Source organism: Balaenoptera musculus, chromosome 3, assembly GCF_009873245.2.
Source record: "Balaenoptera musculus isolate JJ_BM4_2016_0621 chromosome 3, mBalMus1.pri.v3, whole genome shotgun sequence".
NCBI classification, from domain to species: Eukaryota; Metazoa; Chordata; class Mammalia; order Artiodactyla; family Balaenopteridae; genus Balaenoptera; species Balaenoptera musculus.
This window is the reverse complement of record NC_045787.1, coordinates 110,684,453-110,754,002: the sequence shown is the minus strand read 5'-3', so window position 1 is coordinate 110,754,002 and position 69,550 is coordinate 110,684,453. Positions and strand designations below refer to the sequence as shown.

The window sequence follows — 69,550 nt, the reverse complement described above, 5'->3', positions numbered from 1 at the left end:
CCATTTTCTCTCAGCATTGTTTATTCCCCCAACATTATAATATTAAAAAAAATTTAATCATACAGAAAAGTTAAATTATACAGCAAACACCCATTTTCCTACCACCTAGATTCTGTAACTTAACACTTTCAGTGTAGATTGTGGTCTATAAGATGGTGCACAGTCTAGCTAATCAGCTTCTGGAAACTTTAATGTGTTCATTCCACTACTAAGGGAACTTTGGGCTTTTCCTGCATTATTCTTATACTGGATAGTGTTGTGCACGTGTCTAGGGTGTTTAGAATTGCTTGGTGATAGTGTATGCACATATTCAGCTTCCCTAGGTACTCCTAGGTTACTTTTCAAAGGGATTATACCAATTTACACTCTACAGTAGAAAAGTTCATGTTATCCTCACACTGTTGCCAATGACTAGTATCGACATCTTGATTTTTATTTATCTTTTGGGGGTACAGTCTAAAGTAGTATCTGTAGTGTTAATTTTGCATTTAATGAGGCTGAGCATTTCCTCCTTTTTGACTATTCATATTCAGATTTATTTTGTAAATTGCCTGTTCATATCTTTAGCCCATTTCTGTGTAGAGATTTTTAAGATTTTATATTTTATAAGGTAATGCATTGCTGGCATGTACATGTTGCAGGTATTTCCCAGTCATTGTCCTGTCTAACTTAATGTGTTTTTTTGCACAGGAGCTCTTTAGTATGGTCAAGTATAGTAATCTGTCTTCATGGTTCTCTGTTATCTAAGATCTTCCATGAACTCTAGGGTTGTGCTTTTCAAGCTGGGCTACTAACTTTATTATTCAAGTTGACTTACAGTTAGTTCTCAGCCCCATGTAGGAATAACATTGCCCCAGCAGTGGAACGAAGTACCTTGTTATAAAATGCCATATAGGAATGAACTTTTGCTGTTGTAGGTCATTCAGTGGTGCACCCACCACAAGGATGATCCTCCTCCTCCTGAGGATGATGAGAACAAAGAAAAGCGGACAGATGACATCCCTGTGTGGGATCAAGAGTTCCTGAAAGTTGACCAAGGAACACTTTTTGAGCTTATACTGGTATGTTTTTAATGCATAGTATAAGATATTTCTAGTCCATACCTTTAGCACTTTTCATGGAGTTAAATTTGTTAAATTCATTGATACTGAATTTTAACTCTAAACTCTGCAATGCTATATTTAAATCCATGTATCAATAACCACATTAAATGTAAACAGTCTAAACACCACAATTAAAGGTTAGAGGTCATCACATTGGATAGAAAAGAAAGAGTTAGCTATTCTGTCTACGAAAAACTCACTTTAAATATAAAGACACAATTAGGTTTAAAGGGTGGAATAAGATAATATTATGCTAACAATAATAACCAAAAGAAAACTGGGGTGACTATATTAAAGTACATTTCAGAGCGAAGAATATTACCAGGATTAAGGAGGGTCATTGCATAATGATAAAGTGGTCTATTCATTATTAAGAGGACATAAGAATCCTAAATGTTTTTCTACCTAAAAGCAGAGCTTCCAGAAAGTGAAACAAAAACCAATAGAACTCTAAAGGATAAGTAGGCAAATCCACAATCATAGTTAGAGATTTCAAAACCTGTCTCTAAATAATTGATAAAACAAGTAGACAGAGAATCATAAGGATGTAGAAGACTAATGACAGCAGAATTCATATTCTTTTCAAGTGTATACTTCCAAGATAGACATGTTGTGGGCCTTAAAACAAGTCACGGGAACTTCCCTGGTGGTCCAGTGGTTAAGACTCCCGTGCTTCCATTGCAGGGGGTGCAGGTTCAATATCTGGTTGGGGAACTAAGATCCCACATGCTGCGTGGCACAGCCAAAGCAAAACAAAACAAACAAAAAAGTCTCATTTGAAAGGATTCAAGTCACACAAAATATGTTTTCTAATCACAGTGGAATGAAATGAGAAATCAGTAACAGAAATCTATCTGGAAAATCTGCAAATATTTGAAAACTAAGTAACACATTTCTTAGTAACCCGTGAGTCAACAAAGAAATCAAAAGAAAAGTTAGTATTTTAAACTGAATGGAAATGAAACACAACATACGAAAGGAAAATCTGTGAGATGAAGCTAAAGTAGCATTTAGAGGGAAATTGATAGCCCTAAACACCTATATTAGTAAAGAAGGGGGCTTCCCTGGTGGCACAGTAGTTAAGAATCCACCTGCCAATGCAGGGAACACGGGTTTGATCCCTGGTCTGGGAAGATCCCACATGCCGCGGAGCAACTAAGCCCATGCACCACAACTACTGAGCCTGTGCTCTGGAGCCCGTGAGCCACAACTACTGAGCGCTCGTGCCACAGCTACTGAAGCCCACGCGCCTAGAGCCTGTGTTCCACAACAAGAGAAGCCACCACAATGAGAAGCCCACGCAGTGCAACGAAGAGTAGCCCCCACTCGCTGCAACTAGAGAAAGCCCACGTGTAGCAGCAAAGACCCAATGCAGCCAAAAATAAAATAAATAAATATATTTAAAAAAAAAAGAAAAAAGAAAAGTTTCAAATCAGCAGTCTAAGCTTTTACCTTAAGAAACTAATGAAAGATGCATTTCATCCCAAAGAAAGGGAGTAGTAAAGGTAAGAGCAGAAACCAGTAAAATAGAAAACAGGAAAACAATAGAGAAAATCAAAGAAACCAAAAGTTGAATCAGAAGGTCAGTAAAATGTAATGCTATAACTACTTATGGGATCTTAGTTCCCCGACCAGGGATTGAACCTGGGCCCTTGGCAGTGAGATCGTAGAGTCCTAACCACTGGACCACCAGGAAAATCACTGAATTCTTTAAATATTTTTGTCAAACACAAACTTGTGTTTGTGTGTGTGCACGCGTACACAACTGCCAGTAGTGGCCATTCTTTAACATTTGAGGTAGTGTAGTTTGCTGAATGTAGCACAAGGACTCAGTATTACAGAGGTATAACAAAGAATGGGACATACAACAATCTTTCACAGAAGAATTTGTCTGATTTATTTATTCATTTAATTTCTTAAAATTAACTAGTATTTTAAGCTAAGTTAGATATGGATTGTTAGTCACTGACTTTGGATTTAATTTAAAGCATCAAGTATACTTTAATGAAAACAACAATTACTTTACAGGCAGCAAACTACTTAGACATCAAAGGTTTGCTTGATGTTACTTGCAAGACTGTTGCCAATATGATCAAGGGGAAAACTCCTGAGGAGATTCGAAAGACATTCAATATCAAAAATGATTTTACTGAAGAAGAGGAAGCCCAGGTAGGTGGCTAACAGCTTGTTCTTGATCAAATGCTTTTCAAGAGAGACTAAAACCCATAGCATGCTAGGAAAAGAGGTATTTATATCAAGGAGTCTTGACTTTACTTGAGGGAAAATAGGTACCTTCTATATGCTAAAAATATTCTGGTCTGTCTCTTAGTCTAAGCACTTAGATGATACTGTTCTTTTATAAGCATAAGAACAATTAGTTTTCATCCAAAGGTGCTGTTTGATATTTGTTCCTTAGCAGTTACTAGTTTTGGCACCGGGGACCTTACATGTAAGCCATCAGTATTTGACTTCAGAAGAGCAGGCCCTATGGATTATGTGCCAGGCTACTTCAGAGCAACTTAGTGAATGGGGAAGAAATGAACAGATCAGAATGATTTTGTTGACGCAGGTCACCTCTGGTGACTTAAGCTGTAATTGCCCATTGTCTTTGCTTTTCTTGGTAATTTCAGCAGGGCACAATAAAAAACTGGGGAGAGAAAGAATGGTAACCTGGAAGCCTACTGTTAACTGGGTTTTTCTGGTTTTCTATCTATTTCCTTCTGACCCACCTCACAGGCTATTGATGAATCATTAGATAGTAGTCTTAGAAAAGACTACTTAAGGTACTTCCTTATATTTGTCTCTTCTTCTAGGTACGCAAAGAGAACCAGTGGTGTGAGGAGAAGTGAAATTTTGTGTCTGATGCTGTAACACTGTAAGGATTGTTCCAAATACTAGTTGCACTGCTTTGTTTATAATTGTTAATATTAGAAAAACAGTCCACAAATGCAGCAGCAAATCAGTTGTATTAGCAGAATGTTGTCGTCATTGCATGTGTAGTTTCAGTACAGATTCCAAACTTATGGCTCAGTTTCTTCTAGTATGATCAAAAGTTCTTTTTTCTTTGCTCTGAATAAAACTCAACTGTGGGTTCTCTATAGAAAGAGGCATTTTGGGCTTTCCCTCTTTTTGTAAAGCAATTTATGCCTAGTTTATTGTCCAGTTAACTTTAGTTTAGTGACTTTTAAAAGTTGGCATTGTAAATAAAACAACTTGCAAAAAAATTTTCTGAAATAGAATTAAGAACGTATTATCTTTATTCATGATTTAGAAACTGGAAAAAGGCTAATTGAGGTAAATGTTATCAGAGTGGGGTTATCAGAATGTCTTCCAGCTTCCTGGAGTCCACTGGTATTGATTAGCCTGTATGTAGCAGGGCTCCCTTAATTGGATCTGAGGACTTGTTTTTTCATTTTTAATCCTCTCAGCTTTGAATATGTTGGCTAGAGGCTCATTTACTACTCAGTTTGTGGTTTGGGAGGAAACAGAATTAGACAGTTTGCTGGCTTTTCTATTAAAAGAGACACTTAACCCATGTGGTGTGTCATCTTTTTATAATCAGTAATCCTATGTGGGGAAAACCATAAACACTACTTGCATGTAAAAAATAATTTAACCTTTAATGTTAAAATGTATGGCGTTACCCAGAAAGCATCAGTCACGAATGCAAGATACTTTCAATAAAAAGTAAGTTACATAGTAGGTAGTAAGTGGTTTGCTTTTTGTGTATTTAAATGTTTCACTTCACTTGATATTAAAAGTTAAATTTACGTATGGTTGTTTAGTTAGAAAAGAGTTGCAGGCAGTTCATGTCCTAGCTCACTGGAGGCTGCGACATAACAGTAAGGTTCTGGTAGACTCTGTCTGTTCTAATTGTCTTCTAATTTTTTTTCTTTCCTCCTTGTGTTCCTTTTTTACTTACTTTCCCAGTTAGAATTAACTATATTCACATGTAGCCTTAATGTGTTCTCTTCATGTTTACTGTGAGCTCTTCTTGCTCAGCTTATTACTTGAAAGTAGTTTGCTTTTACTTCAACTCTTATTTGTCCCAAATCTACCTTTATAATAAAGTTCCATGTGCTGTCTCACATAAATCCCCATTTGTTGTCTGTACCAGAGATAGCAAACTACAGCCTGTGTGTGGGTGAAATCCAGCCTACAACCTGTTTTTGCAGTCTGTGACTTAAAAATGGTTTTTACATTTTTAAAGGATTGTTAAAAAATAGACACACAAAGACTGTATTTGACCAAAAAGCCTAAAATATTTACTCTGGCTCTTCACAGAAAAAGATTGCAAACCTTCGACTACTTCTGGATCCCTGATTCCCTTTACTCAGGAAGTAAGCTTGTTTTTCCATTTGTTCTGGTTTTAGTGGGGAAGGTAGCAGCATTCACTCCTAGCTGGAGTGTCTCAGTTCTGCTATTTCCCAATGGTCAACTCTTGCCAAAAGTTTAACTACCTCAAGTATATCCCTAGCAATATCATAACAAACAAATCTTTCCTGAAAGTTCAGGATTGTTAGCATATGCTCTATTTAGTTTGGAAAGGAAGTATCAGCTTATAGGAAGCGGGAGCCTATTACTATTAGCTGTTGATCTGTAACCCCCAAGAATTGTTACAATTACAGGACTAAATATCATCACTACCCATATTTAAAGGATACTGGGATCTTTCTGAATATGTAAGATTGAGTGGACAGACAATATAGTAGTTTAAAATTTTGTTCTCTTCTTGACTTTGTAGACATTGGTCCTTGTCTTTAAACAAACAAAAATTCCTGATAATCTTAAACTCTCATGTTTAACAGAAATCTGACAGCTCATCCAAGAGAAAATAGGCAATTTGTGGACATTATGTACCCAAATAAATCATAGGCATATTAAGAGGCCCTTCAAACTGGCTGCAACACTTTCCTACCCTTTTCCCTCTTCCCTCTTCCCTGTTATATTCTGTTTCTTTAATATGTCTACCAAGAGTTTTCCAGGCTCTCACCTTGTCCAAGGAAAGTGAGTGGCCCTTTCCCATTATCCATAATAGCAAACCTGTGTTCAAAGACACACTCTCTCCTGTCTGCCCTCTCATTTCCCACTATTCTGAGCTAATGCTGTAGCATGAAGTCAAACTGAGGCTGGAGTCCTGCCTCTGCCTCTTAGTGCCTACCTTGTCTTGGGTAAGTTGGAAATAGTAGCTACCTGCAGTGTGGTGCTCTTGGTGATGAAGACTCCTCTGTGACTGTCCTTTGGCTTCTCAGCTTTTCATTGATTCTCTGGGTCACTTGTGATCGAAAGTAAACCAGCCGCCTTCTGAATGTTAGCTTATTACTTTCTCCCTAACATTGTCACGGATTAAGGATGTGCGCTCTCAAACAGTTTCTAATAATTCTTAACCTCTTTTGAGGTGCTGTTATATTTTATTAGCTCGCCTTCATAAATCTGCTTTTAATATACAAAGTAGGTATTGCTTTACAGTTTGTATATTTTTCCAAAGATTCACAGAGGCATCCCTTTAGGTTACAGATCCCTGAAGTGGCATTATAGCTGTGATTTGTTTATTCTACAACTGTTTGAACACATCAGCTGCTGGAATTGATTATGCAAGATCTATATTGTAACTTGGTAGACTGCTAGGACTGCAGCTCTGTAACATGGTGTCATGGTAATTCTGAACTTAGTCTGGAACTAGCTGGAGTGAGTCAGTGAGTCACTATAGGCACATGACTCAGGGCAGGCCGATACTCTAAACCACGTGATTTTTTTTTTTTTTGGCTGCGTTGGGTCTTCGTTGCATCGTGCGGGCTTTCTCTGGTTGCGGCTTGCGGGGGCTACTCTTTGTTGTGGTGCGTGGGCTTCTCATTGTGGTGGCTTCTCTTGTTGTGGAGCACGGGCTCTAGGCACGCGGGCTTCAGTAGTTGTGGCGTGCGGGCTCTAGAGCGCAGGCTCAGTAGTTGTGGCGCGCGGGCTTAGTTGCTCCACGGCATGTGGGATCTTCCTGGACCAGGGATCGAACCTGTGTCCCCTGCATTGGCAGGCGGATTCTTATCCACTGTGCCACCGGGGAAGTCCTGCCTAGGCTCTTAATACGGCAGTTTGAACAGGGAGACGAAGTGGTTTCCACAGGGAAAGAGAGCAGCAGACCCTTTGATCTGAGCACAGCCTTTACCTTATCCACATCCGTCAGAATCTCATCTTTCAAAGCTTAACTTTTGGTTGCCACCAGTTCCATTTGAAGATGTTTCTGATTATTTTTATAAAGCTCAGTATACATTGAAATGGGAAGGTACCAAATAAATGTTCTCCTTATGAGTTGCTTGTGCTTTAAAAAGGTGATAATCTTCAATTGTCTGGATTTGTATGAAAACCAGAAGGGAATAAGGGAGAAGATTGCAAGTAAAGGGTAAGCACATGAAATGGTTAAATCCCTGAAGTGTAGCTCCTGGCTTCTTTGTAGGAAGTATAAGACATAGTTGCCTTCGTAGGAGATTTTGGTGTAGCTTAGGAGGCAAAGATAAATACTGCTGGGAGGAAATGAATAATAAAAATGTTCTGAGACAGAACATTAGTGAGCAAATGGGGGCTGCAGAGCTGGAAGGGTCTAGGAAAGGTTCCATGAAGAACTTGGTTTCAAAGGTCAAGTTGGATTTGGTTGGGGTGGAGGGATGCCAAGGTGAGGGAGAAAGCAGTGTGCTCAGTCTGGAACTAGTAGCAGAAGTTGGGTGTCACTAGGCCTGCTAGAGAATATAGTCTGGAAAAAGATATTAAAGCTGGATTGGTGAAAGAATTTTGGTGACATTGTAGGAAGAGTATTCATCAGACTCATGTTAGGCAGTGCAGTTCTTGAGTGAACCAGAATGTTTTTATTATTATTAAAGTATTCTGAATATTGAGGACTTTACAACTAGAGTCTTGATGCCTTTTTCTTGGTTACTATTGTTAAAAGTCACTACCTTCAAAAAACAGGATGAGTAAGAACTGTATGTGTACACAAGATGAAGAATGATGTAAGTTTAGAACATGTCCCTTAGCCCAAGATTTAGCCATTTGAACACCTAAGCAGGTAGGCTGAATGCTATCCTTCCTGTTGAGTTGTCAGTGGATTATCAGCCTTGTTGGTGGCATAAAGGTGTTAGTGAAGGGGCTCTTGTTTGAGCGATTTCCAGTGTGGGACTTCTTTTGAGTGACAGTTAACTTATGGATAACATACTTGCTTCCTTGCAGTATTTTGCACTGTTGGCAATATCTGGTCTGTGTGCCAATACTGAGAGGCATTTTGCAGGAGGAATATAGTTGCTCACAACAATACCTGCTTCCATGTCTCTAGTTCTCATGATCTTCTGACACTGCTGAACTTGACATGTTCAGGAGTCATTTGCTGAACTTATTAACCTGCTATATGCCGGCCTTTCACTCTGAGGATCAGCCTATTCCATAAAAGTACTCTCACCTTCAGAACCTTCCACCTGTATATGTTGCAAATTGGTATTTTTCCTTTGTGTGCTGAATGTGCCATTTCACAACCTCTTTTACCTGCTTCAGATGCTTTGCAGATATTTCTGTAGTAGGAGGCTTATAGGAAGGGTGGGGATACAGAAGAAACTTAGATATATATATTCAAGAGGAGTTTTCACAGTGGCTGTGTGTGTGTGTGTGGCTAGAACCTAATTTCTACTCCTCCATTCCCCCCCCCACCCTGTCACTGACTGCACATGCCTGAAAGAACAAGACTTCAGATAAAGGAATGTGAGAACACCTGAATAAAAAAGGAATATCTGGTCCAGAGACCCAGGTGAAAGTGTCAGCCTGAACTAGTAACTATCTCCCTTATAATTCATAGCTGCGGAAATATCCCTTACTTTAGGTTGCTAGTGACCTAACTCATGGGGACTGCTAGGGATAGGATAGTTCCTACCCCTACCCTAGGACAGAATTATGCCCTTTCCAGTTAACTCTTTGTCCAGTCCCATACTGTTCTTAACAACTTCAAAATGTCTCTTGATCTAAGGTGGGCTTTTATTCGAGGGAATTGACTATGGGAATATCCCCATCTATGTTCTCTGTTGTAAAACTCCCTGCTGTACTCCCCGAGTACATTCAGTTATAGCTCCTCTCAGACCCCCACTGCCCATTGTGGACAAGCAGACCAGTACAGACTTTGGGAGCCAGAGTTAAAAAGAAGCCCATGGTGATTTGAGATCTGAAACAGAAGGTGATCGGAGTAGTTGGGATTGGGGGAGTTGACACAACCTAGGAACCAGGTTCTGCTTTGGTGGCCAGCTCTGTTTCAAGGACCCTTGGTGAACTCTTAAGCTCTCAAGAGACCTGAGAAACAGGCATGCTAAAGCAGCTTTTCTAACCTCACAGAAAAGCCAACTCAGCTTTTTTAATATAATGAATTAGTTTTTGGTCTCATCTTATAGGCCTGGCAAGTCTGTGTTACCCTTGCTCCTTCTGTGCTGCCGTAGAAATGCATGCAGGAACTGATTCCCTTTCTTATTCTTTGGAACAATGTGAAGAACCATTCTGCTTCACTGCACATGTGGCCTTCCTAGCCAGGCTTACGGTACACTGCATAGAGCTGGGCAGCATTGCTTCTGGGCCATCCAGAATGTTACAGTTGAGAAGAGAGTCTAGCCACAGAGCTTCCTGTAAAGGGGGAAACACGCTCAAGTTGGGAGACTTGGGAAGGCCCTGCTAGCTTGTTGGGCTGAGCCCTCACCATGTCTTCTGAGCCTAGGAGGGCAGGGGGAGCAGCTGTAGCAGGGGAGGGATCAAGATCTGTATTTTAAGCAAATCTGCCAGTTGTCTAGGAATGTGTAAAGGAGGTTGGGATGTCTTGTCTTATGTCTCAGAAAACGGCGTGTTTTTGGCTGGAAATGAGGTGGGACTGCTGTGGTATTTGAAATCGAATTTGGGGCTACACTCTCAAACTCACCCTGTGCCCTCACAGGAATGTGCTGGTATGATCTAGGAAGATTTGAGTTTCCTCTTTGAAGTCAGTTTCTTTTAAAAGGCTGGTTTGATTTTAACAAAGTTGCCAAAGCCCCCCTCTTTACCCTCACATACACAAAGAGTGCATTGTTCATGTACCCCCGCCCTGTGCTGTAAATAAGACACCAGATCAGATGCAGCAACCCAGTCTTGCATAAGCCTTGGTTAAAATGTTTTTTGAAACAACTAGGCCAGTAGCCAGAGCGGAATTCTTTAAATGGGGCAGATGTCAAGAGAATGGCTGGTCTCCTCTAGCACCCTTGCAGAAAAAAGCAAGTCTAGGATTACAACTTTCAGTGGCCTACTTTAAATAGACACTACTCTGGAAGATGACTTTCTTTATATTTTTAAACATAAAATCCAAAAACCTAACTCTGTTAAGTGAAAATTAACAATAAATTATGGTGACCCAGCAGCTGGCTGTTGTAATACTTCTTGCCCACCATTTGTACCTAATGGTTGACTGACCTCTTGAGGTGGCTTTGTGACACCTTTTACATTCATGATGGGTCTCAAGAAGTTTATACTTTAACATGATGGAAACTGCTGTGGAAAAAGTAGATTGTAGATTTATCAGTCTTCAGAAGTTTTGTATAAGAATATGACTACTTCAAGAAATACTTCATGTACCTTACAGTCTTTGGGAGGAAAGGGTGCTATTAAAATACCCATCTTTTGGATTTTATGATGATACCAGGTTATAAGATTCCTGTGTGTTCATGTTTTCCTCAAAATAGGCTATGTACTTGTGTCTTTTATCTCTGCCTTCAGAGGAAAATGGAGCCCAGTGATGATACGTACCTATTTCTGGTTGGGTTTTCTTAGGGGCTGTGGCGGCAGTTTCCAGTCCATTGTCATATGAGCAGTGGGGTAGGTTGGCCTGCGCGTGCATCAGGGGTGAGCTCAGAGGACTGGGGGGTTAAGATCAAGGCTTGCAATGGGTACTTATACCTAGCATGAGCCCCACTCTCTGGGTTGGAGCAGGGCCCAAGCCCCTTAAGGAGAGATGACAAGAGTCAATCCCTGGCTTGTGTAGGTTCAAGGTCTTGAGAACATGTGTACCATAATAGAGAATAAACTTTGTGGCTGTGGAGAAGAAAAGGAAAGAGTGTTATACTCTGTCACTGAAACAGCTTATTCCTCAGTCAAGCTTTGAAAAAGAAACCCAGTAAAAAGTATCTTTATTCTCATATCAGAAAACTTTTTCTGTGATATGCATTAACAATACAAAAATATTTTGAATACTACAATGGTCCTTTTTTCTCTCAAGACTTCTTGCAACACTACACCAGAACATATGATCTTTGGATTCTGAGAAGCCAGTGGCTGAAGTAGGAACTAAAGGCTTTTGTTGAGGGGGTGTGTGGGTACGGGGATAGCCCTTTCTCTTTGGACTCAGGCTATGTACAGTGAAGAGGAGGCAAAAAACCCAAGTTAAATTAAAAAAAGATTTGTTTTTTAAGGCTCAGGGTTGAAGCTTGGCTCAGAAATGGGTTAAAGTAGGCTGTGGTGCAAACCCGATGTCCACCACTAGAGGTTTTCTGGGCTCCTTGCTTTGGTTGTAATAGTCTTTCTTCCTGCAGCCTGATAGGGAAACTGAAGCTGGCCTACTTTCATGCTGGAAGATAGGCACTGGCTGTCCTGAGGTTTGGTTTGCCCTCTTACAACTGTCTGAGAGCTGGCTAGAATGATGTGGATAGGCTGGAACTGGATCTGTGAAAAAGGCTCTCAAGAGCGGGTAAGGATGCACACAGGATTTTGAGCCATGACTAACTTGAACCGTTGACTGCAGCCACTAGTGACTGAGGCATTTGGTATCAGGGCTTCTTAGGTGGTTGAGTTCCTTAGGAAACATTTCCGAGTAATTTGAACTAGAGCCACATACCCTCACCACCCACACTTGCCTTTAAGGTAGTGTCAGGTTATTCCTGTTGGCTAGGGTGATAGGCCTAAATTTAACCTATTCCATTCACTCCTCTTCTTGTAAGCTCCAAAGAACGTGGCAAGAAGCTTCCTTTGGTCCAGCTTACAGATAGCAGCTGGTTTTCTGTAAACAGGGCTTCTCCAGGCCCTTAAGAGAGAAGCACTGTTGTCTTGAGCTTTGTGGTTGTGACCATGCTTACATATTGTTTGGTAAACCAGCTTGTTCTTGGTCCATGAAGTATCAGATGGTATGGGGAGGGTGTGGCAGTGGTGGGGTTGGGTGGGGGAAGTAGGGAAAGCAGTTGGGCTCAGTCCAGTCCATCTATGACCTATAGCAGAAAAGCAAGGGAGGCAGGGAGGGGCATCTGGCTAGCAAGACAGATGGTAAAAAGAATAGATCCAGTCTGCCATAGGCATGAGGGGATGCCCTTAATCAAATGACACAACGCAGATCTAATTCCCACTACTTGGAGCAGTTTGAATTGATGGCCCCATGTTCAGGCAGAAGATGTGCAGCCTCTGAAATCTCCAGGGCCTGGACTCTGAGAGGGAGCCAACAGGGCCCCTGGCCGGTTTCCACGTGCTTTGGGGCTCTGTCGTCTCCTCTCAGAGGGTGGGCCCCTGGAGGAAGCCATGTGTCCTGTGCATGCTAGGCTGCCTGTCTCTGAGATTCCTGTTGCTGTACCTGTGTACTCTGCAGGTTGCTGTGAGGAGCCTGGGGGGGCCCAGGGGGCTGGGAGGCTGAGAGTGGCCGAGAGACCTGGTGATGTAGGCGCCGGTTCCGCAGGGCTAGCAAGCAGTTCTGTGGGGAAGTGGGGCAGCAGGAGGTATGAGGGCGAGTCCTGGGGAGCTGGGGACCCGGGGCAGCCTAGAGCACTGTCATCGGAAGGAACGGGGCTGGGGCAGCGGCCTTCTCCGGGTAAGTACCGAATGCATTTCTTTTTCCTCCTAGGAATAGTGAAGAGAGTTAAACAGAGGGTGAGTTCATAGTCATACTCCACAACCAAAAAATGCTGTCCTTGCATAGGCCTAGCTCCCCATGACTTAGGTGATATGCCTGTGCCTTCAGGCTTAGCGCTACAACTGCTGAGCCTGGCCCAGACCTGGGACAGGTGCAGCTCCCAGCAGAGCCACAAGGTGGCACTGGGACCTTTTCTAGCTTGGCCTGTGGGCTGCCTGCTATCTTCCAGGGCAGCTGTCTCCTAGTCTAGGCTGTAGAGGCTCTGCTTCACATGTTTGTGGAGCTCAGATCTGATTAAGGAAGGGGGGCTGCAATGGGCTTGTGGCTTCTAGGGCTGAGCAATCCAAATGCTCAGAGCTAGGCTAGGGGCAGAGAAGGGAAAGAAATGGACAGTGACTTGTCCTATCCATTCCAACCATCTTATTCTCTGGACCACACTTTGTTTCTGAGTAGCGTGGAATGGATGGAATAGGGCCTCCTCTGAGAACAGGGTTGCCTCCCATCATGTGTACATACACACACATACTTATTTCCCCCCAATTCCTCTTTGCCCTTGGACAGGGAGCACGGTGGGCACGCATAGGGGCTGGACAAGTATTTCCTAGAGTCAGTGAACTTACTGCCTGGAGCAGCCTCAGCCTTGGCCCTAGCAGGCCTGGCCTGAACCTCAACTAGGCAACTTTAGCCATTTGGTAGGTATACTTTCTTTTCCTATACACAAATATTTCTCTGTTGTATGGTGAAACATACAGGTTTAATGCCACAGGGCCTGAGTATGGGTACCAGGGGTACCTCTGTTGATCTCCCTACCTCTCTGAGCCCTCTGGTCTCAGTAGGTACATGATATAAGTCACATGGCCACTGGGCATTTAGGTTATTCAGGTTTTTCTCTACTACAGTCACTTTGTTATTCTTACAATTAAGGGCTCGGTATGGTACAGCAGGGATCCCAACTGGAAGAAGTGAGGGAGCTGGTGGACCATGATGACTTTGAGGCCTGGGAACAGGGGCTCAGGCCATTTAAATGCTGTGTGTGTGATTTGTCTGCTGAGGACCTGCTAGGCCTGATGAGCACCAGACCAACATTACCAGGGAACCCTGGGCACCAGGTACCAGAAATACCTTCTAAGTCTGCCTTTCCTTTCCTCCTAGAGCATTGTCTCTCCTTCTCCTTCCTCTTAGACCCAAGTGGTCTTCCCCACGAGCTGTTCTGTGTTCACTCCCATTCTTAGGAGGCATGGGCTCCCCAGTCTGCGGGTATGTTGGGGGCTAGGGGCCAAAGGAGGGCAGCAGGCCCAGCAGAACATGTGCAGAGAGTAAGGGAAGCAGCTTGAAGCAAAGGGAGGACAGTGGTGGGGACAAACCCACCTGCACGGACCACACCAATCCGTCTGCTGGTTGAGGCCAAAGCGAGCACGGCATTTCTTAGGCGAGCCAGGGTCTGCTCACAGCCATGCCAGAGGGGCAGAGCAGGGCAGAGGGCGAGCAGGCAGGCAGCAGGGCAGAGCAGGGCCCAGAAAGAAGAGGTAACATCAGTGTTAGCCAGTCACAGATACCCCACAGTCCCTACAGGCAAGGGCTTCTCCACGGCACAGCCAGCCCTAGTGGGAGCCCCAGGGCCCAAAGCCAAGGTATCAGGAAAGGGTGGCACCCAGCTGGCAGTGTAGAGGCAGTGGGAAGAACGGCAGGGGTGGGGAGGGAGGGGACCCTATCAATCAGACTGGCTCCTCTCTGTGGCTTGCGGGGCCCTTTGCAGCAAGGGAGCTCAGAGAAGAACCTGGGGGGCCCGTAGGGATCAAGCCTTTTCTGCCTTAGGGCACCCCCACCCCCGCCAACTCCCTGCCCATTTTATCCAGTTTTTCTTCATCTTTGCCAGTGTGCAATCTGCCTGACCCATATCCCCTGGGGCTGCAGCTTAAGCCTATGCTACATACTTTTCCAGAAGGAAAGTAAAGCCTATTGTTCAACCTTAGAAAAAGGACTGAGGACTCTCCCGTGCCACAGTCCTAGCCTCCAGCTTCCCTGTGTGGGGCAGCACAGCTGAGAAAGTCACTCGTGGATGGTGGATGCGGAGTGTGAAGTGGGGGCAGGGTGCGGCCTCCCGGGTCCTCTATACAGAGCACTTTGCACCTCCGTGAGAACTGGGGGTGGGGTGATAAGAGAAATTGCTACGCACCAGCCAACAGGCTGTGTGACTACTGGGCTCAGGCGTGGGGCCTGGCTCAACCTCCACCCAGACAGCCTGCTGCTCACCTCCGCAGAACTAACCAGGATGCAGTATTTGGGTTTAGTCTTGAATCAAACAGTTCCTCACTAGCTTCTCTGGCAGAGGCTGGCCGCTAGCAGGGCTTGCAAGGGGGTGTGTGTGGCGGGTCACAAAGCACTGCTCTAAGAATTGGCTTCTGCAGGTCTTCCCTGGGACTTAGTGTAGCTGTTCCTCCTGTGGGGGGTTGACTTGTGAGATGCAGGCCTCGTTTCCAGAGGGCCCAGGCCCTGAAGGTTCATGGCTCAGTACTCTGCCCCTCTCCTGGGCCAGAGCAGGGCCGCTCGTGAGCTGGGGACCTGGAGGGGAGCCTCCACTACTGCCGAGGGAAGGCCTCACCTGTGTTGGATTCTTGGTGCTTTTCCCGTGACCGCCTCTTCTTCTTCCCCTGCGGGGAGCAAAGCGGAGGATGCTCAGAGGATGCTGGGAGGTGGACACTGTAACCCCAGTGAGCGAGTGGCTGGGACACCTGCAGCCTGCTGCCTAGTCTGGCTGCCGCTGGGATTCCAGGTCCACAGTGCCCTCTGACTTGGGGGCCCTTGCTGTTTCTTGATTGCACTTTTTGCTAGGTTACCACGGGGCAGTTGGGGTCTCCTCCTCCCTTTCCCACACTGGTCTCCTTTTTGAATGCAGGAGGTGACTTCCGGGCCCCTTCCTCCGCTTGTGCTGATGTAGCCCAATCAAGTACTGGACAACAGCCCTGTGTGGAAGTACATCCTGGGGAAAATGAGCCTGCCTCTAGGGGCAGCTCCCCTCATCTGATCCTCTTCTGAGCTAGCCATGGGAGGCCTTGGACCCTCTATTCCACCACCTCCCCTCCTCCTCTGTGCCTTCAGGACAGTAGTCCCGACTTCCCTGGTGAGACTGTGGCCTGGCATCTTGAAGGTTCCCCTACTGTGTGTTGGCCACTCACGTAGTTGTCCCGCGCCGACCAGCCTGGGTAGAGCTGCATGTGCAGCTGCCTCTCCTTGCGGGCCAGCTCATAATACTTGGCCTGCTCTTCCCGGGACAGTGCGTGCCACTGCAATGGGAAAGGGGGGCAGATGGAGGTGCATCAGGGAGTCAGCAGGCTGCACCGGGGTGAAGGTAGTCAGGGCCGGCCCCTACCAGCCCACCTGCCCCGTGGCCTCACCCTCCGGCCCAGGATCTGGTTGATGGCAGCGCTCTCCTTGAGTGTGCATTCTGCAATGACCTTTGCTCTCATCTCCTTCATGTACAGCATGAAGGCGTTGAGAGGCTTCTTGATGGTTGGCTTCTTGGCTTCCTTCTCTGCCTTGGATTCTGCCTGCGTCTTCCTGAAGGACACATGAACAGATCACTCAGGGGCCCCCACGGTGTCCTGATGCTACCACTCTCCTCTAGTGTGTCCAGTGTATGTGTAAGTGCCTGGATACTAGGGTTTTGTAAATGGGATCTTTTTTTAGCTACCCCAAAGTAGGTGAGCAGAGCTAAGTAACTGTTCCTTATAGGAATTCTGCAGCTAAGTAAGGAAAGCCCCTCCCCTCTTGGCTCAAACTAAATCCACCCACTCCTCTCCTGCTTCTGAGGATCAAAAAACTGGTCAGTGGCAATTGCCACAAGACGGCTTGGCCAGAGGCCTCCTGGCAGTCCCTGGAGCTTCCAGGCAGCAGGCTTGGGCCTGGTGGGAGGAATGTGTATCTTGAGGTCTGCTTACCTGTCCCACCCCCCCTCCCCATTGAGTGTCTTTTCACTCACAGGCTGCGGTCATAGGGCTGCAGCTCCTGCTTCCCTGAAGGGGGCACAATGGCTGGGTGGGGGATGGCTGCGGGGTGACCAGGTACACCGGAACCTAGCATCAGGGGTGGATGGGTGAACCTAAAGGCAGAAGAAGAGTTAACACTGAGCCAGGTATGTATGGGCCAGATCTTTGGACACAGAGAGGCCCCTGCACAGTACAAGAGGGTGAACAGATACCCACCTCCACTGGCCTGCATACAAGTACACAGAAATACAAATACCTGCTCCCAACACACTGCACAGACACGATGCAAAAATCTACATGTATGTCAAATTCAGGTGGTTACTAAAGTCCTGAATAGCTTTTGAATCTATCCCTTTCTCACCTCCTGCCCTCACCAGCTCAGCCTCAGCCTGTGGCTGCCCTTACTTTCCTCCTTGACCCCTCCAGGCTTCTCTCTATGTAACAGCCAGAGTGACCTTTTAAAAACACCTGAATGCTCTCGGCCACTTCTGTTGAAATTCCCCCACTGCCCACAGAATAAAACCCAGGCCCCTCCCTAGGACTTGCACAGCCCTGTATGGCCATCTCTGCTGACATTTCTAGCCCCATTCCCCACCACCCCCACCCCATTTCCCATCACTTCCCACCCCCAGCCATCTCCAGCTACTGATGTTCCCTTTGTTCCCCTCACTCAAGAGATGTTATCCTCTTCATGAAGCCTTCCCTGACCCATCAGACATGGCTGGGGTCCCTCGGGGCTTCCCCATCACCCAGATAGCCCATTCAACTGCTGCTGCTGTGTCTATACCTCCCACCCTGGGCTGTGGGCTCCAGTAGGGCTAGAAATGTCTGTTGAATTCCTTGTTCCATACCTGCACATGAGCCTGTCACTGAGGGAGCGAGCCAAGTGAAAGGACACACATACACACATAGCTCCCACTTTACTTTCTTGATGTTCTATGGATACCAATCTGTCCCTTACTGCTTGCGCAGGTATGGAATAACTGAGCAGGTGGCCCCTAAGGGCCAGAGGTTGGAGACACATGTAAAAGGTGCTGCCTCAGTTTGGGCAGAACTCAGGGGATGCTGTCCTGACTCTCCCTTTGCTCAGCAGGATGCACAACAGAGGTGAGTGCACACACACCTGCACATGTGTACATGCACTGTCTCAGGCTGCTCTGTCGTGCTCTGCACAGTATGGCCTGGGCTTAGGCCTCTTGCACTCCCACTGGCTTCATTCTCAGGTATAGGGCAGCGTGGGGCTGGAGAATGACAGACGGACGGATGGACAGACGACTGACACAGGGCAAGCACTGGCCTGGGCATGGCCTCTTGTGGGCACTGAAGCCTGGGCAACAGGAAGCAGGAGCCTAGCTGCAGGGTAGGGGACTCACCTGGGGTAGGGGGCGCCAGGGGCTGCGGTGGGGGCAGGGAAGTGCTGTCTATATCCGCAGGAAGGGGACAGGGGGTAGAGAGGAGGGCTGGGCCTGTGGTTGGGAGAGATAGCTGTTAGCAGTCTGGCTACTTGCCAAACGTGGGGAAGGACTTCCCCACCTTGCTCGGGCCTGACCCCTAGTGTAATAAGGCACATTGGCTTCTGCTTGGAGCACTCTAGTGTATGTTTTAAACACCTGCCACCAGAGGGCAACCTTTCCCTCTACAGCAGCGGTCCCCAACCTTTTTGGCACCAGGGACCGGTTTTGTGGAAGACATAGTTCTTCCACAGACTGGGGCTCGCCCTGCCGCTCACCTCCTGCTGTGCGGCCCGGTTCCTAATCCCTGCTCTACAGGCTTACCTTCCCTCTATTCGTGTATAAGGGGTAGAAATGGCAGCATTCTCCTGGGACCCAGGTTAGTAGGTCCCTCCAGCCTCACCTCCTGAAATTCGGGCTTGATACCTGCATACCTGCCCTAAGGCCTTTGCACTCACTGTTGACACTGTTAGGATTGTTCTTCTGTCCCACTTTGCTTCAAACTCCTGGTCATCTGTCAAGCTCTTGCTTGGCCAAAACACCCTTTCTCCTGAAAGCCCTTGAGATCCCAAGCTGGATGAGGTGTCCCTCCAGGCTTTTACAGTCCTCAAAGCACTGCTAACAGTGCTCTGTAATTGGCCTCTTGCCTGACTTGTGCACTAGGTGGACTGAGTTCTGAGAGGGCGGGGATCTGAGGATCAACCAGCTTCAGCAGTGCTTCTCTGGTTCCCTGAGAACCTGCCCGGTGCACTTAAGTCCTGGGGGGACTCGTAAGGGTAGTCCTGATTTGTATTCAAGGTGGAGCTTTATCCAGAGACAATCTGGACATGGAAAAGTGAGCTGAACGTGGATAAAGGGCAAGTAGAAAGGGGCAGGCAGGCCCCAGGTTGGGCTTCTGGCCTGCTCTGCCTTCCTGGGAAGCCAAGCTTTCCTGCCTTTGGGTAATTGTCCCAACCTAGAGAGGCTAGAGACCTGCCTAGGTCAAACTGCGCATGATGAACAAAGGGTCACGTACTCTGCCAAGGCCCAGCTCCAGCTGAAGACGGGCCCTTTGGCTCACAGTTGGGCCTACCAAATGGGATCCAGGCCGTCTTTCCCTGGCCCAGCCTTAGTAGACTCTCCAAGCAGAATGCCAGGGGCTTGGACTGAAGCAGGCACCATAGGGGCAAGAAGGACCCTGCCCTTCAAGCAGCTCAGCCAAGGAGGGGACCAGCCAGCAGTAGACACTGAGGCAAGTGGGAAGTATCCCTCTGTCCACCAGGCCACTGTGAAGCAGCAGCCTCTCTTGTGGCCATGCACGCTGCCACCTCCCTGGTCAGGCCTACTTTTTCTTCCTCACATACTCATATGGCCCTGAACAGCCCAGGGTTCCCCCACTCAAGTCTTAGACGTTACGGCAGAGTGTGATAGGGCTAGGACCAGGAGCTAGGTCTCCTGCCTTCCCAAAGGGAGTATGTCTAGCTAGCTGAGGCATGCATAGAGCTGCTGGCCAGCCCCTGGTACCTGTAGAGCTGGCAGCAGGGTGCTCAGCACGGAAGGATGGAGGAGGAAAATGGAAGGGCAGGTATGGGTCCAACCAGCGCAAGGTGCCCCTTTCCCACTGGGCCCTCACTCACCAGCTCACAGTGTGCGGGAGCTGTCCCATGCTGCCTGAGGTCAGAGAGTAGAAGCCAGAGAGGTCAGGGGTCTGCAGAGGCCTGTGAACTCCTGCAGTGGAGAGGGGCCGAGTAAGTGAGCCAGCCTGACCTGGAGGCCACTTCAGCTAGTTACTGCATCCTGGAGCCTCCTGTGGGGCCCTCCTAGGATCCCATCTCCGTGTGCTAGAGGGAGGACCAGACATACTGGTTTGTTCAGGACTATCCCAGTGTGATAACAGTGCCCCATTTACAGGCTAGGGGAATCAAGGGCAGAGGGTTTGGGTGACTTGCCTACGGACGGTGGCTGGACAGTGGCAGAGTTGGAGTCATTCAGGAGTGGGAGGCCAGACGTTGCCACACGCTGGTCCAGTGCTGGTCTGCAACTGGGGCCTCTCTGCTGGGGGCTCTAGCCTGGCTTTCCGGGCAGGAGGCAGACCCCCTGGCCTGGGGAGCCAGGGCTCCACCCGTTCCCCCCCCCCCCGTGCCCCCTCCTCCCCAGGGTTGAGTCAGCAGGTTTCCCACAGCCGACAATGGCTGATTTCAGAATGACTTTGCCCGAGGCTGAGGTGAATCAGCCATCACAACCACCACTTTCCATTTTCTCACTGGGGGAGGGAAAGACTGCAAGATTTGTATTTATCAGCTTTACACAGAGGCCTACTCCCATACTGGTACTGGGTAGTCACGCAGGATTTAGGCTCCTACCTCAACCTGAAGCCTTCAGATTTTGACCAGGTACCACCTTCCCCAACCCTTTGGTGCCCTCAGGCTCCTCAATCTTTTGGGCATGTTCGAGGGGCCCTGAGTTTGCACAGCCCCAGGTTCTCCATTTACAAAAAGGGTCTAGCCACCTGGTCTCAGAAGGCAGGGACTCGATCTCCCCACTCCCCGGCTCTGGCTCTTGTTGGGCCCTTCCCATCCAGGATCCATACCTTGCTTCTGGCTGATGTCGGCTGGAGCAGGTGTGGGGTGTGGGCTGCTGAAATGGTCATAGAGAGGAGAGAGTTGGGGGACGCCGTGGGAAGGCTGACTGGCCTTGTTGTGCTGAAAAACGAGGAGGGTGGGTGAATGTGGGGGACCTGAGGGAGGAAGGCACGGGACTGGGGTGCACATACAGGAAGAGCCTCAATTAGCTGTGTGGCGGCAGCCCAACCACCAAGGGAAAGTGGAGGTAATCAAAACCACAGGCTTCACTGGACAGGACCCCACTCAGGCCACCTGGTGCCCAGGGGCCCTGCCCCCCGCCCAACTTTGCCCAAGCAGTCCAGTCTCCCGGAGAGCCTCTCGGTCTTTCTTGGCCCTCAGTTCTAGGAGGCCTTTCCCCTGCCCAGGAAATTCTTCCTGCCTCCTGGTTTCAGAGATCCCCCAGTTTCTCTGAGGCCCTATGGCTTGTCTGGTGAGCTGCTCACAAGCCTCCAGCCCTAAGACAGCCTGGAGCTTGCTTTCCCCCTCCTCTAGCCCCCAGACTGAGGGACTTGAGTCTGACCCTCTGGACCCACCTCAGGCTTAAGACGATTTGTTGACATAGGGAAGGGGCCCCCTCAGCTCTCTAACTCAGGGGAGGTGGAGCAAGGTGGTGCCAGCTGTGGCCAGGCTCCCCCCAGGGCCAACCCACCCAGCCTCCACACTTCCTGTTTCCTCAGCACCGCAGGACTCTTACTTTTCACGCTAGTCACATGGATTTGTCATGAGTTGACTCATATTCAGACTGGGACGGGGGCTCCCCTGAGACCCAACCACAGGGAGTTTGCGGCTCAGGGCCAAGGCCTGGCTCTGTATATCCTCGGTGCACACCTTTGCAGGCCAGGGCCCTGGAGACATCATCTAAAACTGAAGGTCAGCTTCCACTTGGAAAAGTCCACCTGTGGGGATGCTGCTGGCTGGGAGCACAGAAGAGTGACGTCTAACCCCTGACACAGAAGAAACGGGACATCTTTGGGCCAAGACAGTCATGAGAGATGGTAGTAGGTGTAATTTCTCACGGGCTGAATTTAGCCAGACTCCTTAACATCTCTGGGCTTCCTCTCCTGTGTAATGGATGGGGTTCATGATCCCTTCATCACCAGGTTTGGGGAAGGTGAGGGTAGCTCTTGGTGAGGAGGCCTGGCACCGGTCCTTCGGCACTGGCTGTTGGGGGTCCAGAGTGAGGCTAGAGGGAAGGGCAGGTACGAGCCACACTGTAGCCATGGCATGAGGCTCCCGGGTGGGCACAGGATCCCACACGTCCCAGCAACAGCCCTGGCCACCACCTTTCCCACATTCCTGCCTCCAGGGGAGCTTCAGGCTGGGCTACAAGCTGTACCCTTCCCCTCAGGGCTTGGTAAATTGCTGACACTGCCGTCCCCTGCTCATCCATCTGCCCACCAGGAGGAGTCTTAGATACCAGGGCTGATCAGCCTGCCTTCTGTCCTCAGGCAGACAGGAGCTAATGCTCTAATAGTGGTGGCTCCTTCTTTGCGGCTGGCATGGATCTGGCATCACAGCCACTTCCTGAGGCCGATGCCTCACCTCGGACCAGAGGCCTCTCCTGGCCTCCTGGGGCAGCGCAGGAGAGCTTCCGAGGACTCGCCACTGTGAGCTTGAGGAAGAGTCTGCCGACCACGTTCAGTTCCTGGATCTAATTTACTACAATACCTGAGCACCTATTACCTTGTCTCAAATGGCTCTTGTGAGGATAAAGCCAGGAGCTCAAGTAGTCAGGTGTCAGGTAATAAGGAAGGGACATGTAAGAAGCCCCTCATTCACCTTGAAGGGTGAGGAGGAAACGTTACTTAGAGTGCTTCCCTAGCCCCCTGGTGCCAGGCCTCACATGGGCCAGACACTTCGGTCTTATTATGCCAAAGGAGGTCTGCCTGGAGATGGCAGACACGCCTGGCAGCCCACTGGCAGCATCACTTGGGGAGAGTGAAGACAGGGCCATGCTGTTCAAGGCTTTGGTTGCTGTGACCTTCCTGTTGCTGTGTGAAGGCTGGGCTTCCTGAGCAAGCTGGGGGAAGCTCCTGTCATTCCCAGGCCTTCTTTTATCCCCAGCACGGACCCAGACACACCTGTGACAGGTTGGGATTGTGTGGGGGAATGGAAGATGAAAAACAGGATCCTCAGGCCTGCAGGTGACCGACAAGACAGGGGAGTAGACTGGGACCAGTAGGTGTGGGGTATGGGGTGTGGGGGAATGTGACCCCTTCCTGTACTGAGTACTTGCCACATGCCAGGCACTGTGCCCAGCACTTTGCAAGCCCAGTCTTATTCCCACCAGGGTACCAGCAGGTTGCTATTTCTCCCATCTGTAAGTCCTCCAGCTGCCACCTCAGCAGAGCTGTCCCCATTTGCTGCCTCTAGTCCTCAGCTCTCATTATCCCTTCATCCAGGCCAGTCTCTTGCCCCATCACTTCCCTAGGTGACCCGTCAAGGTCCCCAGTGACTTCCATGTTGCTGAACTCAGCGGTCAATTCTGTCTGCATTTTACCTGACTTCTCAGCACATTGAACACAACTGATTTCTCCCTCCTCCTTGTGGTAGTTTCTTCACTTGGATTCCAGAATGCCACACTTCCCTGATTTTCCTCTAACCTCAGAGACCACTCCTTCTCGGCCGTGTTTCTGGCTCTTCATCTTCTTCCTGACCTGACCCAAGGCTTGGCCCTCAGTTCTCTATCAGTCCTCACCTCCCAGGGTGCTCTCATCCAGGCTTACGGCTTTAAACGTCTTCATCTGATGACTCCACATCTGTATCTCCAGCCCCCACTTCTCCTAGCAACGCCACTCTCCAAATGCTCCCCAAATTCAACATGTCCAAAGTAGAACCTTTGACTTCCTGCCCCAAACATTCCTCTCCATCTTCCTCAGTTAATGGTAACTCCCTCCTTCCAGTTGCTGAGACCAAACAGCTTGGAGTCACCTTTGACGCTTCTTTTTCTCACACTCCACCTCCAATTTGTCAGCAAATCCTGATGGCTCTACTTTCAAAATATAACAGAATCCAGCCACTTCCTTCTTTCTCCCTTTCCCCACCCAGTCCAAGCCACAGTCACTTCTCACCTGGCGACTGCAGCAGCCTCCTGCTTCCTCAGTCCTCCACCCAGCAGCCATATAAATCAGGTCACGTCGCTCCTCCGCCCAGGCCCATGAAGCTCCAGGATCAGGCCCCCAGCTACCTCTCTAACCCCATTACCTTCCTCTCTCCTTGCTCGCTATGCCCAGCACTTCTCATGGTTGTTTCAGCCTCTTCCTCCAGTGGTCATTTTTAACTGTGCCAGGATGGGAAGTGGGTTGGGAAGTACAGCTCTAAGCTTGCTGACCTTTCCTCTATAGGATCCTGGGCCAGTATGCCCCTTGTAAAATGAGCATGATCGTATCAACCCTGCCTACCTCATTGGTCACGGATGCAAAAAACCCTGCTTCATCCTAGAATTTTTGGGAGCAGGAGCCACGGGCCTATGAAGGTAGAAAGCTTTCTGGAAGCCTCGGGGGCCTTTTTACCCGGGTAAGTTCCTAGGACAGGGATTAGCCAGGTCCCAGGCCTTGTGGCACACAGGGAGAGTAGCCTCAGGGCCCACTCCCTCAGGAACCTGGGACCCTGGTGGAAGGCATTCCACTATTCGCCGTCTAAGGGCACAAATGCCTGGAGCCCTGGTGCAACAGGTGGAATGAACACCCTCCACAGGGTCCTGCAGACCACGGAGCTTTCAAGTCTAAACTTCTGCTTCAGAGAAGGCCCTGCCATCCAGCCTTGGCTCTGGCTTTTCAGCCCTCAGAGTTATAAGCCTGGCTGGTGGAATAGGCAGCTCTGACCCTGGGAAATCTTAGGAGCAGAGGCTGGGGTCCAAGGTGCCAGCTCTAGGAGGACAGTCCTGGAGTCCCACTCTGCCCAGGGCAGGGAGAGGGTGGCTCCACAGCAGGTTTCGCACACACCACCTTCCCTGGGGAAGGCTCGTTTGGGCCAGGAAGCCCTGTCACCTGAGGGACAGCTAGAGCGGACCCTCCTTGGCCAGGCTGGTTAAGCTCCATGTTGTAACACAGCTCATTCTAGGTCTAGGAAACCTCAGACTCCAGCTCAGCCTGTAGCCTCTGGCCTGGTATGTACGTGTGTGGACAGAGGGCTCATCCTGTCCCCCAGCCTTCCCCGGGAACTGGGGAAAAGCCTCATTAAACGGGAGTCTGTAGCCAGACCACAGGAGAGGTGCCAGGTGGGCGGAGGTGGGGCTGAGAACCTGCCGGCAGGTGGAGGCCCTGAGGTGCCAGGGCTCCAGGGCAGAGCACCGAGGGCCTGGCCAGTCCTTCCCACGTTCGTGCAGGCTGCCTTTCAGCCTCACTCCCCAGCCCCCTGCATGCCCGGTGGTGGCAGCCAGGGGCAACTGTCTGGCGCAGGACCTGGTGCCCCACGTCCCTCTCAGCCAATGGAACGTCCCGCTCCACGGCCTCAGCACAAGGCTGTCCCAGGGCTAGCCTGCCCAGCCAGCAGGGTGGAGTTGCCTGGGGCCCGGCCTGTGTCTGGGGAGCCGAGTGACTGGAGCGCCGCTCCTCTCCTCCCCTGATGGTGACTGTGTCCTGCCTCCGAGGGAAGGAGGCAGGCCTGGGTTGATCGTCCCCACCGGTCCCTGAGTATCTCGACGGCACAACCTCATCTCTTACCTCTGAGGGCAGAGTGCCAGGCATAGCGCTGGGCACTCAGTAAGCGCTCCCAGCATGGTGGGATGTATAAACAAATGAAAGACCTAACAGCAGACCATACTCCTTCACCAGCACACTCCAAGACCCCTCCAGACTGCAGCACTCCAGGACGAGTCTAGACTCTGAGACCCTTGGACTGGGAACAGCCTTAGCAGGGGCGGTCCTTCCTGCCACCACATTGCTCTTACTGTTATTCCCCACGCCAATTCAAAACCTATTGTCCCAAAGGCGGTCCTCATCCTTCTGGGATCTTTCCGTTAGCCCATGGCTGGAAATTCCTCACTCTGGTGCCCCAGCATGCCCTCCTCTTGCTGAGCAGGCTGGAGCCAAGAAGGGGCCCTAGGGCAGGGCCAGGCAGGAGGAGGTGGAAATGAGGGACTCCTGAGGTCGGTCTCCTCTGCTCTGAAGTCGGGCTTGGGCCTGGCCGGGCTGCTCCCGCCTCCCTCTTCCCCACCCCCCAACTTCCTGCAGGCTCAGGTGAAAAATAAACACGGTCGGCATTTTCCCTGCAGACCGCAGAGGTCGGCTTACAGGCTGTGTGCACCCTGAGAGCCCTTGCCACCGCCAGCAGAGAAGCTCCCTCGCCTCTAACGGTTGACTCTGAAAACCCCCAAACGCTTAAGAAGCCGCACAACACTTTCTCAGCGAAGAAAGCTGCTGCTTCCTCTGGTCTCAAGCCTGGGGGGTGGAAGCGTGTGAGGCTGACAAGGCCCTCCCCAGAAGGCCTCCCCTTGGCAGGGACTGTGCCAGGAGAAGCACCACCCCCCAACACACACATACACACACTGCACCAGAATTCGCAGTTGATCACTCTCAGCAGACAGTCAGTCAGGATGTATTTTCTAAGCTCCTACTATGTATCAGGCAAAAGAATGTTTCAGGCCAGGAGATCAGCATTTGCTAATGACAACTGATGGTTTATACCCTGTGCGAGGCATAATTCTGAGCACCTTATAGAGTTTAACTCACGTACTCCTAAAACAAACCTAGGAAATAGGTACAATTATTACCCCCATTTAACAAACGAGGAAACTGAGATGGAGACATTACATAGCTTGCCCAAGGTCACACAGCTTGTAAGTGGCAGAGCTGAGATTCCACCCACTGTACTGCAAAGGCCCTACGGTTATCAAGGATAGAACAAGGGGGAACAGGGGAAGGAGTCCCAGCCCTACACTCAGTCTCTCCCTTCTTCAGCCTAGTTGGTCAGAGTCACCTGAGCCAGTGCTCCCCTGACCCTAAAAATGCTCCAGTAAGTTCTGGGACCCCGGGATTGGGGTTCTAGCTACACCCCATGCCTGCCTGCCTGCTAGGGCTGTTGCCACCGGGAGCTTGCCTGATGGCAATAGTTGGGACGTGACCCCAGGTCCCCAGCCCACATCTCCCCAACTCACTATCGCACAGCCACACCCCAGCCATACCCAACCACGCAGGCCTGCCTCTCTCTTACCCTGGTGTCCAGCTCTTCTTCGCCTCTGCACCTTTACCCACCCCTTACGCCCTCCCCTCCCAGCTTTCCACACTTCCTCCTACTCTTTGCCATACTGATTCCTTCTCATCCTGACCTCAGTCTAAGGGCCACTTCCTTAGGACTGTGACCTGGGTGGGGTTCCACCAGCCCAGCAGGCAGAGCTGCCCACTTGCTGCAGGGGTTGGCCTGGGGGTCCTGGAGGGCAGAATCGGCTTGTTAGCCATCTCTGCCTCTCCAGGGTCTGTACTTGGCATGTTCATTAAGACTTGCTGAATGAAGGCCTCTAGAATACCTGATGACCCAGAACCCCTGCATGCCTACCCACTCATCCAACCATGGACCCGACTTCAGTCTCTTGGCTCCTAGAAGGGGGAAGTGGGGGGTATTCCTGATGCCCGCTCTGGAGCTGCGGAACGGCCCTTGGGACGAGTCCACAGAAGGAGGGCAGATCCACACCTCGAGCTAGACAGAAAGGTGGGCTATTGATAGAGTTACTGTTCTCTCTGCCAAGTGCGCAGATGTGAAACTGAGTATTGTAAATGCCACGTGTGACAACTGATTTGAGGCAGGCATTATCCTTCCCGTTTTACTCATGAGGGAAGTGAGGCTCAGTGATGCTGAGGAAATTGCAAGTCAGTGCTGGGGACCCCTTTAAGGTCTCTCAAGGTCTTCAAGCAACACCAGACAGCCACATTCTCATCTCTCACCTCCTCTCCCTCTGTGCTCCAGCCACTTTGGCCTCAAGGGCCATGCTGTTGCCTCTGCCTGGAGAGCTCTCCCCCCACTTGTTGGGCTCTCAAAGTTGGGTCTCTAGCAGTACATGTAGGTAGGGCCCAGTGTGAGCCAGTGTTTAGGGAGCGTGTGGCAGCACTGGACAAAGCACCCTGGCTGGGGCTGGGCATGGTCACAGCAGCACACAGGAGGCTGGGAGGAACTGGGGCCACTGCTGGGAGTCAGGGACATCCTGCCTGGCAACTGAGACCCTGTGCCTCCTTCTACCCCATCTCCTCCTTCCTGCAACACCTTGGGAGTCAGAATTCACCAGCCAAAGCCAGGGCCACCACTAGTTCATATGGTGCCTTTGTGCTAATTAGAAGAAGTACCCCTTCCTCTGGAGAGACAGCCAGGCCCACACCAGGGCACGTGGCTTGGGGAGCATAGTGCAGGCTAGATTTCAGCTCCTTGGCCCGTATCCCCTGCATAACCCCACACAGTGGCCCTGCTCAAAAGGTTCTCTCCAGTTCTCAACTTCTCTTCCCTGCATTGCCAGAAACCAGGCCACGCTCCATCCAGGGTCTGCCGCTGAGCCTCTGCTCTGGCCTTGATCAGTTCCTCTGGACTCCTCCCAGCTCCAGGGCCCACTAGTGCCCACCACACACAGCTCCCCCAGACCTCTAGGTCTGGAGCTGGGGATCCACTGTCCAGCACCCACAGTGCTTAAGCACCAAGGAGTCTGGCCAGTTTCTGAGTGGGAAGCTGCCCCACGGCCTGGGAACATGAGAATGAACTTCCCAGAAGGAAGCAGGTCCTCCAAAGGGGACTCGCCTGCCTATCAGCCAAGCCTTGATGTGCGGGCTCCCGCAGACCCGTCTGCAGATATCCCCCGGCTGGGCTCATGCCCTTTTATCGCCAGTCGCCGCTCTGGGCCCTGCTGCCCAGGACATGGTGCTCTCCAGAGGACGGCCCTCAAGCACCCCGCCCACAGCGTGCTGGACGCCTTGTGCTAGACGCCCACCGCAGAGCATGGAGCCGCGGCGGTGTGGCCAGCTGAGCTGGAGGGCTGGGGTATGGCTGGGCCACACCCTTGTGGACCAGGAGGCTTTAGTCCCGCCTGCCAGCACAGGACTGTGGCCAGGGATGCACAGAGCCCTCCCAGGTCCACGTGGCCAGTCCAGCAGCTGCCCGGCCTCGACATCAGATAGGGGGTCCTGCCACAGCAGAGGCGAGGACTGGAGTCCCTGCCTACAGCCTTGGCAAACCACAGGCCTGCTAGAGACCCAGCCTGGCCCCGAGGCACCCCCGGAGCTAGCGGAACCTCACTGAGCTGAGTGGCCTGGCCCACAGCCTCCAGCGGTTTCTATGCATTCGTTTACTTTTGTTTTCCTTCTTCCTCTCTGAGGTAAACGCCCCTCAGGACAGGATGTTTTTAGAGGAAAATATAAGCTTCCGGGAGCTGCTGCAGCGGAGCTGCTGGTTGATGCTACCGACACACTGTCTGGGGACTCTGCAGCAGCCCGGGGGCTGGGCGTCCCCTGTCCAGGCAGTCGCCCTCCCAGCTCCTCACGGCCCAGCCCTCCGCGCGAGCCCATGTGCCTGAGGCAGAGGCCAGGGCACAACCTCGGCTCAGGCTGTCTTTGGCAGCAGGGAAAGCCAGGCTCTGGGAAGAAGGCATTTGAGGAGTTCAGAGATTTTGCTCCCCTGGGAGCAAAACCAAAAGGCTTTGTAGAAAAGGCAAGAAGATAGCAGTGGAGGTGCAGATTTAGAGACGGCAGCCCCCACTAGTGACAGCCTCCTGTGTGCCTAGCACCCTGCAGGGTCCGCCCCCCGCCCCCCGAATCCCACCAGTCTTCCCAACCACTTTGTGACGTGTGTGTACAGATTGTGCGGATGAGGAAAGGGTAGCCGGGAGAGGTTAAACGACTTGCCCAAGGTCTCAGAGCAAGTAATGACAGATCGGGATTTGAATCCAGCCCTTTGGGCTTCCTGGCCAGAGATCTTTACCACTCAGTGAGAGGCCTCACAGGCCAGCTGGTGGCGCACCAGCAATGGAGACCACACGTGTGAGGCGCGGGAGCCGAGTGGTTGCCAGGTTCTCCCCCCCGACACTGGGTCTCCTCACTAAGACCTCCACCCACCCGGGACCTGCTGGATTTTGCCAGCAACACCCTGCCCTCATAGGAGGTGATGTGGGTCCTCAGTCGTAAATGACTAAAGGAACCGTGAGAAGTCATTCTTCCCACCAGGTCTGGCCTCTTTTCCCAGTCCACGTGCATGCGGGGTGGGATGGCCACCCGCAGAAGAGTTAGTGTGCTGCCCAGGAGCGAGAGCCAGGACAGCCCGGCGCAGGGCCCAGAGAGGCGGAGGCTGATGGGCAGCGACGGCTCAAAGGTGGGAGGCAGAGGAGACTTGGAGATCTCATCCCCAGCCTTGGCACTGCATTCCTGCCCCGATTAATTCCAGCCAGCTTCTGAGAAGCAAAGACAAGATGGGGGTCTCTGAGTTACCTGGTCTGTTCAGCTGCCTGTACCAGCCCCGGGAGGACAGTTCTGCCCTGGGGCCACAGTCAGGAAGCTCACTTGGGTCTAACCCTTGCAGCTACTGCCAGTTAAGGAAGGCCCTTGGGGCTCTGCCTGGACTCAGTCCGGTGGTTTATCCCAAGTGAACAAGGCAAAGAGTGGAAAGGAGTCGCTGGAGGCTTCAGGCCCCAGGATGCTCCCACCCAAGCCCCTCACGCCAAGTGTAAGCAGACGGAGGAGGGCAGGGCTGCTCCAACTGCCACAGGGGCCCTCTTGGGGTGGAGCCCTCTAATGAGGTGGAGTTAGGGGGTTCCAAAAACCACAGCAAACAGCTTTTACAGATACACACCTGGGTCTAACACTATAAAAATACAGGGAGAGGGTGAAACACTAAATTCCTGGGGGAGGTGAGGAGTGGGGATGGATGGGATGGGGGAGCCAAGGGGACCCAGCTGTAGCTATTAAAACCCAATTTTTCAAAAATGAGTGGATAGATACGTCGTCTAAGAGGCAAGGTAGCAGGTGGTAAGGGCAGGGAACACAGAGGTAGATGCCTGAATTCACATCTCTCCTCCAGCACTTGCAAAGTGCGTCTCTCTGTGCTTCCGGTTCCCCATCTGTACAATATCCATATCTCATAGGGATTAAATGAAGTAATATTTGTGTCTGCTAATATTTTTTAAAATTAATGAAGAAGAAAACAAAAGACAAAGGCGAGCATGTCCCTAGACCAAGGCTTTTCAGGAAAGCCAGCCTTTGTGCCAGGCCAGGGCTACTGGCCCTCGATTTCCTTTGGTCTACTGCCAGATTGCTGTTGGGCCAGACTCCTGAGGTCCTGACTAGCCCAATGACCAGAGCCAGGGCAGGGGCAGGGGGAGGGGTGGGGGGTGGCACGGGAGGAGCAGAGGAGGGCAGTGGTAGAAGAAGAAACTCTCAAAATGCCGCAGCAGGGTTGGGAGGTGGATCTGGTTCCCAAGGGTTTTGGGGAGGGGACACCCATGCGCAGGGATGCCCTCAGATTCCTCAGTCCAGCCATTCCCATTGTCTCAGAGCCTAGGACACCCTCTAGCCCATCCCTGGACCACACAGAGGAGGGCACCTGGGCCAGAGAAGTCCAACAGTGAGCTCCAAGCTAAGCCAGGACCAGGGCCAAAGTTAGAAAGAAGGAATCAACCTACACATAGTCTTAACTGTCCTTGCATCATGCATCAAACCTGATGTAATCTTTTTTTTTTAAATTTAATTTAATTTTTGGCTGCGCTGTGAGGCTTGCGGGATCTTAGTTCCCTGACCACGGATTCAACCCATGCCCTCGGCACTGAAAGCACGGAGTCCTAACCACTGGACCACCAGGGAATTCCCAAACCTGATGTCATCTTAAATGTCATTTATAAACACTTTTCCAGGTAATATTTATTCTGGAAGCCCTGAGGTCCTGCTTCTAACCAAGAAACAACCCTTTTGGCCCCTGATAGCATGTAGTCCAGCCCTGACCCAGGTCCGGAGCTCTGAGGTCACGCCCAGGAGGGCCAGTAAGGGCCAAGTCTTTCCTTGAGGCCAGAGGAATTCAGCTCATAAACTCAACAGGAGTGGGTTCAGCTTTGCAGCCTGCAATGCTCCCAACGAGCTCCACACAATCAAGACCAAAGGGACAGAGCAGAGCCTGGGCTTTGGGGTAAAACAGACCTGAGTCCAAGTCCTGACTCTGCCAAGTACTAGCAAGTTCTTAACCTCTCTGAGCCTCAGCTTCCCCATCTGTAAAATGAGAGCAATAATAGTATCTACTTTCTTGGTTTCTTGTAAGGATCTTGATATCAGGATTAAAAGTCCCCAGCTCAGGTCTGGCACTTGGGAAGTTCTTGACATGTGCACTATTACTGTGGCTGTTGTTATTCTTGCAACTGTTTACGAGCACCTACTATGGGTCACGCACTATGCTGGCCACTAAGGTTCCAGCAGTGAAGAAGACAGATGTGGCCTTGGCCCTGTAGATCCTCTCTAGCCCTTTTGATTCCAACCACCATCCCTTAAACCCCACCTCAACACGGCCATCAACCCTTGTGGCCTCTGCAATCCCAGCTTCATCTGGCCCCACACCCTTTGGTCTATGTTCACCCCCCCAGCCCCACCCATGGGGTTGCCCACCACAGCTGGGGGGCTCCCAGGCTGCAGCCTGCTTCAAAGCCTGTCGGCAAGCTCTGGGGCGGCTGCTGCAGCCCGGCGCACACTCGGGGCCGCCCCGCCTGGACCCTGGCTATAGCCGCAGAGACCTCACTGCCGCTGCTGCAGAGCTCTCTCCACAGGCTGCTTCTCAGCGTCCCTAAGCGCCCACCCACCCCCTGCCTGCCTGGCCACCGGGCCAGCCACAGAGCCATCTGATTTGAATGAAACTTCAAACTTAATGACTTTCATGCTGGTTATTTAAAACGCAATGTAATTTTCTTAAACACCCTATTATTTCTTTTGATAGCTACAAAGCTTCCCCCAATCCCATAAGCATGTTTATTTTTAGGGAAAAGAGTGGTTTTGCAGTTGGTCATAGAGACTATAGGGAAAAGGAGCCTGCAGAAAGTAGGACAAAGAGTCAACCATAGCAGCCTGGAGACCCACAGCTGCCTCGCCTTCGTGCTGGGGCAGGCTCCACCGACACCATGGGGTCCAGGGCAGGACCCTGCCCTTCTCATGCCAGCACATCCGCCAGCGGCCCTCCTGTCTACCATCTGGCAGTGGCCAAGTTCCCCTTCCTGTGCTTCCCCTCTACAGGCCCCAGTGTCCTCATCTGTAAGATGGTTCCACTGGCTTCCCACAGACATGCCAGGCATATATGGTCTGGGGAAGGGGTCCTGGGGCCACCGACATGCCCTCAGCTGCCTCCTCCGGACATTCTGCCCTAGGTAAGGCCTTGAGGCCTGCAGCTTTGACCAACTGGACGAGATCTGTGCCCAGATAAAGTGGCCTCCGGCAGTGGCTGCCCACACTGGGAGGGTGGGTGGGTGTGGCCCTGCCAGTCGGGGCCCCCTGGCAAGGGAGGTGGCCTAGTGGTGGGTGTGCGTGCAGAGGTCAGCTGAGCCCCGCCAATGCGGGGTGTCCTCTGGGAATGGCTATTTTTAGATCCCAGGCTTTCATGTGGCCGAATGATGTGCAGTTTACAAAGCATTGGTAATGCGTTTCAGATGGCGGCCCAGCAGACCGGGAGGCTGGGCCTCCTGCCACCAGAGCCAGGTCAGAGTTAGTCAGAATACCCTCAACTGGACTCCTGTCACCTGTCTCTCCCTCCCTACAATTCCTTCTTGCCTGATGGGGAGACTAGGCCTGGAGAAGTTCTTGCAATGCCCGACAAAGCCCCACCTGAGGCCCACCCGAGCAGCAGGCCTCTCCAGCTGACGCTTATCTGAACCTCAGAAATCCTCATGGCCAGGGCTCCCCACCCCCGTTTACAGAAGGAAACTGAGGCCCAGAGAGGTTAACAGATTTGCTTGAGGTCACACACCCAGGGGAGAAGGTGGCCTCGGTCCCTGGCTTCCTTACCCATCATAGCCCCCTCCCCTCATGGGCAAATTGGGCTTCCTGGAAGGGGTGATCGGCCAGCCCTGGCTAGGCTGCCCAGACACGGGGGGCTGGGGCAGCTGTAACCATGCACCCCCAGGACCCACTGTTCCCTGGGGCCACATCCTGCCCATCCACGCCTGCAGCCCCAGCCGCACACTCGCCATCAGCTGAAAGCAGGGAGTGTGGAGCCCAGACACCTCTCCGTCCGTGGAGAGCGAAAAAGATGGTTGTTTTAATGGCAGGGGTGAAGGGGTTGGCAAAGCATCTGCTTCCTCTGATCTCCAAGGAGCTTTGGCTGTGGAGTTGGCTGTGACATGAAGGCTGTGTGTCACCACCTCCCTCTGGGCTCTAAAGCCGTATCTGCTGGCACAGCCCAGGCAGGCAGGCTCCATGGCTGGGACAGGCTACAAGGCTGCCTCCCCACAGGAGAGGGCCAAACTCACCAAACTACCACCTTGGGCCAGGGACCCTATCCAGCAGGGGACAGTCCCTCTCCCACCAGGGGACTGAGCCAACGGGAGCCCCATGTTCTGCAGGACCAGAAGGGGCCAAACCCTCTGACCAGGACAAACCCTCCCGGGCTGCAGCTCAGAGACTACGCATGCCAAGGCTGATGTGGGCCACACCTCTTTAAGGGAGGGAGGCGGCACCCACGTCCAAACCCCAAGCATCAAAGGTCTGCGAGCTGAGACAGCAAACTGCCTGAAGGAAGAAGCTAACAATGTCCTGGGTTCTCAGAGACCCTCCATTGACTCCTGGGGCCTTGGAGTCCTGCTAGAGACAGTGCTGATGAGACGTGCTCTCCACACCCTGGCTAAAGCACCAATGGGCTGTACAACCTGACCTCTGGGGTTCAGCTCCCCTCAGGAAACAGTGGACAAGACCCTGGACTCACGACCCTGGAGTGAGACTGAGAGTCAAAAGAAATAACACAAAACTTCCACCTCTGAGGCACTCCTGCCTTGCATGTGCCAGTTCGCTCGGGTCTGCCCTGCCCAAAGCCCACCCCCTCCCTTGCATCCCAGCATCCACCTGCCCCAGCTGCCGGCTCTGCCCGCCTCACCCTCTATGTTCAACTCAAACCATCTCCCGTGGGCACCACACCGCCCTTCATGCTGCTAACACACTGCGGGTACCCACCAGCCACTCCTGGGCTCCGGAACCAGCGCCGCCCGGGTATTAAGGTCACGTGCTGCGCCTTCAGTGCTGGCCCTTCTCCAGCCTCACAGACCCTGGGCTTCGGGTGGCCCTTCCAATGACCAAGAACATACTAATTTCTGCCTCTCCTCCTCTGCTTGAGCTGTGACCCCAACCTAGAGCATTCTCCCACTCTCACCTTTGCAGGTTCTGGGCCAGCCAGAACTCTCCCCTGTCAGGAAGCCTTCCTGGCTGCCCCCACTGGCCTCCCTCCCTCCTCAGTGCCCTTTATCCAACACGGCCGACTCCGAGCCCCCAGGAGAGTCTCTTTGCGTTGCCAGAACTGAGCTCTGGGGGGTGGGGCAGAGGCAGCCGTCCCCTCTGTGCTGAGCCAAGGCCAAGTGGGGCTCCGTAAATACCGGTTAAGAGTCTGGACCAGGATTCTAGATACAGCTGGCACTATGTCGTTGACCAGCTGAGGGCCCGAGGGCTGGCTGGGCCGGACAGCTGTCCTCTTTGCCCTGCCCCAGGGGAACTGGCTGCTGAGCTGAGGACGGACAGCATCAGGGGCTTTAGTCCAGCCGCACCTTCAGGAGCACTGCACCTACTGGCCCGGCGTCCTTTACAAGGGCCGTTCCCACACAGTGTTAACAATCCCTCCCACAGTGGCTTCCACTCATGAAGCACCTACTATGTGCCGGGAACTCCACATACACTGTCTCGTTCCATTCCACAGTAACCCAAGGAGGTAGGAACCTTCGCTATCCTCATTTTTAGATGAGAAAGCTAAGGCCCACAGGAGTTAACTTACCCAAGGCCACTCAGCCAAGGAGTGGAAGATATGGTATTTGAGGGCGGAGCTTCCCGACTCAGGCCTTCCCCCTTCACTCCTCTAAGGGGCCTTGGATAAGTCCCTTCCCTGACCTGGCTTTACTGTCCCCACCTGCAGAGGAGGGTTGTCACCCAAGGATCTGTGCACCATACCGTTGGGGGAGGGGGAGCCCTGTGACCTGATAAAACACCTGTTTCCTCCAACAGAGTCTTGTTTGTACACAGTGGCAGGAAGCAGCCAGTCACAAGGTATGAGGGAGTGTGACTGTATGGCTCCGGGACCGCAGCTGCCCGAGGAGGCTCAGAGAGGGCTGCAGCTCCCCTTGTCCCCTCCATGTGGCTCTGCGCCCACCCTGATCCAGCCTGACCTCAGCAGTTATGCGACTTGAAACCAGTGCCCCTGCAGCCCATTCTTACAGCTCAGCTAAACCTCCCTTCATGCAGGAACGGGGGTTGGGTGTGATCTTAGGAGACCCAGGAGGGCATGGGCTGCCAACTGGCCATGAGAGGGGACCACCAAGGCCCCCCCTCTTCAACTCCACTCACGCCTAAGTCTTGGGAGCACCTGGGGAAGCAGGCAGAACTGGTATGGATATCCCTGTTTGCGGGCTATGGAAGCTGGCTCGTGAAACCCTGCTGGGGCCGGGGGAAGAATACCTGGGTCCTGGTGACCAACTCAGGGCTCTCTGTCAGCCCCTCCACCCCGCTAAACTGGAGGAGTGGATGGCAGCCCTAAAACTGCAGCCCCTGGTGACAGGGTGGGGCAGGGGTCTGCAGGATAGGCCTCCTTCAGGGTGCTTTCCTGGCCCTGAAATGCATCAGGGAAGCCCCCAAAACAAAGTTTCACCTTGGGAGCAGCTGGTGGTGAGGGGGATGCTGCAGATTTTCCAAATACCACACAGCCTTCCAAGTCAGGAAGGAATGCAAGTCAAAATTACTTTTAAGTCTCACTGCCCACCATGAACCTATAAAACGAACAACAAAAAAGGGGAAACTCCACGTCAGCTATGCTTGGGCACCGCAAGGAACCCTCAGTGAACTGGGGCCATGATTCTTCCTACCTCTTGAACCCATAATTCTCTTTGAACATTATGCTCCAGGAAAATAATCAAAATGGAAACTAAGGAGTGATTTGTACAGAGCATCGTTCCCACTGGTAAAGGCGGCAAGCTGCGAGCAAACTAGAAGCCCCATGAGGGAGAGATGAATAATAAACATGAGGGAAAACAAGCAAAGAAGCCGTGCATGGGCACTGCCTGGGGGCCTGCACACCAGGGAAGCGTCGGAGCAAGACACAGGGGTGTTACACACGGGGCACCATGTGAGAAAAGCTCTGGGAGTGGTTCAGAGGCTAATGGCCATGAAGGTCTTTTCCCTTTTTTTTCTTACAAAATAGCTTAAGCCCCTAACATCTTGTGTAAAGGGCTTCTATATGGCTGGGGAAGGGGAGCCTCTTTCCGAAAAATCTCTGGGCGGTGGGAGAGGATTCTCAGGATGGAATGAGTGGCTATGGCTCCCAGTCTGGCCCCAGGAACAACACTTTTCCTCCCAAGAATGCCTGGGTGAGGCAGGCATTGAGGGGGCCTGTACACCTGAGTCCCACCTGAGGGCTGGTCCCCAGGGTTCAGACCCCCAAACCCCGTGGCCCAAAGTGGAGATATAATTCTCCAGACAGGAGTGCACGTGGAGCCTACCACTGAGCCACCACTGGTCCCAGAGGAGCCAGGACAGCAAGGGAGAGGGATCACTTGTGGCCAAACCCCGACACCCAAGCCCAGGCCACGCTGGCACCTTCCTGGGCACGTCCCTGGTACTGCTGCCTCCAGTCCTCACTCCAACTCTGGGAGGAGGGCTTGCCACTCCCATTGTGCAGATGAGGAAACTAAGGCTCAGACATACTTCTGACACATGGGCTGTGTCTGGACTAAGCATGGAAAGTGCATCATAAACCAGTGCCAACCACCTTGGCCTGAAGAGCTGCCGGGGTGGGCACAGCAGCCGAGGCCTGGTGGGGGATGACGGAGGGCCCCACTTGGATGGTCAGAGCAAGTCTCTCTGAGGAGGTGACACCTGAATAAGCCCTGGGTGAGGAATGAGAAGCGGCAGCTAGGTGAAGAGCTAGAGAATGCCGAACTGCGGGAACGAGCGCAAAGGTCTTGAGGTGGAAAGAACTTGGTGGCTGTAAAACCTATCAGGCCACTGAGGTGGCTGCTTTTTAGGGAGAAAGGAAGAGTACGGTGCAGATGAGGAGGGGTGGTCAGCAGGGGCTGGCCACCCAGGCATTCAGGCCGTGGCGAGTGGCTTAGATTTTACTTCAAGAGCAATGGGAGCCTCTACAGGGTTTCATCAGGCGAGAGATGGGATCTGACTTATGTTTGGCTGCTCTGTGGATCCTGGACTGAGGGTTAGGGTAGGGTTGTGGGGAGGGACCCAGGTCCGCTGCAGGGACCCTAGAGGAGGCTGCCTTCCTGGAGGAGGGATGGTGATGGTTGGGGCTTGGGGGTAGCGAATGAAGTAGAGACGCGGAAGATTTGGGATGTCTGAAGGGAGCCCAGATGCCTGCCAGCCCCCTATTTGTCTTCATCTGGCAGACAACTCTACTCCTTCAGGAAGCTGCTCAGCAGACCCTCCCCACAGCCTAGGCAGGGGCCAGGTCTGCCCAGGACACGCCAGCAGGACCTTTTGTGACAGTACTCCTCTGGCCAGGGATTCAGGTCTATTCATCTGTCTCCTCCACTCAGCTGGGCACTCCAGGGGCAGAGGCTGGTTCTGCTCTGTCTGGTGCCCAGCCTGGTGCCAAACTCTCTCCTAACAGGCTTCATCCCAACCAGGGCCGGTGACCAACCATCACTACCCCTCCTCCGCGAGGCCCCACTGCTCACCCTCTGAGGGGTGTGGAGGGTTGGGTGGGTGCATCTCTGCAGAGCCCCCCCGGACAGGCTAGCCACACGTCAGCAGCACTTCCTTCCTCTGCTCAAGTCTTGCTCATACCCTCACCTCCTGCTCCCCCAGGGCTCGCTCCCCTCACTTGGACCTCAGACCTTGGAGTCAGAGAACATGAGCCCGATGGCCAGGAGTCCACTGCTTCAAGTGGGCTCCTCCATGTCAGATGTCTCCGGGCATGCCCAGACACCAGGATGGCACAGGGGAACAGCCCCAAGTCCCTGCAAGAGCCAAAAGGCTCAGCTCAGCTATTTTTTTTTTTAAATTGAGATGTAACTCACATACCTTAAAATTGACCATTTTAAAGTATACAATTCAGCGGCTTTTAATATATTCACAAGATTGTGCAACCATCACCACTACCTAATTCCAGAACATATTCATCACCCAAAAAAAGAAACCCCATACCCATTAGCAGTCACTCCCCATTCTCCTCTTCCCTCAGCCCTCGGCAACCACTCCTCTACTTTCTGTCTCTATGGATTTGCCTATTCTGGGCATTTCATCTAAATGGCAAAAGGCTCAGCAGCCTTCCAGGCCACAGATACCAAGCAGAGCCCATAGAAGGGGTCCCAAGAGTGACATGGCCTCATACCCTTTTTGAGATGAGGATTTGCACCAGACTGTCAGTTCTGCACTAAGAGTCTGAGTTTCCCTAAGGAGTGATGCCTTACTCATCCCAGAAATCCCTCAAAGTCTGGCGCAGGACCAGTCATTGCCCCTCCCCACCTCAATCCCAGAGCGGAGCAAACAAAACAAAACAATAGTGGCTACTGGTCTAGGCCAGTAACTGTCTGCAAGCCTACATTAGATGCCTGAAAGACATCAGCTATGAAATTAACTTTGACCTAATTTCCACTTCCAAAAACAGAGTTTGCAAGAAACCAAGTACCAAAAAGAAGGAACCTTTTGGGAAAAAAATCTCCCTCTGCCCCCCTGGCAGTTGTCTGTGAGGTGGTCATTTGGCCCATTGCTCCTGACAACGTTCAAGTCTGCCTGCTTTGAGGTGTCCAACGTAGCAGCCGCATGGGTATTCCACCCACACAAGGGCAGATGAGGTCCCTGGCATGGGTTTTCCCCACTGTCAGGGGAGGTCAAGCGTTCGGCCCTGAGCTCCCCCGCACAACTGTTGACCACTTGGATTCTCTCAGAGAGGGCAAAGAGCAAGAGGGGCCAAGTTCTAAGGCTCATGGGGAGGGGCTGGGCAGTGTGTCATCTGTCCCCTGAAGAGGGGCTCAGGAAAGCAGAGCTTTGGAAAAGAACTTCCAAAGGTGATTTTCCTCAGGTCCCCTACAAGGGACTCCTAACCCATCGTAAGAGTTTCTTTCCTCATTCCAGACACATGAACCTTGAATCACATGATAAATGTGCTCCCAAAACATGGGGTTAATTAATTTTGCTTTTTAAAACCTCACCATATTTTAAATGTCCACACAACTCTGAGTAACACAAAGAACTACTACTCTTATTTGCTATTTGGTTGTAAGTATCAGATTTGCTTAAAGGAGGCTCCCCTATATTCACGTACATCTTCCTCACCCAGCATCTCCCCAACTTAGGCCCTTGCCTCTGTCCTTGTCCCCAGCCCCATGGAGCAGCCGATGCCAGGGCACAGAAAGTCAGCTCCAGAGCCTGCCCTCCTCCTGTGTTCCCAGAAGCCAGGCTGTGGGAGGCTACAGCTGTGTGGGGAGGAGGACAAAGGGATCTGCCCCTATAAGAGAGGGTGTGACACATAGAAATGCATCTGCTGTAGCTTGAGAAAGAGCCCAAAGTTGAAAAAAACGAATGATCCAGGCCAGGGGAGTGATGGTGTGCCTGCCCTAGTTCCTACTCCCCCCCAGTCCTGACTGCTAGAGGCAGCCATCCATCTGCCTACACTTCGACCCGTGTAAGCTAAAGGACACCAAATGGTCCCACCACCACACCCTTAGGAAGAAGGAGGCACTCCCACTCTGGGCACTCTCCTACCACTTGCTCAGGCTGTGAAAGAAACTCAGAAACACCGCCTTTTCCCTGCACCTCTGTGGAATCATAAGATGCTGGAGGGAATCTGCCTGCTAGGCCTGCTTTGGGTCCTAGGCCTTTTGTTTAGTCATGATTATCAGGGACCCCAGCCCCCTGTTGGCAGCTCACGTGCCTGTGGTTTGGCAGTGGTGGGTTATGTCCCACCACTTGGCCCCAAATCTAAAGGTTTACACCTTGTAGGGGGCCCCCAAAGCATCCTTCAGTATCAGCTCATGGAGGGTAGAGGTCTCTCGGGAGAGCTGCTGCGTCAGGTGGCAAGGTCAGAAGGTGAGCCCCTTGCCCCACAGACTTGGAAGGAAGCGAATACCTCACAGACGGAGCCACCCCAGAGCAGAAAGCCAGACAGACCACTCAACCAACATATTCCTTCACAGATGAAGGAACGGGGGTCCAAAGGGCAAGGAGCTTATTTCTAGTCAGCTGCCCACCACCAGGTTTTCCATCCTGGGTTTCTGGAGAAAAGGCTCAATCTACTTTCTCATGTCCCACCAGCTTCAGCATGAAACAGCTTTCAGAACCAACCCTCCTCACTCCTGATCTGACACAGCCTGGCAGTCACTCTCCGCCCTCTGGGTGACCCCCACCACTAGCCATGTGAGCCTCCTACTGCTGGCCTGACCTGCACTGGGTCTACATTTGCACCCAACACCCGCCCACCACAGATCCCAAACCCTTACATGTACTCTAGAAGCTCTAATCTCACCCCTGACTTCGGCCAGCTGAGCACACTCTGAAACACTAATCTGAGTTTTTCGTAAGTGCAGCTTTACTGCTGCTCCACAGCACTCAGAAAGGGCTCTTCACACTTTAGGTCATCTGCACCAATGGGCAAAAAGCATGGTTTGTAATGATCATGGAATCTTCTCAAAGCACTGGGTGCTTAAATTTAATTTGAAAATTCATTCAACAGGCCACTTACTGACACTACTGATTTGAAACACCTTTGCAAACCCTTCCTGGTGCATTTGAGACCAAGCCAGCTTCATAAAAACCCACTTTCCACACATCGTGTTCGGGTTGTTTCTCTGGTAAGGCCACATTCATGCCAATAAGGACAGAGCGAGTAGAGCATGTTTCTCCTGTACAACCAGGAGACCTGAAGACCAGCTTTTCTGCCCGCTCCTCTAAACACTGAGGACTGGGGCTTAGTGGGAGAAGGCTAATAGCAAAGCTCACAGCTCCGAGCACACTACATACACCACCCTCGGGAGGGATGGGTGGTCTCAGCTTAACCGTTCTCCAAGCCGAGTCCAACCCAGCATCACCTAGCACCAGGACAGGGCCCACGCCTGCTAGTGAGCAAGCTGGGAAGACAACAGCCAACCGCTGGAGGCAGGTGGGGTGCCTAGGGCAGCCCTCCTTCCTTCAGGGAAGTTCTCCTTCTGGTTCAGATCCCGCTGGGTGTGGATGGGAAAAGAGACAAGAACAGAGTTCTGTATCCATTTTGTTCTAGGTAAAAGTCACTTCTTGCCCATGCCTCACATACCTGATCAAGAAGGTAGCAGGCACAAGGCGGGATGGGCTGCTGGGGCCACTTACCAGCGAGGGCTGCGGCTGGGGGTGCTGCCCTGCTCCCGACGGGGGTGGGTAGTGCATGAGCAGATTGAAGGCGGAGTAGACGGTGTCTTTGTACATGCCGCTGGCGCACTCCGGGGCCTTCAGGCCTGGAAAAACCACAGCTGGTCAGAAGCGCCAGCCCGGGCGGCTCGGGCTGAAGGCTGTCTGTTCGCTCGAGAGAAAATCGGAATTGCCAAGGGGTCCCCCTTCAAGTTCGTGACTTGAAGGGCTGGGGGTGCCCGCAGTGCCAAGTTTCGACGAAGGACCCCGAGTTCGGGCCTCCCTTTCTCGGCCCCCACTCCGCCCTCCGGCCAAGGAACCTTGGCCAATGCTTTCTCCTCAAGTCGGGGGATTAGTCAGTCACCTGGGCAGGAGGGGAGGCGGAGATGGCGGGGGTCTGTTTACTCCTATAAAGGTCAGGGCACCGGAAGTGACTCGAGCTCGGCGGCGCCCGGGAAACCCGCCCCCACTCCCCCACCCCCTCGGTTTTACCGCCTCCTCGAGCTGCAGTTGGGGGGAGGCACCCCCTCGGCTCCCTCCCGTCCTCAAAGGCCCCGCTCTCCCACCGAGGCCGGGCCTTAGCGGGAGGAGGGGAGCCGGGCCGGGCAGAAACTCACCGTCTTCCAGAGACTCTGTAAGTTTGTCGGGGAAAAGTCTCTGCGAAGTGTGTTCCCGCCCGAGAGCCTGCGGGGAGATCCAGAGGGGCCTTGAGAGGGCTGGGAAAGCTGGGGGCTCGGGGCCCGGGGCAGGAGGGGTCTGAGGGATGCGGACCCCCGAGGGCCGCGGGAGGGAGGGGCGGGGCAGCGCGAGCCGAGCGCCCGGGCCGGCGGAGCGCGGCGGCTGCGGGGGAGCAGCGGGGCGCGGGCCGGCGCTCACCTCGGCCCCGACCTCGGCCTCGCCGCGGGCACCGGCGCCCGCCCCCGGGACCCCCGTGTCGCCGGCCGCGCCCTCGGACTCATTGACGAGCGACGACTTGAGCTCGGCCAGGTCGCGCTCGGGGCCCGCGGCGCTGTCGCGGCTCTTGTCGTCCTGCTCCTCGCCCTCGTCCTGGAAGGCCAGCAGCTCGTCGGGCGCGCCGAGGTCGTCGCCGCCGGCCGCGCCGCCCCCGCCCGAGTCCAGCTGAGGCATGGTGCGCTCCGCCCTCGGGGGCGCGGGGCGCGGGGCGCGGGGGTGCGGGGCGCGGAGCCGGCCCGGGAGGCAGCGAGCCCGGAGTCCGGACCTCCGAGCCCGGAGCGCGGCGGGCGGAGCGCGGGCTGACTCCGCCTGGGCGGGCTGCGGGCGCGGGGCGCGGGCGCAGGGCGCGGGCGCAGGGCTGAGAGGCTCGGGGAGCTGGCGGGTCCGAACATCAAAGGCGCCGCCGGCTGAGTGCCGGGGGCGGGGCGGGGACGCCGGGGGCGGGCCCGGTCGATGGGCGGAGCCATAGCGCCCGGCCCCTCCTCTCCCGGGAGAGGCCGGGACGTACCCAGTGGGTAGAGACTTAAAGGGCTCGCTCTCCCAGGCATAACCTGAGTGAGGCGTCGGAGGAGCCTGAAAAGCATCACACTTCTGAAATGCGGGGACTCTAAAGGAGATTCTTGACCTTGATTCCTCACCTACAACAAGGGAGTCCCTTCCTGCGCCCAGGTTTCTCCCCCAGCTGCGGAGGGCGCGGAGTTTGTGGGTGCCTTGGAACGGGAGCCAAGGTGTGAGCAGTCTGTGCCCCGGGCCCAGTATGTCCTGCTTGGAACTGGGGGCTTCCTAGAGCTCGGGGGCTGCTCGAGGCTGTGCTCGAACACCGGGCCGGCAGAGTTAGGACTCCTCAAAACTCCATTCTCTGGCGCATCTTCCAGCCTTCTGCCAATCTGGGACCTCCTTCCAGGTCGCCCGCACACAGTGCGAACGCAAGCATATACCCCTCACACTTCTATTGAGTGCCTGTTGTATGAGGGACTCATACATTACACATCTGTGATGGGCCTCTCAGCCATGTGGCGGCTCCGAGGCGCGAACACAGCCAAGTGGGCAAGGGGGAAATATCCCGCCAGACCCCATTCCAATCCTCCAGCCCCACCCCCCCACCCCACCCCCAACACCTCGCTCAACTGAGTTCCATGCCTGGAACCTGCGGCCGGAGGAGGGGAGACTTTGGGCAGCTACGTGGGCCGCGGGATTCTGACGAGGGGTCAGTGGTCCCAGCAACTTAACCGGGAAGTCGCATTCCCGCAGAGCCCATTGACTCTGAGCCTGGCGCAGGCGGGCCCCCGCAAGATCTAGGCTGCAGGGTCTTTAGCCGGAGGAGAGCGGGAACGTGAGCCACCTTCCATCGCATCTACCAGGCACCTTGGGTCATGTCCACGCGGGCCTCCTCAGCACACTTGACCTCAGCTCAGCCCCTGCATCTAGGAAAGACACCGGCCCTTTTGGATCGCGGTGCAGTAAACCCAGCAGGTTTCGGTGCTGGATTCAGTGTAGACGTTCCCACGTCTCCCGAAAGCAACTGGTGCAGAGGGTATTTAGGAGGCGAGAGCGTCTTGGACGCGTGTCCGGTTCAGAGTCCCACAGGAGTCCTGTAGCGGCGCAAAGCCTGGCCGGAAGAGGGCCGCGCCGCCCCTGCGGGTCCAGGCCCAGCCGGGCTGGCTGCGGATCAAAGAGCCACGGCCGCCCTTCTCTGCGTTCAGATCCTATCTGCACCCGCCCAGCGGGGCGCCTCGGCCCCCCACCTCAGGGCTAGAGTGCCCACTTTTCCTCCCTTCCCGGTGCTGGAGGGGCGGGGCGTAGGGGGGAGGGGGTTGGGCACTGGTGCTCAGCTTGGTGATGGAGATGTGGGAAGACCCTGCCCATTAGGTCTCCCCGGGCTCCTTTCCTGGCTGTGAGCTTGCTGCTCAGTCTCACTCATCCCCTCTAGAGTGTGTGTGTGGGAGGGTTGTTCCAGCCTGACTTGGCCCAGTTGAGGGGCAGAGGGTACAGGAGGAGGGGCCCGCAGCTTCCCCCATCCCCTGCCCCTGAGGTTGCAGGGTCTGACTTTGGAATGAGCGTCCTCTGGGAAGTTGAATGGGAATACGAATCTGCCTAATCCAAAGGCTTTGGAGGTCCTCCTCTGTTTGCGGGTGACCCCAGCTTAGTAGGAGCCTCCTTCCTCCAGGAGAAGGTCTGCAGACCCATGCCGTCACAGTGGACATAGGCCAGTGGGGATTGAAGTTTTCTCCATGGAGAAAGGAGAGAAGTCAGGGCAACAATGAAGTGGTTGGTTTGTTTTTCTCAATAAGGCTAAATTTTTTTCAGCTTAAAGTATTAGCCTTTAATCAGAGATTATGAACTTTCTGCTCTATTGGGATGAAAACAGCCTTTCTTTACTAAAATGATAGTGAGAATTGATTTTTTAAATATCCTTATTTGGCAAAAGAAAAACTTGGCCACTCTCTGTTCCCTCTGCCACCCCAAATTTCTTTGGACATTTTATAGGGCTGTGAAATCCCAAGGTCTGGGATCTGCTGCCCTATGGGGTCATGGCCCCAACCTCTTGCCCTGCTGGGTGGAACTGGGGGAGGGGGTGGGTGAGTAGGGACAACAGAGGGGTGAGGTGGGTAAGGTTGGGAGAGAGAAGCTGAGGCTCAGACATCCACAGCCACACTGGAATCAGCCTGAAGGCTTGCTGAGGGAGCCTCTACCCTATATCTGGACTCAGGCTGTGGAGAAGGGAGGGTCCGAATTGGGGACCTGCCCTCCAGGAGGCATTGACTGTTTGAGAAGCTCAGAAATTACTAGAGCTGAGTTTGTTACTGTATTAATCTGTACAGATGACGGGCAGAAGGAGCTCAGATATGGGGAGATCAATGTGGCTGGAGCGGTCAGGCTGGTTTCCTGAAGGAGGCGGATTTCGTCTGGGTCTGGAAGGCTCTGTAGTGCTTGGAGAGATATAGAGGAAAAGGTATTCAGGCTTGTCCCCAAAAGATATATACTCACCTCTGCAGCAGCCCCTTGTCTGGTCAGCACTGAATCCATCATCCACACCGTGACTTCATATTACTGAGTGATTACTATGTGCCAGGCATCATGGCAAGAGCCTCACACACATTATCTCGTTTATTCACCATACCAATCCTATGACATAGGGACTATTATCCCCATTTATGAATGAGGAAACTAAAAAGCTCAGAGAAGTTGAGTAAGTCACCGCAGGTCTCACAGCTTAGAAGTGAGGGTATTAGTATTCCGAACCCTGGCAGTCTGACTCCTGAGCTACCCTAACCACCACACTCTAGTGTTCCATTATGACTTCTAAAATTCCAGAGGGTGTCCTTATCTGCTTTGTGATCTTTGCAGACAAATGCTGATGAATGAGCTGTCACTAATAGAATCCCAGCTTCCTGGGTGGCTCACGTTGCATACAGGGGCCACCAGGAGGCTTGGGGAAACTTCCTGGCTGGTCTGAATAGGGTGGCTCAAGCCCTTTGCTGGTTGAGAGGGCCCAGAGCATCTGCCTTGAGTCAGACAGACCTCAGCCCGTACCATCTCTCCCTTGGGCTCACCCTAGACTGCCTGCTCTGGGCGCTGACTCAGATCCCAAACAGAGATGATAGGCCCTGGGGTTCCTCTGTGGGGTGGTGAGTGGGATCTGCTGTGGCTGCCCCCCCGGAGGTGACCAGGGAGTTTGGGGACCAGGGCCAGCTGCAGAGAGGCCCCAGAATCTTCTGGACTCACGCAGCCCAGGCTTCATTTTCACACAAATGAACCAGGTGGATCGCGCTGTCATCAGATGCTGAATGCAGGACAAAATCGGAGCTCTTAAGGGTTGAGGGATGGAACAAGAGAGCTCTGGGTTTGGATTTAGACAGACCTGGTTTCCATCCCTGCCCTGTCATTTATTAGCTGGGGGACCGCAGATAAATCACTGACCCTCTCTGAGCCTCAACTTCCTCAGGGGTAAAATGGGTGTCACCCCAGAGCCTGCCTCGCACTGTGGGAGCAAGGCTGAGATGACTCATGTATCCTAGGAAAGAGCTTAGCACAACACCCAGCACATTCCAAGCACTCTAATAAATGGGTGCTCTTGAGCTAGATATTTTTCAGAAGTTGTTAGGCTAATTGGCTCTTCATGTAACGTCATGTAAATCATCTAAATGTTCTCATGGCCTGAGCCCACTTAATCACAACTAAGGCTGAAAATATACATTTCCTTTCCTTTTCTTTCAAGTTCCTTTAACATGAAAGGCCCGCATGAACTCTCTGACCTTTTCTAACAGGGAGACCCTTGAGATGTGGTGTTTCCAGAAAACAGCTCAAAGGAGCCCCAGATGGATTTGGTAAATTACAACGGGGAGAGAGGTTCAGAGTGGGTCTCTTCCTGCCCGCCAGCCGCCTGGCATCCTGTTGGGGCTTGCTGAACGCTGCCTGGAGGCTGGGCTGCTGGCTCCAGGCAGGAACACTTCCCATGGAGCTTTCTCTCTCGGGGCAAAGCCTGGTCACACGTCCTAGAGTCAGACTGGTTTGTTACTAGAAACACAGTTTGCTCTCTGAAAACTCTGTGTAGTTTCACTGCACGTCTGTGCATGTGTGTCTGTGTGTGTACATGTGGGAGGTTGTAGCCTGCAGAATGGCAAAGACACACAATTGCTGGGATGTGACTGCTCTGGCAGCTGCCTTTAAAATGAAGCAAGAGGGTTTGGGGGTCATTTTTTCCATCTTTATAATCTTCTGTGTGTTCTCCCCCAGACCCCCTCCCCCACAATTAATGCAATAACCGAGAATTACTCTTAAAATAGAAATTTAATAATGAAGCTCGATGTTAGCTTTTCCTGATGAAAACCCAAGGAAGTTTGGCCAAACTGGCTTGAGGGGTCGTAGTGGTGGTGAGATTATAAAGAGAGCTGCCCCACAGGTTCAGAGGGCTCCTTATGACAGTTTCCCAGGGCTTATCTCCCACATGGGACCAGCTATTGTTCCCAGTGAATGGGGCTGGGATTTGCTCACCCGGAGGAATAAAGAGTCCTGGGTTTCCACAGGAAGGGGTCCGGAGTCAGAGGCACAAAGGTGTCAGCAGCAAAGGCAAGCTGGGAGTGGCTGCTGCGTGCCCAGCACTGTGCCACCAGGGTGCACTGGTCTCCCAGGAGCTCAGTAGTGGGAGGCTGTGTCCCGTACCCTGCTCCACCACTGGCCTGCTGGATGAACTGCCTTCTCCGGGCCCAGTGCCCCTTACCTAGTTTCAGGGATGCAGTGAGGAGCCTGTGGCGATGAGTCCAGAGGTGAGAGACAAGAGGCACCCCAAATGCAACAGGAAGTGGGGGACACTGAGGCCCAGTGTCCATGTGAGAGTCGCCGGCAGTTTCACGGAAGGGTGTGCCCACGTTCGCTCCTGTTTGGGTTGTGGGAACGGCCCCGGACACGTTGACGTACGAACGTCTTACCAGGAAAGTACCATTAGATGTCTCTTTTTGAAACAGGGCTGTCAGGGCTTTGCTGCTTATCGCTAGGGTCTGTCACAGAGCTGGCAAACTGCAGTGCTCAGAAATTTTTGGATGGATGACTTACTTGATGGATGGATGGATGAGTAGGTGGATAGATGGATGGGTGAATCATTCACAGCAGGGACCACTTAGAATTCAGGGAGAAAGTAGCAAGCCCAGTACCCGCTTTCTAGGAACTTGCCGTCTTGCGGGGGACATCAGGCCAATAGAGTTCCCAGGAGCCAGGGGTTTGGAAACATGGCTGTTGTATGCATGTCATGGTGGACAGGGAGGGCTTCCGGAGGATGAAGGTCAGCCTAGGAGGCAAGCAGAATTTAGGAGGTGGGGCAGTAGCCCACAGTCTGGGTGGTGATGAACTTTGACCCCATAGGGTCTCTGGGGCCTAGGTGAGCCAGGATCCTGGGGGAGAGTTTGGCTATCTGTTGATCCTTGCCCAGAATGGCACATCTTCATGCCCCAGTTCCTACAGTCCCCTCAGCCCCCCTCCAACTGGGACAATTTCTCCCAAGTACCGCCTCCCCAGACACCAGCTCTCCCTGTTTACCTCCTCTCCTAGGACAGACTACTTCCTGGGCGCATAATCCACCATCTTGCACTGGGCTTCAAGGCTTTCCTGGCTCAGTGCCCCAGGTAGAGTGCCCCCTCTTTTCTAGCAGCTGGGCGGGGGGAGGAGCAACAGGACATGGGAGGTAGGGAGAATTAAAGGGGACCTGGGCCAGACCCTGGAGTCACTGCCAGTCCCAACGTACATGGCCAGTAAAGATTCTGAGAAGTCCTGCACCAGGAAAGTCCTGTCTAGCCTTCCTTGGTTAAGTGCCTTCCAAACTTATCTGACCGTAAAACTATTTTTCCACGTATGATTTTCCAAAGAACGTGGCTCCCCTGAAAGTCTTTTGGGAAATGCTGGTATCCCTGGTTTCAGGAGGCAGAGATGGGCACTCCTTATCCAGAACATATTCCAATTTGTGTCCCTGATATGGAGGAAATTAGCAACACTTGCACCCCAAACTGGTCTTTACAGCTCTAACCAGGCTTCACTCTAGGCCTACTGGAGTCTCGGCTTCTTGGGATCACGGAACCTTCATCTGTGCCATTGCTGAGTGCTAATGTGGACCAAGCATACTGTGGCTCTTAATAAATGCCTGCTGCCCATGGGATGGGGCTGTTGTGTAAAGGTCCAATCCACCTCGGTTCCTCAAACTCCCAGGGGCTATTCCCATTGGTTTGTTAGCTGGGAATTCAGCAGCGTCTGAGATGCCTTGCTTTTTCAAGGCTCATCTCTGGTCTCTCCCTTATCCAGGAAGCCTTCCCACCTACTTGGGTCCACAGGGCTCTCTCTCCCTTCCAGACTCCCATTGCCTTTTGAATTGGAACCCCTCAACTGCTCCTGAGCTGTTCAGTCTCTGTTTCCCGTGAGTGAGTCTCCTGTCCCTCGACTGCTGTCTGTGTTGTCTGGTGGTCAAGAGCGGGGCTTAGAGCTCACAGCCTGTGTGTGAACTAGGGCTTCTGCACTTACTCATTGTGGGTGGGACCTTGGGCGAGTCACCTCTTTCTTGGAGCCTTCGGTTCCTCATCTGTTAAGTGGGCACAATGATAGTATTGTCTCAAAAGCTGGGAAGGTGAGATGAGTTCCTGCTTGTAAAGTACTTTGCACGGTGTCACGTGTGGAGTAGGTTCTTGCTAAGTGGCAACCAGTTTCAATTATTATTATTGATCCCAGCCAGCAGGGCTGAGCCCAGGACCAGCCCTTCAAAGTGCTTAGCAGAGGCTGTCCTGCCATCTCGCAGTCCTGCTAGTCATGGGTGGAGAGCGGGAACCAAGGTGAGGAAGGCACCAGGAACCCTGCCTTCTGAGGCCAGGCCGAGGCCACTGAGTGTTCAAGTGGGGACTCCTGAGTGGGGACTCCTCCTGCCAAGAGATGGCCACCTCCACATGTCTGCAGGCCCGAGGGAGCCAGCTGGCCTGTGGCGCCTGAGGGCAGAGACAGGACTAATGGGAGGAAATTACATGGAGAGATTTCATCTGGCTTGAGGAAGCACGTCTACCAGGCAGAGCTGGCCAACCGTGGCCCGCCCAGGCCACCGACAGAGCCAGTGAGCTCTCCCTGTCACCAGAGGTGTACGAGCAGAGGCTGGGGGCTTCCAAGGGAGGGAAGCCACTGAGGGGATTTCTACCCTTGAGGCTCCTCCGAGGCTGTGGGCAGTCCCTTGTACTTCCTGAGTGGGCCTGCCCCCCCTGGCCCATCTGAGTCCACCGCAGGTGTCTGAGAGTGAGGGCAAAAGCTTGGATACTTCTGGCTCCAAACTGGGGCTGGAGACTGGAGGGGAGAGGGTGTTGCTATAAGAGGCTGATCTCAAGGGGGTTAATAACCACAAAGTCACCTTTTTGAGGCAGCAGCTTAGTTCAGTGGCTGACATCATGGAGCCGGAGCCTGTTCTGTGCCCAGGCACCTGCCTTAGGCCTGCTGGGGTCACGGAGGACAGAGATTGGTAGTGGGAGGGGTCTTATTCTTAAATCAGCCTCCTCTCTCTTGCTGCACCTTCTAAAACCAGGGGCTGAGGAGAAAGACGGGAAGAAGCAGGAGAGGTTCTGCCACTTGGTAGCTCTGTGACTTTGGACAAGTCACTTAACCTCTCTGTGCTTCAGTTTTCTCTGTAAGACAGAAAGATAATAATACCTCCCTCATTCGGTTCTTGTGAGGATTAAGTGAGTTATTGTTTGTGGTCCATAATAGTCCATAGTAAGTACCATGTATTTGTTAAATAGATAAAAATTAATTGATAAACTCACCTATGCCTAGCCTAGTATCGTGCAAGGGTCTTTATATCAATCACCTTGTTTAGTCTCCACAACAGCCTAATGAGGTTGAAACTACTATTATTAGGGAAAGTGAATCTGAGAAGGTCAAGTTCCTTGCCCAAGGTCACACAGCTGATGAGAGGCAGGGTGAAGGTTTAAACTCCGGATGGTCTGGCTCTCCAGTCACTCGGCTCTGCTGCCCCACAGGTTTGCAGCCTCTCTAGGGAGGTAAGGTGCCAATGAGAGCAGGGTAACAACAGATCAGTGGGCAGGAAGGGGTCAGAGGCGTCCCCCAACCCCCATCCGCCTTGGTCAGGCTGGAAGCCCCCTCTCGCGGCTGCTGCCTGGGAGAGATTTCTCTGACTAATTTGTGGAAACGTTGCTGGGTGACTCCGATTACAAATTACAGCCCTGCTTCCTCCAGCTGAGTAATCTCCATGATGGGGAGGAGGGGGCCTGGAAGTAGCCGGAGTTCTGGGCTGGCAGTGTTTGCCTTGGCGGTGACACTGCTGAGGGAGCTGGGCCACCCCAGACAAGCTCCAGGGACAAGGGACAGGAGCTGGACAAGAACACAGTCTCTCTGGGTGGTGTGGGGCTGTGGGCCTAAGGTGTCCTGCTCACTCCCATTTTCTCTTCTGTCCCAGCTGGACTCCTCTCTCTTGCTTATGACTGTGTGCCCTGGGCTGAGCCAGGGCCTGGCAGAGAGCAGATGTCCAATAAATACCTGTTGGATTCCAGAAGTCTCCAGACACTGCACTTCACTGTTTACAAAATTCCTTCCCCTCTGTTATCTCATCTGATCCTTACAACAACGATGAGAGGTAGATGAGGAAACTGCGGCTCAGAGAGAGGAAGTGACTTGCCCAAGGTCACACAGCTCAAACCCGGGTTGCCAGGCTCCAAGTTAACTGTAGCTCTGCAGCCCACAGAGACGTCTCCCCTGTCCTTGTGTGAGGACAGTGGGAGGACAGAAAGAACCCCTCGTGGATGGAGGCTGCCCCATGGCCTCCTTCGGCACAGAAGTACTCCTCAGAAACCGTCAGGGGAGATGGCCTTATTGTCTACTGGGACACAGAGCTACAGCGTCTGGGGCTTCTGACTGGGATGAGGGGGCTCAGGGATGCCAAGTTCTTTCCCAGCCTCTCCTGGCTGTCAGATAGACAGGTCCATGCAGTCAGAAGCTCTTTGCCAGGGAGGTGCATCCAAGTCACTGTCCCAAAGGCCAGTCTCCATTCTGCAGCGGTGAAAGTGCATCTCTTCACCTCTGGGTCACTTGTGGGCCTCTGCTGACAACTGCGGTTTTCCTGGTCAGCTCTGCTGTTTTTACTTTTTGTTCACTGCTCTATTATTACTGATATCGTAAAGGGTTTCCCCTTCTGGTCAAGCTTTGTCTTTTGTTTTTAATATAATTTTGGAACTTCTCTCCTCTCCTCTTTTCTTTCTCCTCTCAGCCTGTGGTTTTGGAAGATGCTGAAGCAGGAGGTAGGTGAGAGGCGGTTTAAAAGCAGCTTCCCCCTGCCTCTCTCCTCTCCCTGTCCCTGCCCCTAACAGGCCTGAGGGGCCCCCAGGGTGGACCCAGCTCTGAGGGCAGCACTTGGGGGAGAAGGCGCCCCTTTGAACTGGGAATTCTTTTTCTTGTTCTAAGTGGCTTTGGTTCTTCTAGCCCTGCACATACAAGCCCCCTTGGTGCCGTGAGCCACCCCTTCTCTTTCTCTCCAACATTCTCCCCCTCTCGGGGCTGTCCGCACTGCTGAGGGAAGCTTCTAGCACAGCTGAGACCACTGACCATAAACAAGTCAACTTACTTCTTGGGGCCTGTAGTGCCCTGGGAAAACGGGCACATGGCAGAGCCTGACAAAATGGGGGATGGGAAAAGGCTTTCGTGCGGCCCCTCTGCTCATCCTGATTCATTGCGGGACTAGGTCTAGGCAGAAAACTCCCCTTCTGAAATTCGCAGCCGCTCTGGCTGGGGCGGGGGTTTCTGCAGCTGCAGCACTTGGGCCATAGCCATAGGTCCATTGCAGCACATTCTGGGCCTTAGGTAGGGGCTGGGATGGCCCTTCCATCCTGACTGTGGGGCTAGCGCTTGCCAGTTGGTTTTGGGAGGGCAGGACTGCAGAGCTCTCAGAGATTAACTTGAATTCATACCTCCACCTTGGAGCCAGAGAAATACTCCTGGCCTCCTGCTCAGCCTTGTAAGCAGGACCCCAAACTGGGAGGGACAGAAGTTCCAAGGCTTTTTGCTCCAGCTCCTCCCCCTCCAAAATAGTAGGGGCGGGACCTGGCTGGTTCTAGAACTACTCTTGCTTTTGTGGCTGAGCTCTAACTTTTCGTTTTGTGTTCAGAGATGAGATTCAGATCTGTAGGGGGAAAGCACTTAAAATCCCTTTGGTTGCTGAGACCTGTACCTGAGACAGACCCACGGCACACCAGCGTGGGAAATGCTGTTTTGGTCTTTCCTTTACACCCACAGAAAGTCCCAAAGGTGCCCAGGGCACCAGCTCACGGGCTAGTCAGGGAGCTGAGCTGTGATGCCGGCACAGAGAGGACCAGGCCTGTCTTGTTGACTGCTGGTGCCAGAGCCCCCAGAAAATGGGGGATCGTCAGTGGGAAGTTAAAGAGTTCCACTGTATGGACGAGGGCCTGGTGTAACTCCAGGCCCCAGACAGCTGAGTCTAGCTGTGCAGGCCTCAGAGGGTAGGAGAGCAGTGAGGACCAGAGCGGTCAGGGAGGGTCCCTGGAGGAGGGGCCAGAGCTGCACTGGAGGGCAATGAGATGGGAGGCGGGGGGGGGGGGCCTTTGGAGCAAAGGTTAGGAGATGCTCCTCATCCTTTCTTCCCTCACCAGCCCTGAGCACTGAGGAAAGCCAGATGGCTAGAGCTCAGAGAGACTCAGGAGATTGCCAGGACCCCTGAATGTGCAGGCGGGGAAAGAGGCCCAGAGAGGCAAGTCTCACAAATCATTGGCGCTCCTTCCTCTACTCCATAGCTCAAAGAATTTAGGAGCCCCCTGCCCCAAGCTCAGGACATCGTGAAACGTGCAGCAAAATAAACAGAAATCCAGAGCACACATTTAGTATATTGAGCATGAGCTGCTTTTGTAATAAAAAATAAACCACTTGGGCTTCCCTGGTGGCGCAGTGGTTGAGAATCTGCCTGCCAATGCAGGGGGACACGGGTTCGAGCCCTGGTCTGGGAAGATCCCACATGCCGCGGAGCAACTGGACCCGTGAGCCACAACTACTGAGCCTGCGCGTCTGGAGCCTGTGCTCCGCAGCAAGAGAGGCCGCGATAGTGAGAGGCCCGCGCACCGCGATGAAGAGTGGCCCCCGCTCGCCGCAACTAGAGAAAGCCCTCGCACAGAAACGAAGACCCAACACAGCCAAAAATAAATAAATAAATAAAAATTAAAAACAAAAACAAAAAAAACCACTTAATGTCATTTAAAAAAAAAATGCAGGTGGAAATAAACACTTTCGGGGTAGGGTGGGGCTTGGGAGCTTGCTGCATTACAAGTAGTTCACGCCCTCACTGCCCCGGCCCGGGTGACCAGGCGGCTCCTTCCTCAGCTTCCTCCCTCCCAGTGTTGGGGAGGCTGGATCCTGCTGGGGAGCAGCCGGACCCGCGCACAGCGCCCCCTGGTGGCTGGATCTGGAAGAGGCTGTGTCTGAACGGCAGGGGTGGGAAGTAAGGAAGTTGGCGCGCGAACACTGGATCCCCGCCTCTCTCCACAGCTGCTCCCACCGAATACTAGAGGACAGGCGCTCGGTCTCACCGGAGAATTCACCTCCCTCAGTTATCAGGGAGCTGTGACAGGGTTCTCACCTGGGCTCTGGAGCAGGCCTGGCGGCCGGATGTGCAGGTTCAACTGAACCCCAGAAGGGGGTCTTTTAGAGCAGAATCGTTCACACGGGGCCTGACGGGGGTGGCAGGCTGCACGAGAGCTTGGAAGCCTCCAGTTGCTCCTGAGCTTCGGTCTGAGCCCCACTTTCAGTGCTGCTGACAGACCTGTGGTACACAGCTGGTGAGGTCCCACGGTGAGGGCTGCCCCGAGAGTGACAGGGCCACGAGACCCCGCTCTACCCCGGCTCAGCTGCTCAAGCTGGAAGGATAGTAGCAACAGTAATGGCGGTAGGAATGTCACCTGGCATTTACTGAGCGCCTCCTGTGGGCCGGCACAGCCGAAGCCTCACAACAGCTCCGTGAGGCAGGTGGGGGTCTTCTTTTTACTGAAAAATCTTAAAGGTAGAGAGAATTGTATAATGAACCCACCTATATCCCATCGTCCCAATTTCACAATTATCAAGATTTACCACAATGTTTCGCTTTTCCTCCCTCCTTTCCCCTTCCTTCCTCCCTCCCTCCCTTCCTTCCTTCCTTTTCTTTCTCTCTTTTTAATTAAATATTTTATTTATTTATTTATTTAATTAAATATTTTAAAGCAAATCCCAGATATAATGTCATCTCACTCTTGCATACTTTAGTATGTATTTCTAAAAACATGGACATTTTCTTAATAACCACAAAGCCGTTATCACATCCCAAAAAAATGAGTAATAATTCCTTGGTGTTATCTAATATCCAGCCTGTGAGGCAGGCACTCTTATTGCCCCATTTTATTAGATGAGGAAACAGAGATTCTGAGGGGACCGGTAACTTGGCCCAAGGTCACAAAGCTTGTTAGTGATGGGGATGGGACCTGAACCCACAGAGTCTGACTTGGGAGCCTGCCCTCTAAATCACTCTCTCTGGTCCTCAGTTTCCTTCTCTGTAAAGTGAGGAACAATAATGACTGCCTTACTACTTCACAGGATAATGCATGAGTGTACCATGTTACTCTTGCCTCTAACAATAACAATGAAAATAATAACGACATAAAACAATCAGAAGAATTAATAGAACGTGGGTATGACTGCAAATATGGCAATTAAAGGAAATTAAGTTCTGCTGAGTCCCCACTCATCTCTCAGCTTGTGCTTATCTCATGGAATCTTTACTCCAATCCTATGTTTCCTGAATAGCAGCTTCATTCTGCAAGTGAGGGAACTAGAGGCTCAAAGGGAGGAAGTGCCTTTCCAAGGTCAGGATACTGGTAGCTGATAGGAGAAGGATTTGGAGCCAGGCTGCTCTCTTGGGGATGGCAGACATCGCTGGGGTGTGTCAGGAGCTGAAGGTGACCTTTGCTAAGGACTTAGGGCATCCTGCCATCATGGGGAATGTGCCAGTTGGGATTACTGCTTGTAAGCAACAGAAATCAGCTTTGGTAATTTGGGGGCAGAATAGGAGTTTATTGGAGGGATATGGGATGGCTCACAGAATGGATTAGAAGGAGAGATCCAGGCTGGGAAAAGATGAATGTGAAGTAGCCCTGTGGCCTGGAAGGCAGCAACTGCTCAGAGGTCTCAACTGACCCCCCAGCTCCCAACACACATCCTGGGATAAATCCACTTCTGCCTATTTCTCTGCTTCTACCCAGAGGCCCAGGAGAGAGCATCAAGGAACCCAGCCTGATGGCACAGCCCCTGCCCATCATGGCTGGGAAAGCATGGCACTTTCCTGGAGGGTTCCAGAGTGCTGGGTGGTGCCAGGGCTTTTTAAAGGAGTGAAACAGAAGGGAGCTGGAGGGGATTCCCCAGAGAAGGCTCTGCCATCTCTGGTTTTCACACTGTAATTTTGCTTTTAGTGCTTGGTGTGTGAGTCACATGTGAAAGTCTCTTGTTTTTCGAGGCCTGTGTCTGCTGCTGCTACCACCTTCACAGCGGCTGCCACCTCTAGGTAGGAGGCCCAGATCGCAGGCAGGATCCCCTGTCTACCACTGGGTGCTACAGATATGGGAGCAAAGCATTAGGGACTGTAATCTTGGGGCCCACTGTTGGGGAGGGGTTTTCCATCCTTTGCATCATATGCAAATAGATGCTAATGATATGCAAATGAGCAGGTGCCCTCAAAGCCCAGCTGGGTAAGATGTGAAGGCAGGGGACTTGGCTCTGGCTGGCTTGTGCCCTCCAGAAAATGCTCTCTTGATCCAGCTTGCCCCTAGAGAGAGCCCTGGCTTTGGGCAGATCTGCTGACACCTCCTTCTAGAAATGTGCCCTGGGCAGTGTTAGAGTCTGTACCCCTGGGCACTAAGTACTCCCTGAGGGGCCTCAGATCCTTATGAGAAGTAGGTGGGGAATAAAGTCTAAATTAATAAATAAAAGGCTCCACCTGTGGCCTATGCACAGGGTTGGACACACAAAGCCTGCTGGATTGGCCCAGGACCAGCCAAGGGGCCGGGCTGTACCAGCAAGGCCTGGGAGATGTGGGACAGCCCCCTTCCCACTGGGCCTGACCCCTGGGCCTTGACAACGGTTTCTGGTGAGGTGAGGGAGGCAGCTGGGAAAGGCTGACTCCAGGGAGAGGGTGTGAAGGCTGGTTAACACCTGGCAGAGCCTCTGGAAACTTCCCAGACAGGATGCCCTGCTCTACTCAAGCTGTGCCAGATAGTTCAGATGAGAAGATGAGCCAGTGGGGGAAGTGGAGAGGAAGGGAGTGAGAGGGACCCCCATGGGCCTTCAGGGCCCCAAGAGGCAGGAGGGCTTTAACTTCTGGGAACTTAAAGGACCGATCCCATCGAGGGGCAATTCTGTGGTGATTAGAGGGCAAGCCAGAACAGTCCCCTAAGCCAGGCCCAGCCAGATGCTGACTGGCCCAAATTACAGTCTCCCCAAAAGCCCTACTTCTAAGAGTCTGGCCTCAACCTGAAGCACTCCAGGCTCTGAGCTGGTGAGTTTCAATGAGTTCTGTCTTTCCTGCCTGTCTGTTTACTTCCCCTCCTCCTCTCCTTTCCCTCTCATGGCTTCTCTTCATGAGGCTCCATTTCTCCTTGGCCTCAGAATTTTACCCCCACTGGGGCAGCCTCAGCAGCGTCTGACCGTCTTGCTGATCATAGCTGCAGGATCTGAGCCTGGAACCCTGCCTGGCTTGCCCCCTGCTCCTGAATAGATATAGGCCCCAGAATCACAGGCCCTCAAACACAACTTTGAATCCAGTACGGCCCACCTGGGCTGTTTTCCTGTCCGTTATGGACCCAAACTTGGCCCCTTTGGACTTGGCTCCCTCCCCAGTGCCTCAGTCTCTCTGGGGGAGACTCCAGGAGTGAGAGTAGGCACTGAGCCTGCCCTGGTCACCATGACTTGAACTCCCTACTTATGCAGGCTGCAGATACCTCCAAGGATAAGGTTGGGCCGAGCTCATTCAAGAAGCCTCAGAGGCCTGGGGCCAAGGGTGTTCATGTGATGGAGATGGGGCTGGTGGTCAGGGCCACACAGGGGACCACTACCTGTCCAGGCACAGAGGGCTGGAGGGTGAGAGGGGAGCAGTGTCAGAGGTTGGCAGAGGATTGTCCAAGAAAAAGAAATCCTTGTGTTGGCAAGACCTGTCCTGTGAAGGTTCCAGTGGGAAAGTCCCCAGGAACCTGAGCCCCGGTTGCGGGGGAAATGAGACAACTATCTCCCTGATGGCTGTGACCCTTATTCTGGACAAACAAACACTGCTGCTCCTGTCCCGCTACCACCCAGAGGGGCACCGCTGAGGTCCACTCACCAGCAGCCCCTCCATAGGTGGGGGTGTGTAGAGCGGCAGGGACCAAGTGCGCTCGAGCCACTGGAATGACCTCTGCCTGGTGAACCGAGGAGGCTGTGGGCTTCCGGGAAGAGGTGGCTTCCCTATGCCTGTGCCCAGCTGCCAGTGTAAATGCACCCTCACTGTTTCATCATCCAAAGATTTATTTAAAAGAGTTTTGTGTTGTGGCTGTTCTGGGTGAAGTTCTCAACGATCTGATTTTAAAAGCCTTTTTCTCTGCCTGGACCCTCAGTGAGTTCCCCTAGGGATACTTTAGAGGCAAAAACAGAGCTAATGAGCTTGATTGTGCCCTTGTGATCCTGAATGTTTTCCATTCTGAGCCCTTAACATATAATTAAAGATTATTTAGCATGGACTTTTTCTTTTATTGTAAATTAATTTCAAAACCAAGTTCTGAGGTTAAATAATGATTGTATTTGTTAATCAATCCAACCTGGGTTTCCTTCCAAAAGAAAACCGGATGCCATTGTCGAAACGCTGGGAACGGGACGTTTGAGAACTTCGGGGTTTCACTGATTGCAGCGACGTTAAGGGTTCTGACAGTGTTGATATGTGTTGATGTCTTTTCGTTAGACAGGGATGGGCTTTGGGAAAGGGTGAAACTGGAGAAGCTGATGGGAATATGAGCTGGGAGCTGTGAACCTCCAGCTATGGTCTGGGTCCCAGGAAATTCACAGCTTCCTGAGAGGGGGCCGTCGGCCCCTTGGTCAGGCCTCAGCTTGCCTGCTGGAGAGCCCATATGTATCTACTCAGACATGGAGAGGTGGGTGAGAAGGGATCGCCGCTTGGCCCGTGAGACAGGCTAAATCGGCTTGCAGTACCTCATGCTGCCCCACCCCAGTCTCTCTGTTAGAGAAACTTCTGATGTTTTCCTCAGGGTTTTTCAGTCTTGGCACTATTGACATTTCAGCCAGATAATTCTTTGTTACCAGGGACTGTCCTGTGCATTGTAGGATGTTTAGCAACATCACTGACCTCTACCTGCTAGGTGCCAGTAGCCCACACGCACCCCTCCCCCACTGTTGTGACACCAAAAGTGTCTCCAGAAGTTGCCAAATATCCCGTTGGGGACAGAATTACCCCCAGTTGAGAACTGCAGAGTTAAAATATCATACACATTCATGATAGAAAATAAGATAAAAATAATCTATAATTCCAGTATCCAGAGTTAACCTCTTTTAAGGTTTTTGTTTGTTTGCTTGGTTTTTCGCCATGCCATGCGGCATGTGGGATCTTAGTTCCCTGACCAGGGATTGGGCCCGTGCCCCGTGCAGTGGAAGCCCGGAGTTTTAACCACTGGACCGCCAGGGAAGTCCCCCCCTTTTAAGGTTTTGATGTTCTTCTTTCAGACTTTCTTTTCCATGCATATATGCATTTTGGCTTTTTTTCTGAAACCGAGGCCATACAGTACATTGTTTTATCACTTGCCAAGCCATGGGCTGCACAATGGATATTTCCCTTCATCGCCAGATCTACTCTACTGCACCTCTTTCCAAGCTCCGTTGGAAGCATCCGCCTTCAGTAATGGGCTGGAGGGCCTGGAAGTGTGGTATGAAGCTCGCCACGATCACATCTTAAGCTTTCAGGGCCCAGGGGATCAATGTGCTCATTCCCCCAGAGGTGATGTGCTGTGGGGACAGACCCACACTCACACCAGTGCACTGCTTACCAACAAGTCACCCCAGACCCACACTCACACCAGTGCACTACTTACCAACAAGTCACCCCAGACCCACTTCCACCTGGCCCAGTGCCTGGGTTGTGCTCTGTTGGGCTTGTGTTTTAATGGGTAGGCCTGGTGGAGAGCCCACCTTTCAAGGAGGGAGATGGAGGGTAGGCCAAGGCAATTGGAAGCTGTCAGGTACCAGGCAGCAGGTAGAGGAGGGTTCTGAACTTGTGATGATTGTGGCCCCTTTGAGGACCTGATGAAAGTAGGAGCCTTTCTCAGGAAAAACAGCCACATCTGCCTGGTTCTGCATCCAATTCCATAGATCACTGGTTAGGAACTTCTGAGGGCAGCGATTTTCCTGAGGACTTGTGGTGACCTACAGGCTTACTCCTCTCTCTTCTAGGAATATATGTTCAGGTCCTGGGAAGGCTATGACCTCAACCCTTCCCCATTACACAGGGCAGGGCGTCCTTCACAGAACAACAGTGTCGGTCCCAGGCAACAGATGGATGGATGGGTAGATGGATAGATGCACACATGCACGGATCCGGAGAACTGAGAGTAAGATGTGAGCTTCTCCAATGATAATGTTGATCAAAGCTAGCATTTGCTGAGCCTGTATCATGGGCCAGGCTACTCACCTAATATGCTTGACTACATCCAATCCCATGGAAAGGAAGGTACCGTGATTATAAGTGAGTTGACATATTACTGAGCTGGAAACAGGCTGAGACTTGCCCAGGGACATACAACCTTGTGAGTGGAAAGCTGGAATGTCCATGCTCTCAACCTTGAAGATATGCTGCATGTATGGAGGGCAGGATGGGGTTGCCTGAGCTGTGAGAGGTGTGTGTAAACTGTGCCAGGACCCCCTGGGAACTTTGGCCCTGGTCCCACCTTCCCAGCAGGGATCATGCTTCGGGCATAGAAGCAGAATGTAGAAAGGTGGTTGCCAAGGGCTGGAGGGGAAAGAGGGGGAGATCGGTGTTTCATGGGCATAGAGTTTGAGTGTGGAAAGATGAAAAAGTCTAGAACTCTGTTGCAGAATAATGTGAATATTCTTAACATTACTGAACTATACACTTAAAAATGCTTAATATAGTAAATTTTACATTATGTGGTTTTTACCACAATAAGAAAATGTGGGGAAAAAGTCAGTTGTGGAAATCTGAATGCTGGAAGAAAAGAAAAGAAGTCTGCTTCTGGCTCTGGCCTTGTCTCTTTCCCCTGAAGGTGGGCAGCACCCCACTCGCTCCTCCATCTGAGTTCCTGGGGGCTGTCTCCACATCATCTGAAGGGTCTAATGGGGCCAGAGAGAAACTAGCAATTTGGGGGAAATATATGAGAGGGTGGAGCTTGGACCAGCCTGAGGGCTGAGAAATGGGAAATGTGCACCGCAAGGGAGGTTTTTTTTTTTTTTTTTTTGATTTTGTTTCCTATTTAATGCTATTTCCTCCTCTTCCCATTTCGTATGAAGAATACAGAATGGAAAGGATGCATGAAAGTGTTTTTATAGCTACTTTATTTATTTATTTTTGGCTGTGTTGGGTCTTCGGTTCGTGCGAGGGCTTTCTCTAGTTGCGGCAAGCGGGGGCCACTCTTCATCGCGGTGCAGGGACCGCTCTTCATCGCGGTGCGCGGGCCTTTCACTATCGCGGCCCCTCCCGTTGCGGGGCACAGGCTCCAGACGCGCAGGCTCAGTAGTTGTGGCTCACGGGCCCAGCTGCTCCGTGGCATGTGGGATCTTCCCAGACCAGGGCTCGAACCCGTGTCCCCTGCATTAGCAGGCAGATTCTCAACCACTGCGCCACCAGGGAAGCCCCCCAAGGGAGTTTTATTATATTTTATTTCATTTACCTTTTGAAAAGACTACATAGGTAGTGCGACAAACTTCAAAAGGTACAAACAGATATGCAGTGAAAATTGTCTCTTTTCTACCCCCTTGCTTCCCCCATCCCCTCCCAGAGATAGCCATTGCCATCACTTTTCTGTTTATCTTTTCAGAAATAGTCGATGTACCTACAAGCACATACGAATGCGATATTTTTCTGCCATAAATGGCCTATTAAACATATTGTCCTGCACTTTGTTTTTTTTCACTTAGCAACATATCTTGGAGATCACTTAATGTTAGTATAGAGAGGTGGCTCTCAATCTGCTTTAGTAGTGACACAGTGTTCTACTGTATGAACCATATTCAAATGGATCAGTCTTTTCTTGATCATCATATGGATTGTTTTGGATATTTGTGGTCATAAACAATGCTGCAATGAATGATCTGGTACATTCACCATTTCACACATAGGCAAGTATATCTGTGGGCTAATTCCCAGCTGTGGAAGTGCTGGGTCAAAGAGGATGCGTGTTTGTAGCTGAGATGGCAATAACCAAGTAGCCTTCCCACTTAGGAAGGTGCCAGGCCCACCACTGCCTCACCAATACTCAGTGTGATAAAATGTGTCAGTCTTTTCTGTTCCCATGAAGAAAGATGGCATCATGTTGCAGCGCTCTTTTAAGTTCTCATCTGTGTCCTCTGTGTCCTTATGCCCATTTTTTCCTTTGGGTTGTTAGCCTTCTTATGAGTTTATAAGAGTGCTTCTTGGACTACAGGAGTATTCCTATGATTCAAATTGTGGCTTTTTAGAGAAAGAGCTGAAGAACCATGAGGCTCTCGGCCTCTCCCAGCCCCACATCTCCTGCTAAAGGTCTGTGTTGGGCTCATTGAGGAACTGGCTGGGGCCGGACTCTGGGTTGAAGCAGCAGCTCCTGGGGAGGAGGGGCAAACTCACTGCTGTGCAATGCAGACAGCGAGGCTTCTCCTCAGGACATGCCCTCCCATCAGCCTGGTTCTGAGGTTGCTGCATGTGGTCACCAAGCTTAGCCTGCACAACTCCAGGAGGCACTGTTTATGGGGACTGTCATGTGAATGGTGACCCCGGGAGTTCTGTGACATGGTGGCCCTTTTGGGGTCCAAATGGAACCAGTGGTAGGCGGCTAAACTGGTCTCTACTTTCTTGATGTCGAGCAGACTGTGTGACTTCCTGAGCACCCAGGTCTGGGCAGGGCCAGTCCACAGCCATGTGTGCACTGACCTACATCGAGGCAGCATAGGACAGCCACGTGGGGTGTCTATGTTGTCACGGGCTTGGCTTCCTACAGAGATTAGCTCCCCAGCCTAGCAAGCTCCCCTGGAAGGGAGTGCCCAGGATCCCTTGTCCTGGGGCAGGGCTGATGGCCCCCGGGAAGGAAGCCTTAAGGGGAGCCTGGAGATCTGAGGACAGGCACAAGGAGCCTGAGTAGATCTGGTGGCTGCTCTGGGCATTGCATGGAGCCCAAGTCCCCAGGGAGCTGAGAGGTAGGGGCAGATTGTCCAATCCCTGGGTCTACAGTGTCCCTCGGCAGAGAGCGGGTGGTGCCTGGGCCTATTCCCAGATGTATTGAGGAAGCAGCGGGCAGGGGTCTTTGGCACTGCTTGCTGGATGTCAACCCCTAGACCAGCTCCCCGACCACCCAGACTGCCAGCCTCAGAGCAGGACTGGCCTGGGCAGCAAGGAGTCTGGAGGTCCACAGGGAAGACAGCCCCTTTCCTGGTTTCCCAAATAGCCAACATTGAGGGAGGCCTGCGGCATCAGCCTGTGGCATCGCCCTGGGGGAAGGCAGGGGCATGGAAACAGAGTATCCCTTGTTCCCTGGATGAAGGAGAGAGCTGGGTGCTCTACAACTCCCACCCCCAGAATAGGGATTTGATAATGCTGAGAGTCCTGGCAGAGAAAGCTTCTGGAACCTGCTCAAATCCCAAAGCTAGGGCTGCTCAGTCAAGCTGCTGGCGTGGGGCCTTGACTGGGGGCAGAGGCAACGTTTTAGTTGCCTTGTCTCCTGGCATGGAGGGCATCCCAGGACTGGGACTCCTCTGGGGAGCATGGGTGTGTGTGTGTGTGTGTGTGTGTGTGTGTGTGTGTGTGTGTGTGAGAGAGAGAGAGAGAGAGAGAGAGAGAGAGAGAGGGAGAGAGAGGGAGAGAGGAGCACCGCCCCTCCTTCCCCATCCAGCAACAGTGAGGCCTGGGGAGGAGTTGGGAAAGAAGGCCCTGGGAGGGAACAAGAGAGTGGCAGTCAGGCCCTGGGTGGAGGAAGTGTGCCCCTCGCTGCCGTCCCCGTGAAATACCTCTGCTCCACTCGGGTAGAGGCTGCTTCAGTGGCTGGTGCCCCATGGCTGTTGAGGACTCAAGGGAGGCTTGTTCTTGGTTTCCTCGATAGGGCAGAAGTCCAGAGCTCTTTTCTAGAATTACTGTGTGGCTCTGGGTTGTCTCCTAGCCTCCCTGAGAGTCTCATCAGCACCGACCAATAGAATTTTCTACAGTGATGGAAGTGTTCTCTGTGCTGTTCAGAAAGGTTGCCACTAGCCACATGTGCCTACTGAGCATTTAAATGGGGCTAGTGTATAAAATAGGTAACTAATGAGAACCTACTGTATAGCAGAGGGAGCTCTACTCAGTGCTCTGTGTTGACCTAAATGGGAAGGAAATCCAAAAAAGAGGGGATATATGTATACGTATAGCTGATTCACTTTGCTGTACAGCAGAAACTAACACAACATTGTAAAGCAACTATACTCCAATAGAAATTTTAAAAGAATGGGGCTAGTGTGACTGAGGAGCTACATTTTAAATTAAATTAAATTTTAGTAATTTAAAATATAAATAGCTGCCAGTGGCTAGTGGCGACCTTCTGGACAGTGCAGCTCTGGTCCCTGGGCCCCATTAGCCTCTTGCAGCTCACTGGAGCCCCTGTGAGCGGGAGCGGATGGCAGTATCAGGTATGGAAGCAGGTCCCCCAATGATTTCAATAAACCACAGTCTTGTGATAAAGTCCATGAAACACCCTAATCTCTCCTCCTCTTGGATTTTTGAGATGCATATTACCATGTGATATAAAGGCTCTGAGATGTTTCTGCTCAGAAGAAACCCATTGGTTTCATTTAAGCTCAAATGTTCCAAATGCATGTGAGCACAGCACCTTTTTCACATGGCACATCTAGTAGTATTCTGGGAACCCTTTGAAATGCTGTGAAAGGAGGCTAGACTCCCAGAGTAGCTAACACTCCCAAATGGGGCTACTTCTGGTTCACGCAGTGTATGTAGGGAACCTGGAGCTCTTGGTTAAAATTGAAGATGTTCCCATGGGTTGCCCCAGGGCTTCCCGGCCTGGGCAGGAACCCAGCAGGGACCCTGGGAGGCTCCATGACTGTGTGCTCTGCCCTGGACCTGGCAGCTGCAGGCCAGGGCAGCCCCTCCCCGCTCCATCCATTGGCCTCTTGGTGGGGAGCACAGAGGCAGCTGCCCCATTTCATGTCTTTCCAATCTTCTACTGCTTTGACTGACCACGTGTCTGGACTGGGAGAAGCTCTGTTGTTTTTCTAGTTTCTGAGCTGGACCCTGATGAGAAGAGAGGGGAGACGGGGCAGGTGTCTGTCAGGGGTTCCCTCCATCTGCCCAGGTAGGCCGTGATCCAGAGCTGGCCAGGACTTGCACCTCCGCAGGGAGACTGCAAGAGCTCCTACTGGACACTCTTCATGCTGATTCGATAAGCCCTGTCACCTGCATTAAGCCAAGCAGGGAGGCAGCTGCAGCCTACCCCCTCTCCCCACTTTCCTACAGTGCTTATCAGAATAGGGAATGGCCAACAGGAGAGGGGCTGCCATGGCCACTTTCTATCTTTCTCTGCAAGGCTGTGGCCCAGCAGCCGTCTCTCCCTCGGGGGATGGTTCAGTCCTCTCCGGGCAGCAGGGAAGAGGGCCTTCACCCCGACTCCCCCTAGAACTCTGTGGGTGCAGGTCTCTGCCCTGCATGAAGGCCTATTCTCTCCTACCCAGATCCATGCTTTGAGCTTGATATGAGGAGCACTGATGGGAGAGCTGGAACACTTCCTGCTGCCTATTCTGGGAAGTCTGAAGGCACGTCTGGGAGGCCTCGTCGGGCCCTGTGATAAGATGTCACCAGCCACCTAGGCAATTACAGGTCTGTAGGGCTTGGGCTGAGGTGGGATGCTCAGCTCTGCCCCAGCCTGGAGTCCTGCGGCTGGGCCTGCTTTCTGTGGGCTCACTGGACACACATGCAGGGCTACCATGGAACAACTCTGGGGGCACCGCTCACAGGGGACCCGTGTGACTGTGCTGGGGACACACACATGCATACGTGTCAGTCTTGTCACCATGCACACTTCCTCACCACACCTCAGTATCCCCAATACACAAAAATCCAACTTGATTATAAAGAACAGGCAGTGATCTTGCCCACCCTTGGAAATTAATGGCTTCCTTCAGAGCATTTGAAGTGGGTTCCATTTACATCTAACTTTGCAGGACCACATCCAGCTCTGTCAGGTGAGGTGCACCTGTGCTCCAATGACTCACACATACATTCAGGCTTGCCAAGGGCCAGGGCAGCTGCTGTTCCCAACTACAGCCGATCGCTGGTAGATTTAGGAATCCATAAATCACCTTTATTCCCTGGAAGGATGATTGTGTGTTAGATTGAAAGAGGCCTTTGCCGCAAGTGTCTTTGGCAAACCCTGGTCAAAGCTATTAGCCATCATAAGGAAACTCCAGCAGTTCTGCTGGTACCTGAGAAGTGGTAAAGCGCTAAAACCAAGAAAGACTTGGATGCGAATCTGTGATAACCTAAGCCCCAGGAGAGAATTTACTGAACTATGCAGCAATGCTACAAGTACAGTACCTTTCTTCCATCCTTGTGGCGGGCCAGAGGGGGTTGGTGGGGGGAACTGGCATGAGTGGGGGGACTCTAGAACCAGTGCTGGAGATCACCCAGAGAAACCTGCCCATCTTCTAGATGAGGAAACAGATCCAGAATGATCAAGACGTTACCCTAGCATTTAACAGAACGCGAGGGGCAAAGCCAGGACCCCAACCTTGGTCTTCTAAGCCTGACCCTTGTCCTGGAGCCCTCCCACACACAGCTCCCTCTCCAGAACAGAGAGAAAGCCAAGACGGTGACTCACAACCCGCTTGGCAGTTTTGCTGATAAATTCTTTGTTTTGAAGCGAGATGTTCTGCCTCCATTAAAGTCTTTAGGAAATTATAGTGATTTTGACTTTTTGAGACATGTTTGAATTACTCACAGTCTGGAATTCCCAGGCAGAGGGTGAAACCCAGAGAGGCTGCAGAGAAGTTAGGGGCACAGGATCTGGGGTCAGATGGATCTGAATTCAAATCCACACTCTGCCACTTACTGTGTGAGTTAACCACTCTGAGCCTCAGTTTCCTTGCTGGTTTTGGTAACTAACACCAGGATTAATTCAAGAGTTGCTGGGGGACTAAATGAGGTAGTGAGCAGAGAAGGCTTGGTCCCCAAGAGACCTGAATAAATGGGCAGTTGGGTTATTCCCTGACTGAGCAGGAAGGGAATAACCCCTGGGGTCTTGCTCAGCAAGCACAGAATCAGCCTGCATTGAGACCTCAAGCAGAGCCTGCTCGGCCTTATGAATCACAAGCAGGGCTGCCTGAGTTCATATGCAACTCTGTCACTGACCTGGGGCCAAAGGACTCGTCCTCTCCGAGGCTGTTTCCCTGAAGGAAAAATAAAAGCGGATAATGGTAGCGCAGGTCTGTTGCAAGGACCTCCATGTTCAGGGCTTAGAACTGGTGCCGGGTGCTCATGGATGGTCGTTTTATCACTGTCCCTATTCTTTCTGCCTGTGTTTCCGGCAGGGCAGCAACGGCTCATACAGAGGTAGTGGGAGAGTTTCCATAGCTCTGTTTCTGCCAAATATGGTGCGAATTTGAGCTTCTCATGTTCAGTATGTGACTGAGACTTTGCCCATGCTGTTCCATTGCTAAGAAGACCCTAACTTCTCCATCCCTATCTATTAGCATCCTTCCAAGGCCTAGCTTTAAAGGCTGTGGGAAGAATGGGAAGAACTTTCCTGATTCCTCAGTCCGTATATTCATTGAAAGTTGAACAGATATTTACTGAGTGCCTACTCTGTTCAGCACTGTGCTGGTGGTAACTTCTCCATTCTTTTTTCCCAGCCCATTTTTGCACTTGAACACTTGTGTATTCTGCCTTATCCTATAGCATTAATATTTTAGAAGGCAAAGGGCCTTAGAAAACTGCATAGGGTTCGAGGGCCAGTTTGTACCCGGCAACCTCTCTGTCTTTTCTGACTTTTTCTGACTTTTCTCCCTGACCACAGACTCACCCAGGGGGCAGATGTGTCAGTCTTCCATCCCCAGCCAACAGCAGATAGATCTGAGCATGCTCAGTAGGACCGTAGGGGGGTACCACCACCCAGTTGGGGATTCAAAGCCCTTGAGAGGTAGCCCCCGAGGGAAGATGAAGGCTTTAAACTGTTATTGTAAGTGTGTCTTCTCTCCGTGGGTTGCATGGAGATCAAAGTCTGAAGGAAGTAGAAGGTTGCTCTCTGACAAAAACACCATATTTTTAGAAGCGCTTGGTGGTTTAGGATGTTTGCCCCAATGCTGCCTTTCAGTGGCAGGGGGTGGGGCTGGGGTGGAGGCCAAGGGATGCGACCTCAGGC

General features: G+C 52.2%; 2 protein-coding genes across 8 annotated transcripts in view; one reads left to right on the top strand and one right to left on the bottom strand.

Moving 5' to 3' along the window:
• SKP1 (S-phase kinase associated protein 1) overlaps positions 1-4,809 on the top strand; it is a 16,677-nt gene extending 11,868 nt beyond the window's left edge. For 2 of the 3 annotated variants that reach the window (XM_036846261.1, XM_036846260.1), the window contains exons 5-7: positions 918-1,061; positions 3,132-3,272; positions 3,917-4,805. In XM_036846261.1, the coding sequence (XP_036702156.1) occupies positions 918-1,061; positions 3,132-3,272; positions 3,917-3,952 (321 nt within the window). In that variant the 3' untranslated portion in view covers positions 3,953-4,805. Of the gene's footprint in view, positions 1-917; positions 1,062-3,131; positions 3,273-3,916 lie in introns of all 3 variants that reach the window. The other variant, XM_036846259.1, reaches the window with a different exon arrangement.
• Positions 4,810-9,556: 4,747 nt separating this feature from the next.
• Positions 9,557-43,792, bottom strand: TCF7 (transcription factor 7). Of its 5 annotated transcripts, XM_036846253.1 has the most exons (12): positions 43,341-43,719; positions 43,082-43,148; positions 42,447-42,571; positions 20,979-21,090; positions 20,026-20,116; positions 18,332-18,424; positions 16,952-17,071; positions 16,368-16,530; positions 16,149-16,256; positions 15,575-15,623; positions 14,341-14,413; positions 9,557-12,959 (listed from the first exon to the last, which is right to left on the bottom strand). In XM_036846253.1, exons 1-12 carry the CDS (start codon positions 43,590-43,592, stop codon positions 12,509-12,511), a joined length of 1,704 nt encoding a protein of 567 aa, XP_036702148.1. In that variant the 5' UTR covers positions 43,593-43,719; the 3' UTR covers positions 9,557-12,508. The 5 variants fall into 5 exon arrangements, with proteins under 5 accessions (XP_036702148.1, XP_036702151.1, XP_036702150.1 ...); XM_036846256.1 differs by lacking the exon at positions 14,341-14,413 and having other exon boundaries at positions 43,341-43,792; XM_036846255.1 differs by lacking the exon at positions 18,332-18,424 and having other exon boundaries at positions 43,341-43,717.
• Positions 43,793-69,550: the final 25,758 nt, after the last annotated feature.

Bases quoted from the DNA above. Each gene is read 5' to 3' on its own strand.
- TCF7 (XM_036846253.1), bottom strand. From the start codon at position 43,592: ATGCCTCAGCTGGACTCGGGCGGGGGCGGCGCGGCCGGCGGCGACGAC. The intron at 42,572-43,081 runs GTGAGTTTCTGC...TGGTTTTTCCAG, and splicing joins TACAGAGTCTCTGGAAGACG to GCCTGAAGGCCCCGGAGTGC. The intron at 20,117-20,978 runs GTATGGATCCTG...TCTCCACTGCAG, and splicing joins CGACATCAGCCAGAAGCAAG to GAGTTCACAGGCCTCTGCAG.